The sequence below is a fragment of the Phaseolus vulgaris genome, chromosome 4 (genome assembly GCF_051622355.1).
Source record: "Phaseolus vulgaris cultivar YP4 chromosome 4, ASM5162235v1, whole genome shotgun sequence".
Taxonomy (NCBI): domain Eukaryota; kingdom Viridiplantae; phylum Streptophyta; class Magnoliopsida; order Fabales; family Fabaceae; genus Phaseolus; species Phaseolus vulgaris.
Window position 1 is genome coordinate 42,066,157 of NC_143501.1, and position 72,089 is coordinate 42,138,245.

The 72,089-nt window shown below is 37.7% G+C and overlaps 4 protein-coding genes and 1 pseudogene across 5 annotated transcripts; 2 read left to right on the forward strand and 3 right to left on the reverse strand.

Annotated features, from left to right (window-relative positions):
- Positions 1–5,937: 5,937 nt before the first annotated feature.
- LOC150028084 (receptor-like protein EIX2) lies at positions 5,938–10,086 on the reverse strand. The gene is made up of 2 exons (XM_090301039.1): positions 9,802–10,086; positions 5,938–8,905 (listed from the first exon to the last, which is right to left on the reverse strand). Exons 1-2 carry the CDS (start codon positions 10,069–10,071, stop codon positions 6,020–6,022), a joined length of 3,156 nt encoding a protein of 1,051 aa, XP_090157165.1. The 5' UTR covers positions 10,072–10,086; the 3' UTR covers positions 5,938–6,019.
- Positions 10,087–23,090: 13,004 nt separating this feature from the next.
- LOC150028085 (uncharacterized) lies at positions 23,091–23,504 on the forward strand. The gene has a single exon (XM_090301040.1). It carries the CDS (start codon positions 23,091–23,093, stop codon positions 23,502–23,504), a length of 414 nt encoding a protein of 137 aa, XP_090157166.1.
- A 5,143-nt stretch (positions 23,505–28,647) lies between these two features.
- LOC150028086 (receptor-like protein EIX2) lies at positions 28,648–31,705 on the reverse strand (annotated as a pseudogene). Its single transcript, XR_016520559.1, has 2 exons — positions 31,276–31,705; positions 28,648–31,129 (listed from the first exon to the last, which is right to left on the reverse strand). The product of XR_016520559.1 is annotated as a receptor-like protein EIX2 (transcript).
- A 6,363-nt stretch (positions 31,706–38,068) lies between these two features.
- LOC150028087 (uncharacterized) lies at positions 38,069–38,521 on the reverse strand. Its single transcript, XM_090301041.1, has one exon. The coding sequence runs from the start codon at positions 38,519–38,521 to the stop codon at positions 38,069–38,071; it is 453 nt and encodes a 150-aa protein (XP_090157167.1).
- Positions 38,522–70,604: 32,083 nt separating this feature from the next.
- On the forward strand, positions 70,605–71,465 carry LOC150028088 (uncharacterized). The gene has a single exon (XM_090301042.1). It carries the CDS (start codon positions 70,605–70,607, stop codon positions 71,463–71,465), a length of 861 nt encoding a protein of 286 aa, XP_090157168.1.
- Positions 71,466–72,089: the final 624 nt, after the last annotated feature.

Sequence of the window (72,089 nt, forward strand, 5' to 3'; positions counted from 1 at the left end):
TGTGTTGAGGTTACATTTATCTATAATATTCAATTCTTAATTGATGATTGATATTATCACTTTATTCTCAAAGCTTTAATTATTCATGATTTTGATCCTTAGATTTGATTGGAAAGTACTTCTAAGCATACCTAAATGATAATGATTAACATATTTGAATGCTAGAAATAAATTTCAAATATTAATTGCTTTATATCATTTATTCGTAATGATAAACAGTTTTTATAAATGTGAGAGGAATGGATATTTATGAGACTCTTTTAATAATTTTGTTTGCGAGGAATCAATATGAATGATTTTTATATGTGCATCAATATCAATCAAGATTGAATATTATATTCTTATGAAAAATATAGACGAGTGAGAGGGATGAACCCCAATCCCAATCTTCCCAATAGACTTATACAAATATTTTACTTTGCTTTATTTAATTTCTTGCAAATTCACCATACAAATAACCTTTCCAACAAACTTTTACAAATTCTCTTATATTTAGTTAATATTATACTAGAGAGTTTAACTATTTCTTGTGGGTTCGATATCCATACTAAGGAAAAATTTGTTACTTCTGACACGGTACACTTGCCGTAAAGTAGTCATCCTCAGCATATTCATCATGGTCATGTTTTTCTATTTTGCATTACCATTATGTTGTGGTGTATAAGGAGGTTAATGGATACCTTATCTTTCATAGTAGCTATTGAATTCATCATACACATATTCATCACTATCATCACTAGTTATTATTTTTAATAAATTGTCACTTTGTCTCTTAGTTTAACACTTGAACTTCACATATCACATACATCACTTTCCTTCAATGGTATTGGGTATGATTTTTAGTTTGATCAATTCATCATAAGCTATGTTTGTCTCATCATTGGATTTTCCTTTTCCTTCTTTTCAACTTTAGCATTCATGCAAAATGTCTTAACTTATTTCAATTATAACATTGGATCTTCTCATAGTTAAACTTCTTTCTATTTTGATTGACCCCAATTTTTATTGTTGGTCAGGTTATTCAGATCTTAAGCAGTTAAATCTTTGTTTTTGGTTTATTCATTCAATCTTCTTCCTTTCTATTTTTATTTTCTTTTCTTATTGCAACTCCCTTTATTCTTGAAATTTCTTTGGACTTGTAATGCTCACTTTTGTGCCTTTTCAAAATTCCTTCTCTCATTGATTCTTGGTTCATGGGCTTCAAGTGAATTATGTAATTCTTCAATACTTATTGAACTAAGATTCTTCAATTATTCAATTCACAAAACAAATATAAGCAAAATGTGAAGTTAATCTTATACCGATCATATCAAGATGTTTATCTGAGATCCTTTTTGAAACACTTGATTCCATTCACCAAAATCTGAATTTCGTTGAAATATAATTTGCAACATATTCTGGATCATTCACTGAGAGCAACTCATATTACCTTCTTAAAGTATGTAACTTGACTTTCTTTGTCCATTCAAGACCACCATAGGTCTTAACTAAAATATCTCACACTTGACTTGTTGTAGTGGCAATGTATATTTTCCTAAAAGTAGTAGCATCAACACATTGATGAATGAAGAATTTTGCCTTACTATCAAGTTTTCTGAATTTTGGATTACAAAACTCCATAAAAATAGTTAATTTTTCATATGCCAACCGATGCTTGTGTCTGAAATCTTTCCTATCATGTACATAAAAATTGTATATACATATGTAGTGACAGTGCAATTTTAAGCCTAAAATTTGATAATCATAAGGTAATGCAAGTCTTGAAGCCCAATTAATTCTACGGGCGCATTAATAAAATGAAAAAAAGTGTGTAATCATGAATTACGAACCTATTTTACTTGCAGGAATATCTAACACCAAAGGTAGAGTACCATTTTCTTTTTTTGCCTGGTTACTGTCAATGTGCAGGAAAAGAAGTTTGGTATGCTAACTTGGAGTTTCTATGCAATCTTCCATCAACAAATATTTGCTTCTATTTTCTAATTTTGGATCCCCAAAAGGTGGGGTGAGAAGGCATGTTCGTTTTTAGATTTCTTTGCAGACAACTTGGGAATTATGTAGTCCACAAAAACTATATTTTATGTTGGGACTCCTTTTTGTTTTATTGCAAATTATCTCTTGAAATTCTATTGGTGATAGGTTGAGAATGTTTTGTTATGATTTTTGGATAAGATCACAGTAGTTTGGTAAGGAATGAGTAGATAATGATCACCACACATCGATGGGTTGTGAGTAGGAATTGTTTTTTTTTTTTTTTTTTATGTTTTATGTATAGTTGTAGGTATTTTATAAATGGGTTGAAACACCCTTAGTAATCCTATTTAATATAATATTTATAGATAATTTATTTATTTTTGTCTTATTTTTTTTAGTAGCATAGCTTCGTAATTCCTGAAATTCCAACTACATAATTTCTTATACATCTTGAAAATCAAGGTAGTTATTTTTACACTACAAAAAAATCACTTTTAGCGACCACCAAATTCAGTCGCTAAAAGCACTATAATCGGTCGTTAAACGTATTTGCGACCGAAACAATTATCAAATAAAATGGAAGCAAAAAACTTAGTCACAAAATATTTAGCGACTGAATTTTAAATTGGTTGCAAATTTTCGACCGAAATTTTGGTGACTAAATCAATCGCAGAAAAGTTCGTCACCAAAATTCAGAAACTAAATTAGCGACCAAATTTTTATAAAAAATTCGGTTGCTAAATTGGTTAAAAAAAATTGGTCACCAGAATTAGAAACCAAATTAACGACCAAATTTTTATAAAAAATTGGTGGCTATATCGGTGGCTGAAATAAAAGGTCGTAACGACTACGATTTTCGGTTGCTAATGGATTAAAGTAATTAATTAAAAAAATACTTGTGATGACTAATTCGATGGTTAAATGGAAACCCCTATGACGATAAAAATGATTTTGGTGACTAAATATTTTTTTTAATTACAGCGACTGATTCTGTTTTGATCCGCCACCAAATCAGTTTTGATGACTATTTTTGTATTATTATTAATACCTATTTAAAATGGTATTTTTATCATTTTATAAAAAAATTGAGTTACAACAATATAGATAATTTCAATTTCTATTGAATATAAAACAGCGAATAGAAACGGGATAGTTTGCAAAGAGAGTGATGATCATAGGAAATGTACGTGTAGACTTAAGAATAGGAGCACGGTGTTGGTAGAGAGATGCGAAGGCATTCCTCGCCATTGATATGTATGGTAAACAAGTTCAGTGGAATGCATGGGAAAACGCTGAACACCAATATAGATAATTTCAATTTCTTAACAACGGAAGAGTTACTATTTAGAATAACTTCAAACTAAAAATGTATTGTTCAAAGGAAATGGACGCAATAACGAGCAAATTCATAAGGACTCAAAAATTCTATGCCAAAGGCAATAATGTACATGTAAAACGCCCAGTGCGACTCCTACGGGATCGGCATTTTTTTGACATTTCTGAAGACCATTTTGAGCTTCAGCAATGGGTAAAAGTCATTTGGATGCTTGAGAGTCGATCTCGGAGTCCCCATTCTCAAAGCTTCTGCGTTCAAATTTTGATAACCACAAATTGACGTTCTTTTGGAGCTATTTGTAACTGCACAATGGATCTTCCCTCCGATGGTGACTATCACTACTTCGCCTTTTGGGTTTCACAAATTTTGGAAAGAGGGAATATATAAGTGTTCTAGCCAAGACAGATTACTCTTAGCTAGAGCATCAAATGTATTCGGAAACATAAACAATGGTTTCCAATTTGTCTGGTCCCTTTTCTTGTTCGGCCTCCTTTCTTTCTTATAGAAAACTTTTCCACTGCCCTTCTTTGTAACGGTTCTCTTTCATGACTTAATTCCTTCATAAATTCTCGTAACCCCTACCTCTGCCAATTTCGCACTCTATTCTTTATGAAGATTTTGCGGGGTATTGTCATTAATTTATCAGATCAGACTGTTATAATATATTAATTGGATTAGCCCATGACCTCATAGACCCTAAGTGATCGTCCCATGACCTCACAACCCCTCAGTGATCGTCCCATGACCTCACAGCCCCTCAATGATCGTCTCATGACCTCACAACCCCTCAATGATCGTCCCATGACCTCACAGCCCCTCAATGATCGTCCCATGACCTCACAACCCCTCAACCTCAGGCATGAGCCAATGAGGCTAAATAGACCTTCAACACGTCCTTCTTACCTTTAACATGATCGGATTTTGTTTTCCTCAACCTCATCTTGATCGGCCCATGACCTCACAGCCCCTCAGCCTCAAGCATAAGCCAATGAGGCTTAATAAGCTTTTAATATCAGCCCCTCTTATCGCCCTTTCAGCGAGATCAACTCAATGATGGCACAAATGATCCTGGACTTTCTTATGCAAGCACTTCTTGATGTTCACACCCTATTATTATCTTGAACACATCCCGTCAACCATTATTTTTGCTGCCTCCATCCACATGTTTAACCCTGCTATAGATATGATTTAAAACTTACAAACTGGACTGAGTGAGATCGACATTTCCTTCACAAACTAGACCGAGCGAGATCGACATTTCCTTCATCTAATAGATCAGCATTTCCTTTACAAACTGGACCGAGCTATATCGACACCCCACCCAGTTAAGACGGGTGAGGTTTCTTCATGCAATGCATGACCTTCTTAATAATTAATATTTTAACCGAACAAGATCGGTTTCCCACTCAGTTAAACTAAGGAGATCTCATCATATAGTGCATGATCTTCTTAATGATTTTGATATTGTAACCGAACAAGATCGGTTTCTCACCCAATTAAACTGAGGAGATCTTATCATGCAGTACATGGTCTTCGTAATTGATTATTTTAACCGAACGAGGTCGACTTCTCACCCAGTTAAATTGAGGAGATCTCATCATGCATTGCATGGTCTTCTTAATAGGTTTTTCTCCATTAATTAACTAGGATACTAACAAACTTATGTGAATTACAATTTTTAACACCATTTTCATATTCAACTCCTAGTTGCATTAATGGTTTAGAAGTAGATAGAAGATGAACAAGAAAATAGGTCTAATAAAAAGTTGATAATGCAATAATACTATAATTTACCAATTTTGATTTTAATTCTTTTTTTTCTTGTGCCTCCGAGATAGGAAAGACTGGGATATTAGAGTGATTAATTAGTTATAGTATTATTAAAAAAAATTATGTTTATACAATTTTATATATTGAACTATAATCATCTTATAAAATAAATATATTAATAATAGTTTAATATGTTATTCACATCATATCTAATGAGACAATTTTAAAGTTATGAACATATACACTTGCGTGCATAGATCTATTGTTAACAATGCCCAAATATAACTCTTTCCCATTATATAGAACTCATTCCTAAATATTGAAACATAATATTAAGCTAAGTAACTAACTAAATATGCAACTTCAAATGAGAAATTTTGAATTTTAATCAAAAGTATAAAGTATTTCAATTTTAATCTGTGTAATCTAATATTTTTCAACGTAGTATTACAACTTCGTGAGTTTACATCTTTATAACAAAACAAAGAAGAAAGAAATGGTCTAAAAACTTATCAACCTAAAGCAATACAATGTTAATCAAATCAAATTTGATTTGAAGTTATGCTAACCATTACCACCACATATATAATATTAACCTAAACCTTTGACTAAATATATAGCTTCAAGTCTTTTCAACAAGAGTTCTATGTAGCGAACATTAAATTCACATTGTCCAATTTTTGTAATAGACGTTTACAATTTGTTGATCTTACTTTTGTGACAAAATTAACAAGATTTTATCTATAATAAGTTCAACATCTGATTCTTTAGCATCGACATCCATTAACAAAATTTACATAACGCTCTCAAAATTGAAAAAAAAAAATATACATAAATGACTCTAAAATATGATCAACCAACAAATCCATTGTAAAATAAATTAACTTTCATGTCGCATGATAATTTTATTTTACAACAAGATTGCACAATGTTATTACATCAGAGAATAAATTGAAGTTTGAACCACAAATGATCAAGGAAATGAAAATATGCATAACGCCATGATCTACAAATGAACAAAGGACCGACTACTATCCAAAATCCCATGACAAATCCAAATGTCATACTCACAAAAAACCAATTCACTCCATGTTTATTACTCCCTTTATCATTGAGATCAAAATTAGTAATTTTCACATTGGAGCTACAACTGATGGGTAGTGGTGGTCCACAAAGATTGTTGCCGATAAAGTTTGAGGCATCAAAGGTTTGCAATTGATTTCCTATCGGGATTTTTCCCTTCAAATGGTTATAAGACAAGTCTAGCATACTCAAAGAGCTTAAAATCGAAATGGTTGAAGGGATTTTACCAGAAAGTTGATTCCTTGAGAAATCGATGGACAATAATGATCCCATATTACCAATGCTTCTTGGAATATGACCACTTAGTTGGTTGTGGGACAAGTTCAAAAATCTCAATTCCTTTAAATCTGTTATTTCCCTTGGTATTTCTCCTGTTAGATTGTTATTGGACAAATCAATGCTTGTTACCAATCCGAGAATGTTTTTGTACTCGTCTCCTCTTCCTTTCAGCCAAAGAAGAGCACCGACTATACTATAATGCATATATAGATGTGTATAGTTTATAGCAGAACAAATGATAAAAGAATCCATGTATTTGTTCATCTCTGTCATGGCCTTCAAGTTATTAAAACAAGTAGGTATGTTTCCAGTCAAACTATTTTGTGCAAGGTCTAACACTTGAAGAAGACTCATATCACATATTTTATCAGGAATATGACCAAAAAATCTATTTGATCGAAGGATAAGAACCTTCATATCTAAAAGACTTTCTCCAACCCAGGCTGGAATTGTTCCTGAAAATTTATTTTCGCCAAGATCCAACAAAATCAATTTATTGGTCTTCTTCAAAATTGTAGGAAATGTCCCTGAGAGCAAGTTGTTACGGATGCGTAAAGACTTTAACTCTGTCAATAAACCCATGGATTGGGGAAAGTTCCCAACAAAATTGTTGCTTTGCAAATTTACATCCACTAAATATGGCCAAATGGCCCAACAGTCGGGTATTTCTCCTGACAAATTACTTGATGCAAGATTGAGAAATTCTAATTCCATTTGCTTGTCTTGATTTTTGCAGAGGAAATCATCCATGGATTTGGAGAATGAGTTGCTTGAAAGATCTAAAGAAACCACATTGCTTGAAAGAGAAGGCAATTTTCCACATAAGTTATTTGCACTTAGATCAACAATATTGATAGATATTGGATTTGTTAAAGTAGTCTCAAACTCACCATGGATATGATTGTGAGAGAGGTTTAGAAAATTTGCTTGAGAAAATTTTATCCAAAACCAAAAAGGAATAAAATCTGAAATCCCTGTGTTAGACATCTCTATATATTGAAGGGTGTTGTTTTGTGATTGGGTCCATGATGGAAAGTTAGGACCTAAATTCCAGGAGCTCATATCCAAATTGGTAAGTTGAAAAGTAGGATGCCAATTGGTACTCACTTTTAAAGTTAAATTGTTTCTTGATGCATAAAAAATATTCAAGTTGGTAAGATTTTCAAGATGACCTTCCTTGACAATTCCTTGAAAAAAATTATCACTAATGTCAAGGTATGACAATTTAGAGAGTGATTTGAGACTTTCAAATGGATTTCTACTAAATTGATTTGATGACAAAATAAGAGTTTTCAATGATGAAAGTTTTTCAAGTGATCTTGGAAGTTCTCCAATTGGACCTTCTAGTTGATTTCTGGATAGATCAAGTACAATAAGATAAGTCAAATTTCCCAAACAAATTGGAATTAGACCTTCAAGTTGATTGTTTGACATATCAAGTGTAATAAGAGAAGTCATATTTCCCAGGACATGAGAAATAGTTCCTTGTAAAAAGTTAAATGATAAGTCCAAGAACTTGAGATGAGGAAGACTATCATAAAACCAATCCGGTATAGAAGATGAGAATGAATTTTGTCGTAGGTCAAGATATTCAAGAAGTGTGAGGTTTCGAAGACCATCAGGAATTGGACCTTTGATGTTGTTAATAGGCAAAGTAAGAGAAACAAGTTTCTTCTGTCTAAACACCCACTTGGGAACAAAATTTTTTGAAGAAAGATAAGAAATATCAAAAAGACCAAGAGTGAGGAGAGATGAAAAGTTAAAAAAGTATAATTGATTATAGTGAGAGAGGATACAACTTGACAAATGTAAATGCATTAAAGAAGGAAGAGTCGAATGGGATAGGTTTGCTCCTCCCAAATTAAGGTATTCAAGCTTTGAAAGACTTGATAGCCAATCAGAATTGTCTGTTAATAGAAAATCACCTATGAGTTCAAGGTAGAGCAAATTGGAGAGATTCCCAATTTGAGAGGGAATTGTCCCATTGGCAACATACCTTAGGCCTAGATAGGCCAAATTGGAAAGATTCCCAATCTGAGGAGGAATGTTGCCCATGAATCCAGAATAAGAGAGGTCCAAGTGAATTAAAGTGTTCATTCTCCCAACAAAAGAAGGAATTGGCATACCTCCTCCAAGCAATTCATTCCTACTCAAGTCAAGATAGAGCAAATTTGAGAGATTTCCAAAATGAGGAGGAATGTTCCCCGTGAATCCAGCATGAGAAAGGTTGAGATAAGTTAAGGAAGTGATTGTTGCAATGAAGGAAGGAATTGGAGTGCTTTCAAAAATATTGCCGCTGAAATCCAAGTAATCCAAATGCTTCAAATCAACCAAACAAGAATTTATCTCTCCACCGAATGCTCGACTAGTATACTGATGGAGATCAAGCCCAAGAGAACATGGAGGCCACTCATCAAGCTCAAGAAGAGGTGGAGGCACAAATGGAGGACGCCCATGGAGGTCAAAGTCCACCTCAAAGGATTACAAGAAGCATGTTCAAAGCCTTGGGAGCTAGAGGACATTTATTTTCTCTTTTTGTAGTGTCTTTAGTTGAAGGTGCTTAGAGGGAAACCTTAGAAACCTCTTTTGTTATAGCATCTTTTAGGCTTTAGTTAGGAGCTTTAGGGGGGTGTATTAGTAGATAGGTGTAGAAGTAGAATAGGGGGTGCCAAAGTGAAGGAAAGGATCACACCTTCCTTGCTTTGCAAATAGGCGCCGGTTCTAGTTTGAATTAGGAGGGAATTTTGAATTGTTTTAGCTTTCTTTTTCAGCACCTTAGGCTATAAATAGAGGTGCCTTCCTTGTAAATTTCAGATTTGAATTTATCTAAAGAAACTATACTCAAAATTGGAGTGAGCATTTGGAGAGCTTTGAGCTTCTTCTCTAGTCTTATCTTGAAGGACCATGGTTTCCTCAAGTGGCGGCTTCCACACTCATCTAGGAGCATCCATACTTCTAGTGGCGTGATCATCCAACCTATCTTCCATCTTCATGAGCATTCTCTTCTCCTTCCTTTCTTCTTCTTCAATTGTTCATGTTACCTTGTGTTTTGAGTTGTCTAGCTTTCGGTTTTTCTATTTTCAGCACCTATATTCTGTTTTGTTTTTAAATTCTGTTCGGTTCTTTTGTTTAGTAGCTTAATTCTGTTCGGTTAATCTAGTTTCTATTCCTTTGTTGATTCAATTTGACAATATTTGGTTCATCCAAATGAGTTTGGGATTTGGTACTTGTTATTGGTGAGTTCTTGATCTTAGAACCATGATCCAACTTCTAAGAAAGTGCCTCTACATTTTCCAGCTCAAGGTGATTCCTCAAAGTGTCAAGAATCTTGTTCTATGTGGCTATTGGAATCACATCATATACTCTTCGTCATAATAAGAGATGGAAGTGTTGAGGTGAAGCTGTGCAATGTGGGATGTAATGTTGTTGCAGAGAACACCATCCCACTGGCAGCAATTGGAATTGGAAGTAGCATTCCAAGAAGAAAGTCGGTTTGAAGGATCTTTGAGATGATGCTTCAACTTCAATAGTGTCTCTCTCTCACTTCCAATGCACACTGGGTCTCTGCACACACAAAGGGAAACCCAACATAGAAGAAGAAAGAGAGTGATGAAAAGGGAGGAATTCATGATGAGAAATAGAAAGAAGTGTTTAGTGGGTATGCATATAAAACTTGTTTAGAGTGTATTTATAGTGCTACTGAGCCTTACTATACTATCCAATTCAATGAAGGTGCTGAGTAATTCCATGTTACGCGTTTTCCCAATCTCTCTCTATTCTAATATTACTTTGACTCTGATTCTGAAATATGTATACAGTATTGTTTCTTTTCAATTAAAGTTAAACATAATACACTTTATCCAAATAATTCATTAGTGACTATTCATTAAAGTTAAACATAATACACTTTAGGGTGTTTATAATGCCAATTCAGTGAAGGTGCTGAGTAATTCCGTGTTCTACTAAATACGCGTTTTCCTTTTCTCTCTTTTCAATATAAAGTTAAATATAAAGTTAAAGATAAATTATTGGACCGCAACATTCACGTTTGAGAGCACTTTTCACGTTGCGGGACATGTCCAATTTGATTTATTTATGACAAGAGAAAAAAAAACTCAGTTCCTTTTTTTTTTCTTTTCAATTGATTTATAGCATGAATATTACCGTTTAAGAAATTCAACATTCCAGTATACGAAATAGTAGTTTCGGTACGAGACATATAATTATTTATTTTTGGCTATGTTATGAATATTTTTTTATTTTATTTTATTATATTAAACCATTGTTTTTCCATAACCGTTTCAATAATAATGTTAACACACTAAATGAAACTTTCACTATGATTAAAAATTTCCTTTAACAGTAATTTTTAAATCATCGTTAATTAAGTCATCAATAAAACTTGTGATTTTCAATCACTTCAACTAAGAAGGTGAATTCTACATTGAAAAAAAAAATAACAACTAAAAAGTTTAAAAACTAATCTAACATGTCAATTATTTTAATATGTTGTAAAATTAATAAAATATATTGTCCATGTTGATATGATGGAGTGAAATCTTTGTATATCCATGAAATACTACAAGATATAATGAATTTAAATTAGTCAATGAACTATAAAAAGTTTATTTACCAGTTATTATCTAGTTAAACCTCTTTCACTTTAGGGCATACAATGGTCATCATTTATTGTATTACATCATCTTTTGCGATCTTGTATTTGGACTACCATTTAAAATGTTGTTGGATTGAAGGTATACCACTAGACTAAAAATTATAGTTGATAGTCAAGACACAATTCTTTCTATTTAAGAACGTAGTAATCATGATTCAGTTATAAGTTGGTCCATCTAACCTACGCCATAGAATAATTGATGACACTTGCAAGAATCTCTCCTTAACAATTACCCCGCTAGAAATTGAACTCGTGACTCTAATACAATTTGTTGGAACAAGCGCAAGCCAAAGGCTATGACTGATAGTTAGGAATATTTTCTCAACCAGGAAAGTCTACGATATAACCAAAATAGATTATGAATGAAGTTATGCTTAAGTAATAAGTAAGTCCGATAACTAATGTGTTTTCTTAAAATTCTCTCAAAGACTTAACTGAGTCATCAAAAGTATATGCATCTTTAACATGATTCTGCTTTCAATTGTTATGGTAGGAAGGCAGTGATAAATTTAGAATTTCACTTTTTCCATCCAAGCTATGTGAAGGTCATGTTTTCTTATACTATTTTTTCATGATTCGTGAATTTCTTTACGTCAATACTTGGGAGGTAATAAGGAAATTTTTGTAGACATGATGGGTAGCGAGTAAGTACTACTCATGCCTACCATGACATGTTGTCATTGCTAACACTCCAATACAATTGCTAGAAGATTCAATATTTGGCCAAATGGTCAATCTAGTGTTCTTGTCAATCGTTAGTAGTGTCATCTCACCTCTTGCGCATCTAAGTGAGAAGGACCTTGATCTAGTAAATCCTCTAGCAAATTTTGTCGAGGTCACATATAAAGTAGTTGCAATCTGATTATCAATCATGTGTCTATGAATAAATTAAAGTAAAAAAATGTTAATAACATTAAAAGTCAAGTAATACAAGAAAAGATTATCAATATTAACAAAGAAAATATATTCATACATGTTCCCGCCGGTTGACCAGGGTCTTCTTTTCGCGTGGCTTGTCCTTGCGAGCTAGGGCACCTTCGTTTTGCTCCGTCTGTGGGTACCTGAAAAGAAGTGGACAAAGGGGCACCCTCGCGGCCGTTTGGACTCCGACGATCAAGTCAGCTAGCAAGAAACATCAAAGGTGACACACCTCCGTATCGGAACACCGTGAACAGATGCTCTAAAGGTGGTCGCAAACTCTGAGTAGCTAAAATTGTGTTGCCCTAATTGTCTGTGCGTGCAGTGGGTGCGCCGCAAAGCAACTAGGGTTTCTGTGTGTGAAAACTAGGTCTGACCTGTTTCAAACGTCCCAAGCCCCTTTTTAAACACCTATCGCATTTAAAGCATATCAAAGTGCATTTAAAGCGTATAAAAACATGCTTTAAAACGTTAGAAACGTAAACTAAATTAACGCATACCTTAGCAAACTTTTAGGAAAACATTGATGTTTCGGTGCTTACTGCCACGTGTTCTTCTAACTTGATCGCTACTCTACGTGGAGGGCCTCACAACGCTGTAACCTAACATAGGGACATTCCATCGTGTAAGTCCTCCTTCTTCGAAGTGCATCTAACGCAAGGGGTGACTTCTTTGGGTGCCAACTCATGCCCCCCAACCTCTAGTCACTTGCCCTGGGAGTGTGTCTGCCTTTCTTTTGTACCATGCACATGGTTCGCCCCTGGGCGTGGCCCTCTCTTGGGTCGTATCTGTCCTAGGGGTCTCCCAGAGGTGGTGTGGGTACTTCACCAGTCAGGTCACTCCTCACTGGTACTTAGAACTATGGCCTTGAAGCCACCTTTCTCTTCTCTTCATTACTGCTCTGAGGTATTGAGGCCTCTCGCGGCGTCGCCCCCTCCACGGTTTTTCCTACCCATGGGCATTGGGGGGTGACACCGTCGATGCCTTAACTGGGCGACGCCTCATCTTGGCGACGCCTCATCCTGGCGATGCCTACGCCTGGCGATGCCTTATCTTGTCGATGCCTCAAGCGGTCAACCTGTTGACTTTCTTCCCTTGGGCCCCCTTGAGGGGTCCCAACATACAATGACTTTGACTTTGACTTTGGTCAACGCCCGTGGACGGGTCGGTACAATACATATAAAATGTGCAAGGGTCATATATACTGTCATGGTCTTTTCGAGTGACATCCTTATCATCGAAGACATAATTGTTATCTTTATTAATCATTGTTGATGAGTGTCACTAATAACTCAGTTTTTCATTATTTTTCTAAATTAATTGCATTTCCTTAAGATTTCTTTCTTTCTTATTTTCTATTTTTAGATTAAATTTGTTTTTTCTCCAAAAATATAGAGTTTCTAAAAGAATGTCATAAAAATTTCATTTTACAACTTTTATTTTGCCAAAACCAACTAATGTAATGTTTTGACCTTTTGAAGAGTTGATTTGGAGCCATAATTGACATAAGAATATGGAAGAAGCTGCTCAAGAAAGGAGAAGACTTGAAAATTGAAAATTTAACAAAGAATATGGATACAAGGCTTCTAAAATGAGTGTATTGTTTGTATATATTCAAACTCTTTGCTTTGATTTAAGAATGAAAAGGAATATAAGAAATATTCCTTTTCGGTAAGAATAATTTATTAATACTAACATCCTAAAATAGAAGAGTTAATGGTGTATATTTTATGAATTAGAAAATTAATTTATCGATAAGAACATCCTAAAATTTAATATAATTATATCTTTAACCGAACAATAAGAATATATAAATCTACAGAGGGAGACTTGCTTCAACTCATTAATATATAAATTCATAATTACTTTTTGTCATAAATAACTAACTAAATAACTTACAAATATTTGATTAAAAATAACTTAATTTTAATTATCTATGATTTCACCCAATACATCTTCTAGATAATATATTTTGTAATATTATTGTAAAATTTCCTTATACCAACTTATTGCTTATAAACCCAAAAAGTATTTATCAAATATTATTCCTCCCATATTTTTTGTATTAAGCAATTATGTTACAAGTTATTAACATATCAAAACCTATTTCTAGTATCTAAACATATTCAGTAAAGTGAACCAAACGTAAGATAAATAACAAAAGGCAGCATAGGTAAACAACCATTCAAATGGATTAATTCATCTTCACACAAATGCATAGAAAGCAAGTGTTTTTTTTTTATTATTATTAGAAAGAAGTGCTTCTTGGTTATACATATAAAACATCTTATATTTATGATGCTGCAGAGCCATTTTTTCTCCATTTTTAACTTTACCTTTCTTAGATAAGAGGATAAGTTGCGGTATGTGAATGAGATAACAACAATTTCTTCCTCTTCATCGGTGATAGTAATTTAGTAGTTCTTAACCTTTAATGTGGGTATCCTTACATTTTGTTGTTCCATTTACCGAGGTAGAGATTTTTCTTCAATTATATCATTTTATGAACAAACATTATGTTAATGCTCTATATCTTCATTTTCTTATTAAAATTGAAACTAAAACTATAGTTGTTTTTTAAGATTTTAATCATAATAATGCTGGATATCTTTCCATTGGATTGTCATTGATATACCCGTTGGTTGATATTGAAATTTAGTTTTTAAATTTAATGTGCTTTTAGTTTTATAAGTTTATAACTATACAATTGAAGTTAATTTTTTCAATATATAGGAGTAAACTTATAAGTTTTTAAAATCGTAATTTGTACTTTGTGAAAAGTATAAAGAATACAAGGACTATTTAATTATTAGTCCTAGGAGTGATTAAACTATATTTTAGAGATTAAATTGTAAGAAATTTATAAAATATATTGTATGAAAGTTACACGAAAACAATTAGTCTAGATCTTAAAAAATATTGTATTGTATGTTTGCTTGATGTACTAATTTAATTTTCATGTATTGGACAGCTTTGAAAAATTATTTTTCATATAGTATTTGTTAATGTATACTTATTATTTATGAAGCTCCGACATGGTTGTTGGTGTCTACTTCTGCGCGTCGGATGATTATTGGACACGGACATCCGGTTGACACGAGGACGATACCGTATCAGATGCATTGAGTTGGATCGGACACGATCCAGTTCGTGAACACGTGAATGATACTTTTAAGTGCGGTGCGGAGGAGAACGAAGAAGATGAAGGATGGAAAGGAAGAATGTGAAGGCACAAGAAGAAGAAGATGAAGGCTTGTAGAGAAATTTTTATTAAAAATGAAAGTGAAGACGGTATTTTGAATTGGGAAATTGGGATTCATTTATTATTACAAACAATGATGTTGTACCTGCTTTTCCATGCGTTTATTTATCATCACTTTATTTACTTTCACTTTGCATGTGACATTGACGATGCTTATTAACATAAAATTATTTTTATAATTTAAATTAACTTTTAAATATTAATATTTTATTAAAGATTAATATTTTAAAATAAGATTAAACTTTAACTTAAAAGAAATAAAATATTTTAAATCACAATATTTTATATTTAATTATAATATTTTAAATAAATTTTATAAAAATTTTGGTTTTCATTATCAATTGTTTGTAAAAGTTATTTGTGTAAATTTTACATTTATGTTTAGTATGATTTTTATTTTTAAAAGTTTCTATTTATTTTTCACATATGTTGCATTTCATACAAAATAAAAGAAATAAAAAACCTTTAAAAAAAGTGGAATTTTCCAAAAATATTATTTTTCCCTCATCCTTATATGCCATATGTTAGAATATATGGCCTTAAACAAGAGGGGGTGAATTGTTTAAAGAGGGATTTCGAAAACTTTTAAGCCTTGAATGAAATTACTTCGAGAATATCTTGATTAAGAAATCAGTTTTTCAAAACACAAAGCTAAAAGCACAGCACCAGCAAAACAATAGGTTGTTTCGTAGAAACAATAGGTTGTTTATACCAGTTTACAAATATCAAAACTGAATTTAAAGAGTTAAGGGATAGAGAAAATGCACACAGATGTTTATACTGGTTCACTCTAAACCCAGAGCTACATCCCGTCTTCTCAGAAACCACTGAGGAACACCACTAAGCAATCAAACCTAGATCACTTACAACACAACCAAGAAAGTGACCTTGATCCCCTCAAGACACACACTTCTCTTGGCCAACACACCAACACTAAGAATGCTGATCTTGATCCCCTCAAGAACACATAGCATTTCTCAGCAACCACACAAAGGATCTTGTTCAACAGATACAAGGATTACACTTGTTACAAAAGCAAATCTGAAATCAATACAAGAGCAAATCCTATTTCACACACTTTGATCAATCTCAATCTCTAAGCAATCTCAACTCTTTGAAAAACTCAAAACTTGTGTACAAATCTTAAAACTCAAATCTGTTTTTCTGAATATATTCAAAGATGTTGTTTGTTATCAAATCTTAACAAACTATTCATTGCCTTTAAAGATTGGTCAAAGCATTAAAGACTGAAGCGTAAACAGTAAGAAAAACATTTAATGCTCAGTCAAAGCACAAACCATTTTTCTGTTATGGTACCAAAACAAACAATCGGTTGTTTCCTCGAATGAATCAGTTGTTTTGGTTTTAACAACTCAACCATTTGAAAAACAGTTTTCAATCTTTTCTAAAAAATACTTAAGTATAAAACAATCGGTTGTTTCGACAAAATAATCGGTTGTTTTTCACTTAGCTTGAAAAAGACTTTTCTTTTAAAAAGATTGAGAATGCCTATGCTTTGGATTCAATCAAGAGTGGATTACAAAACTCTATCTACCCCAGATCCTATCTAAGACAACTCAGCAACAGCAAGCACAGCCTAGCCTTCAACATCCTTCAAAGGGTTTGGATTCTTCAAAGCTTGAACACCACTTGGTTCAACAATCTCCCCTTATTTGATGAAGACAAATCCCTGATGCTTGGGTTTGATCTGATTGAATCTAAAGCAGTACCTGTAAAAGAAAAACATATATATCATTCAATGCTTCTTACAACAGCAGGTTACATTTTCACACATTTTAAAACATAAGTGATAAATCCTGATAAACAATCGGTTGTTTACTCAAAATAATCGGTTGTTTATATCAGCAGCAACAGAAAACAGTTTTATATCAGAGATTTTAACAGAATTAACAGTTTCAGATAAGGATACACAAGACCAATTAATTCTCCCCCTATTTGTCTTCACAAATAGATTTTAATACTAACAAAACATATTTAGGAGAGATTATTAAGATCAAGGATACCTAACTCATTTCTTAGGAAGAAAAACCTCTCTTTTGGTAGAGGTTTCGTGAAGATGTCAGCTAACTACAGTTTGGTCTCCACAAACTTCACTTCACAGTTCCCATTGTTTACATGATCCCTGATGAAATGATGCCTTATCTCAATATGTTTGGTCCTTGAGTGCTGAATCTGATTTTTAGTAAGATTGATGGCACTTGTGTTATCACACATCAAAGGGACTTTGCTGATCTTCAATCCAAAGTCTGCAAGTTGTTGTTTGAGCCACAGAATCTGTGCACAACAGCTTCCAGCAGCAATATACTCAGCCTCAACAATAGAGAGAGCAACACAAGCTTGCTTCTTGCTATGCCATGAGATTAGGCTTGAGCCAAGAAGGTGGCAAGTGCCACCTGTGCTCTTTCTATCTAGCTTGCAACCTCATTCCTTGCAAACTGATTCAACTCTTCATGCATAGCTTCAACCCACTTCTCATCCTTGAGAGCTTCATCTATTGACTTTGGTTCAATTTGTGAGACGAAAGTTGTGTGCCTGCAGAAGTTTGAGATGGAGCTTCGTGTGGAGACACCTTCCTTTATCTGCCCTATGATATTCTCCACTGACAGATCTCTAGGAATCCTCCACTCTTTGGGCAACTCACTCTGTTGCAGAATTTCAATCAGTTGTTTTTGCGAATCAAGCGGTTGTTTTTCTGCCCAGATTTCTAGCTTCTCCAAGCTGATGCTCTGTTCATCCTCTTCAGCTTTGGTCTTCGGAATTTGGATGTTTCTGTGATCTATCTCATCAAAGACAACGTGAGCTGATTCTTCTACAGTCATCAACCTCTTATTGTAGATTCTATATGCATGACTTGTGAGAGAATGCCCTATAAAGATGCCAAGATCCGTTTTCTCATCAAACTTCCCCAAGTTTTCCTTTCCATTGTTGAGAACGAAACAACTGCAGCCAAAAACTCTGAGATAATTGATGTTAGACTTCCTTCCATTGAAGAGTTCATATGGAGTCTTCTTCAAAATGGGTCTAATAAGCACTCTGTTCATCACATAACAAGAGGTGCTCACTGCATCCGCCCAAAAATACTTAGGAAGAGATGATTCACTAAGCATTGTTCTTGCTAGCTCTTCAAGAGACTTATTCTTCCTCTCTACCACACCATTCTGTTGTGGAGTTCTTGGTGCAGAGAAATTGTGTAGAATCCCCATCTTTTCACAGAACTTGCTTAACTTCTCATTTTGGAATTCTCATCCATGATCACTTCTAATAGAGCCTATGTTGCTGTTCTTTGTATTTTGCAACCTTCTTGCTAGCTTCTTGAATGCAGAAAAGGCATCACTCTTTGATTCCAAGAAAAGAGTCCAAGTGAACCTAGAAAAGTCATCAACAATAACAAGAGCATAATAATTTCCACCAAGACTCATAGTTCTTAAGGGTTCAAAGAGATCCATGTGAAAAAGTTCAAAGGGTTTTAAAGAAGAGACAACATTTTTTATTTTGAAAGAACTTTTCACTTGTTTCCCTTTTTGGCATGCTTCACAAATGTGATCCCTCTCAAACTTGAGCTTTGGTAGCCCAATCACAAGATCCCTTGAAATTAACTTGTTCAAGTGATTCATGTGAATATGAGCCATTCTTCTATGCCAAAGCCAAGATTCATCTTGCTTGGATATAAAACATCCAATTGAACATGGTGAAGAGATATCTAGAAGATACACATTATTGACTCTCTTACCTACCAACATTACCTCTTTGGTGTTGGGTAGACTAATTTCACATGTGTTTGACTTGAACATCACTTGATATCCCTTGTCACATAGTTGGCTAATGCTCAGCAGATTATGCTTTAGACCTTCTACATAGAGTACATCATGGATGACCAAGATGTCTTTGTCTCCTATGGATCCTCTCCCAAGAATCCTTCCTTTGTTGTTGTCCCCATAGGTGACATGCCCTTCTTGCTTAAAGGAGATGCTCAGGAACTTTGATTTGTCCCCTGTCATGTGCTTGGAACATCCACTGTCCAAGTACCATTGTTGCTTTTGTTCTCCTCTAAGATTTCCTACAAAGAAGATTTTCAAGTACAAAGATTTGGTCCCTTTATGAATGTGGGTCCATTTGGTTTACATTCATCAATTGAGTCTTTATTGCATTTAGGAATCCACTTCATAAAACCCTTAGGAACAACATATTTTTTGATTTTACAGAACCTCACAGAATGACCTCTTTTCATGCAATAGAAGCATGTAACAATCGGTTGTTTCGATGGTCCAATCGATTGTTTTTCTGACATTTTCGAAAAAGATTTTGAAAATCTATCTTGTTTGTTTTGTGGGTTAAAACTCAATCCAGCTTTTCCAAAAACACAGTTTTGAGATGCCTAGACATTCTCAAAGTTGGATTGACCTTTAGAAAGCTTATCCACAGTTTTAACAAGATAGTGGACCCTTTTTTCAAGATTTTCGCAATTTTCACAAACAAGAGTATCACACTTCCAAGAGGAGTTTTTGTAAATGATTTCAAGGTTTTCAAAATCTGTTTTTGAATTTTCTAATTCCTCTTCCACTGATTTTACTCTGTTTTCAAGCCAGCTATTCTTTTCTTTTAACCGATTTTTCAAGAGGGCCAATCGGTTGGCTTCTTCATGCGTTTCTTGAAAGGCTTGAAGCAATTGACCATAATTTTCAGAATTTGATGAATTAGATGAACTTACACTACTTGAGTCATCTTCCCTTCTGGCCATGAAGCAGATGTTGAGGCTTTTCTTGTTTTTCTTTCTTTTCCTTCTTGCTTGACTCTTTGACCTTGCCTCCTTTGGTTCATTGTTTCCATGAGCAGCCTTGAGTGTGTCCCACATCTCTTTAGCAGTTTTGCATTTTGATACCCTGAAAAACTCATTAGTATCTAGTGCAGAAGCTATTATGTTTTGAGCAGTACAATCAAGCTTGGCCATTTTACATTCATCATTGGTCCATTGAGACCAAGGTTTTGCAATGAAAGAACCATTATTTTTAAACTTTGGAATGTAAGGACCATTCTCAATTGAATTCCAAATTCCTTGATCAATAGATTCCACAAAGATTTTCATTCTGGCTTCCCAATATTTGTAATTCAATCCACAGAATAAAGGTGGTTTGTAAATTGAAGCACCTTCCTCAAAAGATTGTTTTCCAGCCATAAAAAAAGATTTTTGGATCAGCTTGAATAACTTTCACGAACCTAGCTCTTGATGCCAATTGTTAGAATATATGGCCTTAAATAAGAGGGGGGTGAATTGTTTAAAGAGAGATTTCGAAAACTTTTAAGCCTTGAATGAAATTACTTCGAGAATATCTTGATTAAGAAATCAGCTTTTCAAAACACAAAGCTAAAAGCACAACACCAGCAAAACAATAGGTTGTTTCGCAGAAACAATCGGTTGTTTATACCAGTTTACAAATATCAAAACTGAATTTAAAGAGTTAAGGGATAGAGAAAATGCACACAGATGTTTATACTGGTTCACTCTAAACCTAGAGCTACATCCAGTCTTATCAGAAACCACTGAGGAACACCACTAAGCAATCAAACCTAGATCACTTACAACACAACCAAGAAAGTGACCTTGATCCCCTCAAGACACACACTTCTCTTGGCCAACACACCAACACTAAGAATGTTGATCTTGATCCCCTCAAGAACAAACAACACTTCTCAGCAACCACACAAAGGATCTTGTTCAACATATACAAGGATTACACTTGTTATAGAAGCAAATCTGAAATCAATACAAGAGCAAATCCTATTTCACACACTTTGATCAATTTCAATCTCTAAGCAATCTCAACTCTTTGAAAAACTCCAACACTTGTGTAAAAATCTTAAAACTCAAATCTATTTTTCTGAATATATTCAAAGATGTTGTTTGTTATCGAATCTTAACAAACTATTCATTGCCTTTAAAGATTGGTCAAAGCATTAAAGACTGGAGCGTAAATTGTTAGAAAAACATTTAATGCTCAGTCAAAACACAAACCATTTTTCTGTTATGGTACCAAAACAAACAATCGGTTGTTTCCTCAAATCAATCGGTTGTTTTGGTTTTAACAGCTCAACCATTTGAAAAACAGTTTTCAATCTTTTCTAAAAACACCTAAGTATAAAACAATCGGTTGTTTCGACAAAACAATCGGTTGTTTGTCACTTAGTTTGTAAACCAATTTTCTTTAAAAAAGATTGAGAATGCCTATGCTTTGGATTCAATCAAGAGTGGATTACAAAACTCAATCTACCCCAGATCCTATCTAAGACAACTCAGCAACAGCAAGCACAACCTAGCCTTCAACATCCTTCAAAGGGTTTCGATTCTTCAAAGCTTGAATACCACTTGGTTCAACACCATAATCTTCCCTTTCAAAACTCTGGTTATTCAAACTTTTTTTAATGTAAAATATTTCATACAATTTTCTATATGAAAGTACAAGAGCCCTCCATTTTTATTTTTATTTGTGCTAGTTAAAGAGATAAAATATTTGATATTTTCTATATTTGAACTTCACTTTGATGATACACGGATTATACATTTAAAATTGTGTAGTTGTGGGCCTATTTGAACTACCAATTATTTAGATTCTAAATTTGGTAGAAAAAACTTTGGTAGCTAATTAGATACCAATTTATAAACCATTTAGCAATAATAGAAACTAATTTAGAAAACAAAAGTTTTTTTAGTTTCTAAAATGGTCTCTAATTTAGTCACTATAGCAACTAATTATTTTTTGTCTCTAAAATTAGTTTCTATTTCATAATTTTATTGTAGTGAGACCCATGACTTAAAGATTTTGTTTAAATAAAACTTAGGTGTGGTCAGATAAAATCCGATGGAAAGAGGTTCTCGGCAAGAGGGTGACCCAAGTGCTCTTTAAACTAAAAAATAAAACTCGTTCAAGAAACTCGCCTAAAATATTAAGGAATGCGAAAAATATGGTTGGTTTTTTTTGTTAAAATAAATTATCGGATAAGGAGGAAAGATAGTTAGTAAGCACGATTCCAGTTAGTTAATTAAGAATTGCTTGAGATAATCTATAAAGGGGAGAATTAAAAAGCAAAGGAGGATAAAAAAAATATTTGGACAGGTTCATGTGAAGAAAAGAATACCTAAATTTCCAGAAACCAGATTGAGCTAGAACAAACTGGCGTCCACTGTGAGGCAGGTAAAATTTGTTCCTACACCAAAATTACGTCAGAAAAGATTCACCATGCACAATGCAATGAGGAATCCAAGACCAAACACGACTGTGAAAATGGAAAACAAGAACATGTCACTTCAACAAATCAAGGAGACCATGCAAAAAATCTAAAGGGATAATACGGAAGCTAGGAAACAAGTCAAAGATTTTCGAGTTGCACAAGAATGGTTGTGCCTAAAACTACAAGAGGAGCACGAGCATTGTTATAAAGAAGCACAAGAAGAATAGATGAAGCTCCAAGATGACATAAAGATGGCTAGAATATTGATGGAAGATGCAGTCAAAGCCCACAAGGACATACAAAAGGAAAATGAAACCCTGAGAAAGACTACTCATGATCTTGAAAATAAACAACGATGTGGAGTCCCACAACTCAATAGGGAAGATCCCCAATCATTCTCGAGAGAAATTATGCAAGAGCTAGTACCCCCACATTTTATGATACCCAAGATCACCACTTTCTTGGGTTTCAGCGATCCTGAAAATCATCTGAATGCTTTCAAGGCGCAAATGTTGACATTAAAGGGGTCAGATTCTATCTGATGCAAGATGTTTGTTGGCACGTTCACCGAAACCGCTCTTCAGTGGTTCAATGATATACCCAACGATACCATCACGTCATTATGTTTTATTGCAAGAATATTTGAGGACCAATTCACCGCCAACAAGATTAAACCTCATCTAATGGCAAATCTGTTTGACATCAAGCAGGCTGAAGGAGATCCTCTGAAAAACTATCTTAATCGTTTTTGCGAGGTCTTTGTGCGAATCCAACAACAACCCAATGAGGAGATGGAGGTAGATGCCTTTGTGAAAGGATTGCGTGCTAACCCATTTAGTGAGTCACTACTTAGGAACCGAGCAGAATCGATGGCAGAAGTTAGAAAATGTGCCTCAACCTTTATTGAGGCCGAGGAAGCCTTGAGGAGGAAAAGGGACGAGGAGAAACGTGCATGCTTCTGATATAGCGGAATTGAGAGCAAAAAGCCTTTAGAAACACATGGGGAAGAAAGTTCAAATGGCGATACGTTCCATATGTCGCTCGTCGAGATAAAGAAAGAGGGAAGTCCCTTAATGCCCCCATGAACGTTTCCTGAAATCAACTTTTGAGGGACCCCGAAGTAGCTAATAAACTAAATTTCCCTAGAAAAATCAAGTGCCAATTGGGACATCGCCGAGAGCCTTGGTGTGAGTTTCATCAGGCCCATAGTCATCACATGGAAAATTGCTATATGTTGGCAGTTCAGTTGGCTTGGTTATCAGGTGAGGGAGTCTTACGAAAATATTTACAAGAATCTAGTGAGAATAAGCGGGCTACATCAGGAAGAGAAGTCGCTCCTATGGAACTTGCTCACAAAACCCTAGTTCTCGGGGACTTCAACACCATCGCATGTGGGTTCTCAAAGGGCGCGGTCACTTCATCTAGCTGAAAATGCTATGCAAGAATTGTGTTGTCCTTAAAGGCTCAGTCATCGCCTCGAATTTCCTGTATTAGCTTCTCGGTCATCGACCTGAAAGATGTAGTCCCGGATGAAGACAACCTAATTATGATATATGTTATAGCCATGGACCGCAATGTACACCGAGTTTTAATCAATCAAAGAAGTCCAACAAATGTCATGTTCTGGTAGAGTTTCCTAGGTTTGAACATACCACAAGATCAACTAAAGCCTTTTGATGGGACTTTAGTCGGTTTCTTGGGAGAAGATGTAGAAGTTTGAGGCCATTTGAAGCTTCGAACCACATTCTCAATTGGAATGATGACAAACATCATTCTAATAAGATACATAGTTGTGGATGCTCCCTCTTTAGTACAATTTGCTGCTTGGGCAACCATCATTAAACAAGATTGGGGTCGTGGTGTCCACCCCTCACTTGAAGATAAAGTTCCCCTATCAGAAAGGAAAGATTGTAACTTTGAAAGTTGATCAGAAGATGGCAAGGAAGAGCAACGAAAATAGATTAAAGACTCGTCGGGGAACATATACTATAGCCACAACGGGGCTACACGTAGGTCTAGAGGCAGATCTGCGTGGAGAATGAAGGGACAGGCGCCCCGAACCCGTCGGTAATACTCCAGAAATAATTTTGGAAGGAAAACATTCCACATCGGAACGTCCTTAAACATAGAAGAAGAAGAGGAGTTGAAGGTGTCCTGACCAGTGTGAAGGAAGTTCAGCGGTTAACCAAGAAAATAACGACCTTGTCACAATTTATGTATGTGGAAGGAGAAAAGGGGTTCTTGTACTTTCAATGCTTACGAAAGAATGACCGTTTTGTCTGGTCGAAACAATGTGAAGAAGCTTTTGTCAAGTTAAAGAAGTACCTTGCACTTTCGTCAATCCTTAGTAAGCCCGAGCTAGGAGTACCTATACGGCTATACTTCTCGATAATCGACCGAGCTATCAGCTGGTTCTCGTTCAGGATGTGGAGGAAAAAACAGAAACCAATCTACTATGTTAGCAAAGTCCTGTAGGCAGCATAAACACGATATCAAATAATTGAGAAGGCAACACTAGCGATTGCATTCACTGCCTAACGATTGAGGCAGTATTTTCAAAGTTCCTTGGTAATAATCATGACTGATCTTCCTATTCGACAAGTCTTGGGCAAACCAGATGTAGAGGGAAGGATGATAAAGTGGGCAATTGAGTTGTCAAAGTTTGATATTTGCTATAAACCTCAAGGGCCTATCATAGGTCAAGTGTTGGCAGACTTCATTGTAGAACTCAGCCCCACCACTGTATCCTCCTCATCCGAGTCAATTGAATGGATTCTCTCGGTCGATGAAGCTTCTAACACAAGGTAGTGAAACTGGAATAATTTAGAAGGACTGGACGACGTACTTTTAAAACAATCACTTCTATTTTCTTTCAAAGCAAGTAATAACTAAGCCGAATATGAAGTACTCATAGCTAGAATGTTGCCCACCATAGAGATGGGCATATCACACCTCATTGCTAAAACTGATTCACAATTAGTGGTGGGGCAGGCAACTAGTAGTTTCCAAGATAAAGATCAACACCTTGTGTTATATCTGAGGTATGTAAAAAATTTCCCGAGTTATTTGTTACTTTTGAGCTAACACATATGCCTAGGAGCCAAAATTCTATAGTTGATTATTCTCCAAATTAGCTAGTTCCACCAAAGACGGGTCTCACCTCACCGTGATACAAGAAACCCTCATCATCAGAGTCAAGTAAGATGCCATTGGGGGCAATCTTGATGGTAGAGCCCAGCCACACACAACCGCAAAATAAAGAGGATGAAGACTTAGAGGTTGTTATTGATTTAATTGCAAATATGGGTCTAATTGGACTTTTGTTTATTTTTGTAGATCCAATAAAGAGAACAAATCAAGGGTGAAGAAATGCACAAACATATCCAAGATGGTCTCTAACTCATCAAAACATAAACTAGAGCTTTGGTCAGAAGAACACAAGAAGACTGAGTTTCTGCTGACTAGTCAACATTATTTTTGGGCCAAGTTTTAGCTTAAATAAATTGTATAAAGTTGTTTAGGATTTCATGGGCCTAGTAGCATAAAATAATTGGAGCAAATATTTGGCCAAGTAGCATAGGTTTTTGGACTTGTATTTGGGCCAATAGTAAAATAGGTATAGTTAGGGTTAAAATTGACTAGTTAGGGGAACAATTGGACGTCTTTGAGCCCAATGTAACCCGAAAACATCTAGGGTATATTGGAGAACAAAAATAACTTTGGCATGAAGCACATGAATGTCCACATGGCAACCTAGGAGTGGAGAGGGTTTAGCATGGAAGGTGTGAGCTAAACATGGAAAGCATGACTCCACATGGCACCTTCTCATTGGAGAGTTTTATTTTGAATTTTCAAATTTTGGCAGCAAAATGTTTAGCCCTTTCTCCTATAAATTGAGGTGCTTGGATCTCAAATTCTAAGATCAAATATATGAGTGAATTGATGCTAAGTTTGCATGCTTTCTCACTCCCTTGTCTAGTCTCTCTAGAATAGACACCTTGATCTTCTTCTTCTTCTTCATCTTCTTCTTCTTCGCCAAATATATGAGTCCAGCAAAGCATAATCCATTACAAAGTTTCTATTTTTTGAAAAGTATCCACTACAAATAAGATAAAAAGAGTTCTCTTTTAAGCGAATCGATCAAACCTAACAAAGTTCTTCACAAATACCAGAAATTTCAAGCAAATAGTATATTCGCAGAAAACTCAAAAATACAGAAGAGAAGAGATCGACGTACCTAGCACAAGGAGCGTGAAGACTTGAAAGGATTAAGATGAGTTCGAGAATACAAAGAATTTGGAATAGCGTAATCAGTATCTCATAGTAATGAAACGTTATGGGAAGTTGTGAGAGGTTAAATAACATTTAGAAAATTGTTAAAACCGCGAAACCGCTCAACGGATGACACATGTCTTGTTTAAAACCGTCACGCTAGTCATCCTTTTCGCCTCTTCGACTCAAAGCTGGGAGACTGTGCGCTGTCCTGGACCTATTTGGTTTTAAGGAAGTCCATGAGTTAAATGTTTTGTTTAAATAAAACTTAGAATGTGGTCAAATAGAATATGATAGAAAGAGGTGCTCGACAAGAGGACAACCTAAGTGCTCTTTAAACTGAAAAATAAAATGCGCCCAAAAAATTCGTCTAAAATATCACGGAGTGCGAGAAACATGATTGAATTTTTTTTGTTAAAATAAATTATAGAAAAAAAAGGAAAGAGTTAGTAAACACGATTTCAGTTAGTTAATTAAATTTTTCTTGAAATTATTTGTAAAATGAAGAATTAAAAAACAAAGGAGGATGAAAATATTTGATCTAATTTATGTGAAGAAAAGAATACCTTTAATTTTCAAAAACTAAATTAAACTATAACAAAAATATACAGCTTAAATCATATATATATATAATGAGTAGCTTAAATTATATTTAATCAGAATAATTTTTACAGTTAATTCTTTTAATACCTTTCTACTTACCTACTTATTTGGCGTTCTATGATGAAATCTTGTGTTAAGTAAATAACAAAAGTTATGCATTATTAACTTATTTCAAGCTTCTTTCTTACTCCATCTCAATCCATAATTAATCTTAAAAAACTACGTCTGTATATTATTCGAAATAAAAATAATTTACAATATATTTGTTTTCTAACACACGCTTCACAAACTTTCTAAGCTTGGTCCCAACATTTTATGAACCATAGAAAAATAAACGAAGACTCCTAATATATAAAAACATTTAAAAATAAAAATATATATTTATATTAAATACAACTTTTTAACTCATAAATACAAAGAAAAAAACAAAATATTACAAGTGAAAAGGGTTTTGATAATTTTGTAACAACATTCAAATTGTGTTATTTTTGGATAAATTAAAATCTTAATTGAAAAATACTTTCGAGAATGTCATATGATGAAGCTAAAATGTCATTACAAAATTAATTAAATTATTTTCACATGTTAAAATACATAATTAAAGTTGGACTTTCACATAAATAAACCTCACACGATTATAAGACATCACATTGGACTTCCTTCTGCTCCAAAAACAACCAATTCTAAGGATAACTGTGAAATACACTCATAATTGGATGGGAGTGGATGCAAATAATAAGTGAATTCTAAAAATTCATTTCAAGTGAGTTGAAATCATAAAGGAATCGATTTTAAAGAGACAAACTTAAAAATAAAAAAGGAATATGATTGAGTTATAACATGCAGCTTGTGGAAATAGGTAGTGGCTGTAGAGCAGTATAACTATTTGAATAAGAATCCTTCCCATGTATCTAAAACAAAGTACAAAACCCAATTATAATGCTAATGTAGAACTAATTTGATCTCAAGATATTAAAATTTCACTTTCAAAAAATAGAAGCACAACATTACCAAGAGGGAGAGATGCATATTATGCTTTGTGGGAGCAATTTTCTCCAAAAGATTTTTTACTACAATGAGGTAAAAAATTAAACATAATATGATATTCTAACTAAAGTATTTGATGTTTTTCATAAAATATATACTTTGAAAAACATTCTAATAGTATAAATTATTGTTTCTTTCACTGAATTTTTTTTCCTAAATTTGTCATTAGTAATCAACCAACAGTCACCAACAAGATTGTAGCTTGTACCACATATCATCAAGGAAACAAAAATATGCATATCTCCATGATTTATAAATGAACAAAGAGCAACAATTAACCAGAATCCCGCAACAAATCCAAGTTTCATGCTAACAAAGAACCAATTCACTCCATGCTCACCATTCTTTGTTTCAGAGCGGTCAATATATGGACTTTGTAGCTTGGAATTGCAATTGATAAGCAGAGGTGGACCACACAAATTATTTCCAACAAAGTCGGATGCTTCAAAGCTTTGAATTTGAGTGCTGGTTGGAATTTTTCCCTCTAAATAGTTATAAGACAAATCTAGGTGGTTCAGAAAGCTCAAATTTGATATGGTTAGAGGGATTTCTCCTGAAATTTGATTATTTGAGATATCAATACATTCTAACAATCTCATATTGCCAATACTTGGTGGAATTTGCCCAGATAATTGATTCTTGGATAAATTCAAATATATCAAACCATCTAGATCTGTGATTTCTCTAGGTATTTCTCTTGATAATTTGTTCCTTGATAAATCAATGCTTGTTACCAGACCCAAGATGTTTTCATATTCAATTCCTGCTCCTTTTAGCCAAAGTAGCACACTAACAATACTATACCTCAAAGTATAATATGTAGTATAAGGTGATTTTGAGTAGATAACATTATTTGTACTTCTATTCCTAAGTGTCATGACACTCAATTTATTGAAACAAGTAGGTATATTTCCAAACAAATGGTTTTCTGCAAGGTCTATAACCTGAAGGAGACTCATATCACATATTTCATTTGGAATGTGACCAGAAAAGTTGTTTGATCGAAGACAGAGGATTTTCACATTTAATAACTTTTCTCCAACCCATGGTGGAATAGTCCCTGAAAGATTATTTTCCCCTAGGTCCAATATTATCAATTGGTTGTTCTTCTTCAAACTAGTAGAAAATACTCCTGAGAGTATATTCTTACGAATTTGAAAAGATTGCAACACTGCCAAGGAACCCATGGATGGGGGTAAGTTCCCAACAAAATGATTATTTTGTAAACTCACTTCCACTAGAAATGGCCAAATGTTCCAACAATTTGGTAAATCTCCTGACAAGTTATTTGATGCCAGATTGAGAAATTCCAATGCCATCAGCTTGTCTTGATTTCTACACAAAAAATCATCCATGGATCCAGAAAGTGAATTGTTTGAAAGATCTAACCCGTACACATCATTTGAAAGATAAGGCAATTTTCCATGAATATGATTTCTTCTTAGATCAACATCGTAGACAGATATTGGATTCTTTAGTGTAGCCCCCAACTCACCATGTATTTGATTATGAAAGAGGTTCAAATAAGAAGCTTGAGAAAAGTGTTCCCAAAACCAAGTGGGAATAGTATCTAATATCCTAGTGTTTGACATCTTAAATCTTGTAGTATGTTTTGTGATTGAATCCATGATGGAAAGTTGAGACCCAAATTCCACGAGTTTAAATTCAAACTGGTAAGCTGAAAAGTAGGATACCATTCAAAACCCACTTTTAAAGTCAAATTGTTTCCTGAGGCAATAAATTGTTGCAACATCGTAAGATTTGCAAGATTATCCTCCGTGACAACTCCTTTAAAACAATTATATGCAATTTGAAGATTTACTAATTTAGAGAGTGACCCAATACTTTCAAAAGGATTTCCATTGAATTGATTGTTGGTTAGATCAAGATACATTAACGATGAAAGTTTTCCAAATGATCTAGGCAGGGTACCACTAATTGAGTTTCCTTCAAGATGAAGTCTGACTAGAGAAGTCAAATTTCCCACAGCATTAGAAATGGTCCCATGCAAGTTGTTGCTTTCTAGGTTCAAGATCTTGAGATGATGAAGTCTATATAACCCATTAGGTATTGAAGATGAGAATGAATTGTAAGCCAAGTCAAGATTTTCAAGGAGTGTGAGGTTTCCAATGATATCAGGAATTGGACCTTCAAAATTTCTAAATTTTAAATTAAGAGAAACAAGTGTTTTCAGTCCAAAAATCCACTCTGGGACAAAAGAAATTGTAGAAGAAAAAAATATCAAGAATGAGGAGAGATGATTTAAAGTTAAATAAGGATGGTGGATTATTGTGAGGGAATGCACACATTGACAAACGTAAGTGCATTAAAGAAGGAAGATCTTGAATAGTGTGAAGCCAGTGAAATGATTGGGATAAATTTATTCCTCCCAAACCAAGATGTTCAAGGTTAGAAAGACTTGACAACCAATCAAGGTTTTGAGGGAACATTGAATAACTTTGCAAGTCAAGGTAGACCAAATTGGATAGATTCCCAATATGAGGAGGAATATTTCCACTAAATGCAACATCAGAGAGATCAAGGTGAGTTAGGGAAGTCATTTTGCCAAGGTGAGTAGGAAGTGACATACCTTGTGTAGGTAAGAACATGCCACTCAAGTCAAGATATCGGAGTTTGGAAAGACTTGATACCCAATCAACATTTTCTGCAAACAGATAATTACTTCCAAGGTCAAGATAGAACAAATTGGAGAGATTTCCAATCTAAGGAGGAATATTCCCCTCGAATCCAGCGTTTGAAAGGTTGAGGTGAGTTAAGTCATTGTTGCAATGAAAGAAGGAATTGGCATACCACCAAAAGAATTGCCGCTGAAATCCAAAGTAATTCAAATACTTCAAGTCAACCAAACAAGGATTAATCTCTCCAGAAAATACCGATCTAGAATAATCTTCGTATGTTTGTTGATCGAATACATCTTCATCATAGAAACTAGGTTATGAAATGTTGAGGTGAAGTTCTGCAACGTGAGCTGTGATGTTGTTGCAGACAACTCCAACCCAGTGGCAACAATTAGAATCCACAGTTGCATTCCAAGATGAAAGCCTATTTGAAGGATCTTTGAGATGATGCTTGAACTTCAACAGTGTCTCTCTCTCATTTGGGATGCACACTATCTCTCTCCACACACCAAAAGTTGACATAAAAAGTGAAAGCCAACAAAGGTGAACGAGAATTAAAATAGAACACTTCTTCATCACACAAGCTATGTGTAACAAACTAAATGTTTCTTGTATCAGAAATCTTGGTTCTGCATATTAAACTCTTTCTGCTATATATACTCGTTGGGCAAAGCCCTTTTTTCTTCATTTTAAACATTTTTTACTCTTTCAATCAGTTATTCACTTAAATTTCTAATATCACTTGGATTCGTAGAGTGCGAATTTTTTTTTTTTACTTGAAAAGTCTTCGTTCAAAGTCTTTGGGTAGGTTGTTATGTTTTCTCTTTCCAATTGAATTTGAAGTTGAACATTACACCTTTGTCACATGAAAATTATCATAATTTGGTTTAATTTTAATAAAAAATACACTTTCAAGAAAAACATTAAATAACAACCAAATTTAGAGATAAAAAAAATTAATTATTGACTAAATTAGATACTATTTTAGAGTAAAAATTTATTGATATTTAATGTGGTTTATATTATTATCAAAAATTTATAAAATTGTTTCTAAGTTGGTATCTAAATTAAATATCGAAGTTTTAACTACTAATATTTTATATTCTAAATTAGTCTCTAAAAGATTAATATAAAAGATTAATAGAGATTAATTTAGAATATAAATTAGTTAGTAGTTAGTGATGTCTAATATGAAAACTTTTTATAAAAAAATAGTTAGTAGTTAAAACTTTGATAATTAATGGTTAGATACTACTTTATAAACTTTTATTAATAATAGAAACTATTTACCAATAATTTTTTTAGTTTATAAAATTATCTCTAATTTAATCTCTTTATCTCTAAAATTATTTTAGATTAATGATGTAGTGTTTGTCACCTCAAAATTATCATAAGCATTCAGGAAAACATTTTATTCCTTTATTTTAAATGTTATTTTAGTAAGAATTACTTATATACATGTTTAAACTTTTGTCTTGTATAATTTTATTTATTTTATTATTTTCTCTAACATATTACCCCATTTTTATTATTTATGTTATTTAGTGTTTTATATATATGCATAGGCCTTTTTCTGATGAGATTAGGTTATAATTAATAAATGTTGAAATTTACGCACTTGAGCATCTGATATGCAAGCCCATGCAATTCTTCCATTAATATTGTATTTCTTTATTTGATTTTATTATATTACTCTATATGGACTTCATGTTGTTGAGCTCATAAGCTTAAAATAGACAATTTTTTATGTTATGTTAGGTGTTATGAGTTTTTTAACATTTCTTATTTGTTTATTTTCTTTTATGTTTCATTGCTGTTTTTATTTTTTTATTTTACCAGCATAGTTATTTGTAGCTTAACCCTATTGATTTTAATTAATTGATTTCTATTTCACTTATTTTTTAACTTTCCTCTTAATTTTTCTCGCAATGCTTTATGTTTGGGAAACAATTTCTTATCTTCTGCATTAAAGAATATGATGGGAAATGGATTGATGGTGATATGGATGCTTGTTTTCTTCCCACAGCTTTTTAACTTACTTTGCAAGGTAGAAAAAGTAGTGCAAAGACTTGACTAAAGTTGGCCTTTCGTAGTAACCCATGTGTTAGAAAATTAATAACACTAATTAATAGCGTAAATACAAAAAAAATGACTATAACATAGAGACTTTAAATTGATAGTCTTTGTTCTTCTGTCCTTTCTATGATTAGAAGATTTGATACAAAGACTTAGTGGTGTATATTTTACGGGTTAGAAATTAATTCACCCATGACTAGGAATGGAAGAAAATGAAAACATTAAGTTCTGAATCTTTGTACATTTTAACCTTTAAACCTCAATTATATAATGAATAAAGCTTAGACTTAAGATTTAAATATTTTGAGTTTTGAGGCTTTAAGGATTAATGAAATTGTACTGACCCATATTTCATATATTTAAAATATAGTTTAAACATATTATGAATTAATTTATTAATAAGAACATCCTAAAATTTAATATAATTGCATCTTTAACCGAACGATAAGAATATATAAATCTACATAAGAACAATTTAATAGGATAGGAGGGAGACTTGCTTCAACTCATTAATATATAAATTCATAATTACTTTTTGTCATAAATAAACTAACTAAATAACTTACAAATTAATATTTGATTAAAAATAACTTAATTTTAATTTTAACTAGATAATATTTTTTGTAATATTATTGTAAAATTTACTTATAACAATTTATTGCTTATAAACCCAAAAAGTATTTTTATCAAATATTATTCCTCCCATATTTTTTTGTATTAAGCAATCATGTTATAAGTTATTAACATATAAAAAACCTATTTCTATAGAAACTTAACATATTCAGTAAACTGAACCAAACGTAAGATAAGTAACAAAAGGAAGCATAGGTAAACAACCATTAAAATGGAGGAATTCATGTTCACACAAATGCATTGAAAGCAAGTGCTTTTTATTTTTATTAGAAAGAAGTGCTTCTTGGTCATGCACATAAAACTTCTAATATTTATGATGCTGCAGACACATTTTTTCTCAGTTTTCATTAACCTTACTTTTTTTTTCTCAGTTATTTACTTTAGAATCCAATTTCCCAAAATTCTTAGATAAGAGGAAATTTTATATTTGCGCTATCTATCTAACAATTTAATTTTTTCTATATTAAATTTTTAAAATCAAATTCACATGTCAAAATCAGTATTTTGTATCTTCATTTTAAATTCCCATATGGTGAATTTCATACAAAATTAAAGAAATAAACGACCTTTAAAAAAAGTGGAATTTTCCAAAAATATTATTTTTCCCTCATCCTTATATGCCATAATCTTCCATTTCAAAACTCTGGTTATTCAAATTTTTTTTAATGTAAAATATTTCATACAATTTTCTATATGAAAGTATAAGACCCGTCCATTTTTATTTTTATTTGTGCTAGTTAAAGAGATAAAATATTTGATATTTTCTATATTTGAATTTCACTTTGATGATACACAAATTATACATTTAAAATGGTGTTGTCCTGGGCCTATTCGATGTTAAGAGACTCATGACTTAAAGATTTTGTTTAAATAAAACTTAGGATGTGGTCAGATAAAATCTGATGGAAAGAGGTTCTCGGCAAGAGGGTGACCCGAGTGCTCTTTAAACTAAAAAATAAAACCTGCTCTAGAAGCTCGCCTAAAATATTTAGGAATGCGAAAAATATGGTTGATTTTTTTGTTAAAATAAATTATCGGATAAGAAGGAAAGACAGTTAGTAAGCACGATTTCAGTTAGTTAATTAAGAATTGTTTGAGATAATCTATAAAGGGGTGAATTAAAAAGCAAAGGAGGATCAAAAAATATTTGGACGGGTTCATGTGAAGAAAAGAATACATTAATTTCCAGAAACTAGACTGAGCCAGAAAAAACTGGCATCCACTGTGGGGCAGGTAAAAGTTGTTCCTACACAACATTATGTCTGAAAAGATTCACCGTGCACAATGCAATGAGGAATCCAAGACCAAACGCGATTGTGAAAATGGAAAACAAGAACATGTCACTGCAACAAATCATGGAGACCATGCAAAAACTATAAAGGGATAATGCTAAAGCTAGGAAACAAGTCAAAGATTTCCGAGTTACAAGAATGGTTGCGCCTAGAACTACAAGAGGAACACGAGCATCGTTATAAAGAACACAAGAAGAATAGATGAAGCTCTGAGATGACGTAGAGATGGCTAGAAAATTGATGGAAGATGCAGTCAAAGCTCACGAGGACATAGAAAAGGAAAATGAAACCTTGAGAAAGACTACTCTTGATTTTGAAAATAAACGACGAGGTGGAGTCCCACAAACCAAGTGGGAAGATCCCCAACCATTCTTGAGAGAAATTATGCAAGAGCTAGTACCCCCACATTTTATGATACCCAAGATCACTACTTTCTTGGGTTCCAGCGATCCTGAAAATCATCTGAATGCTTTCAAGGCGCAAATGTTGACATTAAAGGGATCAGATTATGTCTGATGCAAGATGTTTGTTGGCATGTTCACCGAAACCACTCTTCAGTGGTTCAATGAAATACCCAACGGTACCATCACATCATTATGTGTTTTTGCAAGAATATTTGAGGACCAATTCACCGCCAACAAGATTAAACCTCATCTAATGGCATATCTTTTTGACATCAAGCAGGCTGAAGGAGATCCTCTGAAAAACTATCTCAATTGTTTTTGCGAGGTCTCTATGTTAATCCAACAACAACCCAATGAGGAGATGGAGGTAGATGCCTTTGTGAAAGGAATGCGTGCTAACCGATTTAGCGAGTCACTACTTAGGAACCAGGCAGAATCAATGGCTGAAGTTCGAAAATGTGCCTCAACCTTTATTGAGGCCCAGGAAGCCTTGAGGAGGAAAAGGGACGAGGAGAAACATGCATGCTTCAAATATAGCGGAACCGCGAACAAAAAGCCTATAGAAACACATAGGGGGAAGAGAGTCCAAACGGCGATACGTTCCATATGTTGCTTGCCGAGATAAAGATAGAGGGAGGTCCCTTAATGCCCCCCATGAACGTTTCCTGAAATCAACTTTTGAGGGACCCCGAAGTAGCCAATAAACTAAATTTTCCCAGAAAAATCGAGCGCCAAATGAGACACCGCCGAGAGGCTTGATGTGAGTTTCATCGGGCCCATAGTCATCACATGCAAAATTGCTATATGTTGGCAGTTCAGTTGGCTTGGTTATCGGGTAAGGGATTCTTACGGAAATATTTACAAGAATCTAGTTAGAAAAAATGGGCTACATCAGGAATAGAAGTCGCTCCTATGGAAATTGCTCACAAAACCCCAGTTCTCGGGGACTTCAACACCATCGCAGGTGGGTTCTCAAAAGGGGGGGGGGGGGGGGGGGGTCACTTCATCTAACCGAAAATGCTATGCAAGAGTTGTGTTGTCCTTAGAGGCTCAACCACCGCCTCAAATTCCTTGTATTAGCTTCTCAATCACCACCTTGAAAGATGTAGTCCCCCATGAAGACAACCCAATTATGATATCTGTTATAGCCATGGATCACAATGTACACCGAGTCTTAATCGATCAGGGAAGTTCAACAAATGTCATGTTCTGGGAGAGTTTCCTAGGTTTGAACATACCACAAGATCAACTAAAGCCTTTTGATGGGACCTTGGTCGGTTTCTTGAGAGAATAGGTAGAAGTTTGAGGCCATTTGGAGCTTCGAACCACATTCTCAAATGGAATGACGACAAACATCATTCTAATAAGATACATAGTTGTGGATGCTCCCTCTCCGTATAATTTGTTGCTTGGGCGACAATCTTTAAACAAGCTTGGGATCGTGGTGTCCACCCCTCACTTGAAGATGAAGTTCCCCTCTCGGGAAGGAAAGATTGTAACTCTGAAATTTTATCAAAAGATGGCAAGGAAGAGCTACAAAAATAGCTTAAAGACTCGTCGGGGAACATATACTATAGCCACAACGGGGCTACACGTAGGTCTAGAGGCAAATCTGTGTGGAGAACGAAGGGACAGACGCCCCGAACCCGTCAGTAATACTCTAGAAATAAATTTGGAAGGAAAACATTACACATCGGAACGTCTTGAAACATAGAAGAAGAAGAGGAGCTGAAGGTGTCCTGACCAGTGTGAAGGAATTCAGCGGTTAACCAGGCAAAGAGCGACCTTGTCACAATTTCTGTCTGTCGAAGGAGAAAAGGGGTTCTTGTACTTTCAATGCTTACGAAAGAACGACCATTTTGTCTGGTTGGAACAATGTGAAGAAGCTTTTGTCAAGTTAAAGAAGTACCTTGCACATTCGTTGATCCTTAGTAAGCCCGAGCTAGGAGTACCTATACGGCTATACTTCTCGATAACTGATCGGGCTATCAACTAGTTCTCATTCAGGATGTGGAGGAAAAAGAAAAACCAATCTACTATGTTAGCAAAGTCCTGTAGGTAGCGGAAACACGATATCAAATAATTGAGAAGGCAACACTAACTATTGCATTCACTGCGAGACGGTTAAGGCATTATTTTCAAAGTTGCTTGGTAATAATCATGATTGATCTTCCTATTCGACAAGTCTTGCGCAAACCAGATGTAGAGGGAAGGTTAATAAAGTGGGCAATTGAGTTTTTCATTATTTTTCTAAACTAATTGCATTTCCTTAAGGTTTCTTTCTTTCTTATTTTCTATTTTTAGATTAATTTTTTTTTCTCCAAAAATAGAGTTTCTAAAAAAATGTCATAAAAATTTATTTCACAGCTCTTTTTTTTTATTGGCATAAAAATGAATAAATGTGAACCACTTTAGGGGTAGTCCAACCCTTATACAAAAATTGCTCATTAGCAACCCCTTCTAGACATACACCCACATATATCTATAAAGACCACTTCCAATAGAATCCAGAATTCGAACACCTAAGATACTTTGTTTAAACACCTAATAGAGTACAACCTTACATCATCCTCATACAAACCAGAGAATCAAAACACCAATCTGAAAAGGAGAAATACACGGAATGTGACTTAGACGTAACCCAAGACCAAACCTTTAGTTGAACCAAGGCAAACACTTCCAAAACATTAACTACACCCCCCTTGAAGATTGCACTGTTTCTATGTTTCCAAACCTCATTGACTACTGCAATCCATATCAGTCCCCAAACCTCATTTACCGAAGCAGACACATTACTCATCCTAAAGTGGGAAAAGTTTAGCACTGGAACATTATGGAACACCATTTGCACACCCAACCATTCACAACAATAACTCCACAAAAGCCAAGCAAATCTACACTCGAAGAATAGATGGGTCAACCTCGGAAAGGCACCCTTCAAAACCCCACAACCCGCCCAATAATCTTCCCAAAACAAAACATCCTTCCTAGTACCAAGCTTCCAATCAACCATATCTTCAAAATTTTGACCCCATCCTTTGAAACTCCATACCTCCCTCAAATCATTCCACCACAGAGAGTCCTTGCTATCCTTCCCTTTCTCTCTCAATCTTCTCTAGCCCCCGTACTTGGAGACAATGATCTTCTTCCACAACCCCTCCTTATCTGACCCCAAACGCCATATCCATTTACCATGTAACGCCAAGTTAAAAGTCCTTAAGTCAATAATACCAAGACCACCATCCTCACGAGCTTCACACACCTTTTTCTACGAAGCCCAAGCAACCTTTCTTCCATCAGAACCCCAACCCCATAAGAAAATCCTTTGGATTCTTACAAGCTCATTTGCCACCACACAAGGCATCTTGAATAAAGAAAGGTAGAACAGAGAAATAGAAGAAAGTACCGACTTAATCAGGCAAATCCTCCCCGCCATAGACAAGAGCCTACCTTTCCACCTACTTAATCTTCTCTTCACTCTATCGAGCACTCCATCCCAAAACGTCCTTCTCTTATGACACCCTTCCACTAGCAAACCCAAATATACAAAAGGAATTACCAACACCTCACAATTAAGAATTGCCACGAAATGTTGAATCTATCTGCTCAATCCCCAAACCGCTTATCTTGCTTTTCATAAAGTTCACCTTAAGCCCATAAGATAGTTCAAAGCAATTCAAAGTCACCTTTATATTGAAAACACTTTTAACATTTGCTTCACAAAAGAACACAATATCATTAGCGTATTGCAACATGTTTACCTTCACTTTCTTCCTACCAATCTCTAGGCTATCAATCAAATTCTTCTCAACCGCCATCCTGGATATTCCCGCCAAACCTTCTGCCGCAATAACGAATAAAAATAAAACTAACGGATCCCCCTGCCGAAGTCCTTTCTTAGGAAAGAACTCCTTAGTCGGGCTACCATTCACGAGAACTGACACAGATGCAGACTCTAAACATCCCTTAATCCACCGAATCCATTTGTCACAGAAACCAACCTTTTCTAACATGTAATAAATGAACTCCCATCTCACAAAATCGTACGCCTTCTTGAAATCAACTTTAAAGAACACACACCTTTTCTTCCTTCTCTTCATCTCCTCCAAAACTTCATTGGCAACTACAACATTGTCCAACAAACCCCTTCCTTCAAGAAAAGCGGACTGCTTGACATCAACAACTTTGCTAATCACCTTTTTTTAGTCGTAATGACAACGCCTTCGATATAATTTTATACAAGCATCCGACCAACGAGATAGGTCTAAACTCCCCGAGTTGTTGAGGATTTTGGAATCAGACATAACAACGCATTTAAACCCCGGGGCCATTTATTGAAAGCCTGGAAGTCCTTCACCGCCGCCATTATATCCGCTTTAATGAACTCCCAACAGAACTTTATGAAACCCAAATTGAAGCCATATGGACTAGGACTCTTCGAACTCTCACAACTCCACACTGTATCCTTAATTTCATCTTCTAAAAAAGCTTCAACCAACATCTGATTATCCTCCTTAGAAATAGAATTAAATTTGACATTATCCAACTTAACCAGTAACTCTTCATTCCCTACAAATATAGCTTCAAAAAATTCTCTAACCTTATCTTTAACTTTATCTTTATTCTCGCACCATCTACCATTCTCTAGCACCCCATGTAACTAGTTCTTAGCCTTCCTCCATTTAACTAACGAGTGGAAGAACTTTGTATTAAGGTCTCCTTGATTCAACCACTTTTGCCTTGCCTTTGCTTTACAATCGCCTCTTGCTTAAAAAGATTTTTGTTAAACTCTGCTACTAATGTCTTTCTTTCCTCCCTCTCAAGCTCATTTAGGTCAAATTCATCGTCCCTTTCATCCAATTCCCTATTCCTTTTTTGTAACCCTTCACCAGCTTGGTTCACATCCCCAAAAATCTTCTTATTCCATTCTTTTAAATCTGCTTTTAGTTTCTTCAGTTTTTCTTTAAAAATATAAATTCCTCCACCTTGCACCTCGTAACTGGCCATCTTTCTTTCAAAAAACCTTAAATCTATTATCGCTCTACCAAACATCCAAACTCCTGAACGGTTTCGGACCCTAATCAACGTACTCATCCCTTATGACGATTACGCAATGATCAGAAACAGATCTACTCAAAACGAATTATTTACAATGCGGCCACATCTCAACCCATTCCTTTGACACAAGAACCCTGTCAATTCTACTTTTCACTAACACATTTGGTTTGTACCACCTGTACTTTCTACCAATCATCAGGATATCTACCAATTCAGCTTTCTCAATAAAAGCATTAAAACCGTTTATTTCTCTACTATAGTCGGACACAGACATCAGACTTTTCCTCTCCTCCTGTCTTCGGATAGAATTAAAGTCTCCCACTACACACCAAGCCTTAGACAATTGTAACGACCTATGGTTGCAAATCTCCTTCCAAACCGCTTCTTTTCCCGTAACATACCAGAACAATACACGTTCACAATTGTGATAAGGACCTTCATTCCGACCTTCCAAACCCCTTCAATGATAGTAAAATTTCTACCATTAATAAACCTAGACATCTGAAAATAGTTTTTTCTCCATATCGTAATGATACCCCCGACACTACTGTTTGCTCCATTCTCAACCCACTCTATTTCATTTGAACCCCATAACAGAAAAATACTTTCCTTACTAAGCTCCGGACATTTCGTCTTTTGTATACATACCATATCCACTTGCTCCTTACTAATCAACTTTCTTAGATAATTTCTTTTCAATGAGCCTTCTATCCCCCTTATATTATACTAATTTTCTTCATCAATATTCACACTGAACTCCCCCTATCATTCCTCAAGTTACAACTATCCCGATTTTCCAAACTTTAAGCTACTGATAACAACATCTTCCTGATCGGAATATGTGAAACCCATTTCCTATTGACCTTCCAAACTCTGACAGCCTCGAACTCTTCATTTTTCATCTTGAATATTCTGTTACAATTATCAATTGCACTATCTGACATGAAAATCGAAATTGTCCTCAACGTCGGCTTCTGAACCAATAAATCTTCCTGAATCACCCTCACATCAACAAAATTACTCTCATTGAAAGGAGAGAGCGCCAAATCTGGCACTTTCTCACTAATCTCCTCCACTTCTTGATGCTAAACATGACAAACTACTGCCCACGTTTACCTCCCTAAAACAGCCCAGGTCCTTTACATTCTTCAAACTCTCAATCCAAGCAACTTTAAAACAACATTTCGGACTGCCATACAACCATGGTCTTTCCTCGCCACCCATCCTCACCTGCTCCGACACACCCTCTTCGACAACCACCTCCAGCACCTTTGTCCTATGTTGGCAGAAAAAAAGTAGAACCTTCGTGATTCAAAAATTCCACCCTCATCGGAGATCGCTCCCCTTCTTCTAATAGTGTCTTCGGAACTCCAATCCCTCTACTAGCTCCGTCCGCCACACTTGCCACTTCTGAACCCTGCACCTTGATTGGAGAGGTTTCCGGCATCACAACATCTTCCGCTACACCACTACGGATAAGCCCATCTCCAGTCAATGGCATCTCTATTCCGGCATCCCCCACAGCTACCCCTCACCGAAGTCCTTCTTTCTCCTCACTCTCGCTTGATGAAAAACAGCAAAAAGATTAATTGAGTAACTTGTGAGTGAGATGAAAATGGGTCATAAGCATGCGCCTACAACAATATCCAACCAGTCCCAAAGCTTCCACTACATCTTTACAATACATCACTAGGTTACTATTGAGACATCAAAACTAATCTTTCCATTAAGGAATCCATTTTACATGTTTTATTTTGCCTAAACCAATTAATGTAATGGTACCACTAGTGCAAAATGAAGAAAATAGCGCTCTTTATTTACTGCAACTTTGCGCTTAAACGCATTCGTAAAAAACACGGTGGCATTTTTTAAATTAATTTGATTTACAAATGCGGCTGTTTGTATAGCCGCATTTGTAAATCAAGCGCTTTGATTTACAAATGTGGTTGTTTGTATAGTCGCATTTGCAAATAAAGCGCTTTCATTATAAATTTGTAAGTATTGATTCGCTTTCTTCCTTTCTTCATTTCTTCACAATGTCTTTTTTTTAATGGCTTTTGTTTCCTTGCATTGTTGATTGAAGGTACGTATTGTTCCATTGGCTCTCCGTCGCTGCTCCGCCACTACTTCCGCTGCCGCCGTTGTTGCTCTTGCTCCCCTACCACTCTTCACCACCAACTTTGGTTCACGCATAAGGTTGGTGTATGCTGTTTTAAAATTTTTTTTGCATTTTTTTTATGTATTATAATTTGTATATTTTAAATTTTATATTATTTAGTATTTATTATATTTTAAATTTGTATGTTTTTTTTATGTATTATAGTTTGTATTTTTCAAAATTTATATTATTTAGTATTAGTACTTATTATATTTTGAATTTGTTCTTTTTTATGTATTATGTAATTTATATTAAAATTCATATTTTTAGTAGTTAGTTGTTACTTTATATGTTATATTTAGCAATAATACGTTCAGGTATTGAGTTCGAGGGTGTTCGACCCTCGGCAAACGCGTGATATAGAACACTTGATGTGATTCCAATAGCAAAGAAGAGATGATTCTTTGACATTTTATGGAATCAACTTGAGTTGGAGATTGAATACGCACTTTTATAGAAATGGATCAATGTTCAATGTTTCAAGAACTCGCCAAAACTTGCACCAAACACCAAAGCTCACATGGAAGTCCCATTTCTTGTCAATTGAACTGATTAAAAGATGTAAAAATGCAAATGAACTGATTAAATTGCTTAACAAATTAAATGAACCGATTAAAATGCTTCAAAACTGAAATGCACCGAAAAAATCCAAGGAGAAAGAAGATGAACCGATTGAAACATGAAAATAAGCAAGAACACCGAATTGAAAGCAAGAAAGGAACCTAAGACATGTTTAGAAATTCAAATAGGCACGGAAATGGAATGAGAAGATGGAGAAGAAAGAGGACTTATGTGGTTGTAGTTCTTGGTTGATGAACACGCCACTTGAAGTGTGAATGCTCCAAGATAAGTGTGCAATGCCGCCACTTGAGAGAACCAAGGCACTCAAGATGAGACTAGGAAGAGGAGAAGACAAGTTCTCACTACACTCAATCACCAATTTGGGAGAGTTTTGATACTACAAATTCTAAATCTCCATTATGAAGGACCTAAGCCCTCCTTTTATAGGAGCAAGGGCTGGTCATGAAGCTTACAAAGCTTGTACCACAAGCTACCCAAAAGTCTCCTAAGCTAACCCCTATAGTGACTTATGAAGAGTCACCTTCTAGAAAATTCTAAACTAAAGCCTAAAGATGCTTTACAAAAAAGGTATCTATGGTTTTCCTCTGAGCACCTTCCTAAACACTATTCTATATTATTTACAAATTTATACAAAAGAAACTATAAAGAGAGATATTTAAATGAAGCCTATTCTTGAAAGCTTGTAGACTTCTTTGGCTTTAGGCTTGATCCTCTCTTTATTTCATGACTTCTTTTAATTTTGAGAAGACTAGAAGGAAGAACTTCAAATGTGTAGGTGAATGACCTCTTCCTTCAATAATAAAAGCCTCCTTTATTTGATTCTCATCATACTCCTCGAGTTGGAGAGAATTCGTCCACGAATTCTGAATCCCTGCATATAACAAAGTCAGTTTACTTTTACACTTAAAAGTGGCAGAAAAAGGTAAACATGACTTATCATTTGGAAATAAAGGAATTTCAGAAAAGGAGGTTCTAGAAATCGACCAAGTTGGAAAAATTTCTTTGGGAATGACGATATGTTTTGGAAAAAGACCTCTTAAATGGTGGGAACCATTAGGAGGTATAAAATCATCCCTAACATTTTTTAACCAAGATGGTGTTGAAAAAGGAACCTTGGGTAATGAAAAAGAAAAGGAAGGAAAACACCTTGGAGGTGAAAGAATAAGACCCATGTCAACTTGGCCTTCTTTGTCTTTTTCATATTTACTTGTGGTAGGTGGGTGAGTAAGGTCTTGTTTTACCTTGTTTATCATTAAGGTTTGCTTTTGTGGACAATGAAGAGCTATGTGCCCAAAACCTAAACATTTAAAACATTTTATATTTGAAATTTTGGTAGGTGACTTAGGAGTAGAAGGATTTGTAGTAGAAACTCTTTTTGTAGACGTGGTTTTCAAAAGATATAATTCCATCTTGATGGCTATGCGAAGCACTTGTTTTAAAGAAGAGTACTCATTTAATTCTATAAATTCTCTAATATCTCTTCTTAAACCACGTACAAACCATTTTATCTTTGACTTTTCATTAGCATGCATATTCATTTTAGTCAAAGTTGTTTCAAAATCTTTAAAGTATTCATCTACCATCCTATGTCCTTGAGGAAGCCTTTGGAACTTCAACAAGTGTTCCTTCCTAGAAGGAGGAACAAACCTCGCGCGCATACACTCTTTCAAAGCATTCCAAGAAACCACGGGAGGTTTCTTGCGATATATAATGTCCATTACAATTTTATGCCACCATTCTTTGGCATAGCCCAAAAAGGATGAAGAAACTATCCTAAGTTTATCGTCATCTTGGACCTTATACACATGAAAATAATGGTCAACCTTAGTCTCCCAATCTAAATACACATTAGGATCACTATCACCATTAAAACTAGGGACTTTTTTACAAGCAATGTTGAACACTTGGTGATATCTTTGGTCACAGTTATAGCTCTCTTCATAAGAATGATGGTGATGCCTCCTACTTCTATGTTCCTCTTCACGGCCATGATCATGGGAAGAACCTCTAGTGTTGAAAGTGTATGAGAATGACGTTCTCCATTGATTGATTTAGAGGACCTAGTTTGCTTCATTTCAACTCTTTGTATTCTTTCCTCCAACTTTCTTATAGCTTCATCTTGGAGATTAATGGTTCGTTTTGCCTTTTTTAATTCATCAAGAGCAGAAGCTTTGCTAGAATAATGCTTTTTGGAAGAACCACTGCTGGAATATGAAGCCATTGGTAAAAGAAAACAGCAAACAACAAAACAGCAAACAAAGTTAAGACAACAAAGTTAGCAAAATAAATTGGAACCAAACTGCCGAAGTGAAGTGTCACTTAAAATCACTCTCAAAGAAAGAATACTCTCTGAACCAAGCTGATCTTGAGGCCTTGAGTAATCTCAAATGAAATATGTCAAAGCAAGAGCACACAATCTTCAAAGCACTTCACCACAAAACCAATGAATAATGAAAGACAAGCAAGAAAAGGTATAAGCAATAAAAGGCTATAACAAAAAGAATACTAGATGTATGACAAACTCAAAGAGTAATGAATAAAAGACAAGCAAGAAAATAAGGTACTCAATGAAAAAGAAGGCACACAAAAGAGACCTAAAGAAAAGCACTAGATTAGATGAAGAAAACAAAAACAGAGCTACTGGAAAATATTTTTATGCAAACTGTGCTTGATGTTCACTGATTTAACTGGAATGATATAGAGCGAACTGGATTATGAAATTTTAACCACAGAAACTTCAAGAACTTAGCTCAACAATGGCACTGGAATTACTTAAAAACAGTAAGCCAATTAATTAAGATAAATTTTTCAAAATCGCTGCCAGATTACCGTATTTTTTTCGGCAGAATTGTACACTTTTTGTGTACTTTGAATTTTTGAGTACTTCCTTTTTCTACTCTTTTCTAATACTTTGAAGAACACAAATCCAGAATTTTCCAGTAAGTAAATCAATTGCAATAAGGAAAAACAGTAAGCACGTTTTCAGAAAACAGAGGAATCCTAACAGGAATGAAAAACAGAATTAAGAACTAGCAAAAACATAATGGAAAATGATGTATAGGAACTTGTATAGGTCTAAAATACAAGTATGAACTCAATTCTAAAATAGAAAATGCACAAAGGATCAAGATACAAATGCAGAAAACTGTATTACACCAAAGCAAGAAACAAAAAATGCAATAAAAGTACTACAAGAAGTGATGACATTCTTGGAAAAACATGACTATGACAAAACTTGTATGGATTCAAAAAGGAAAAAACACAAACACTGTGTAGGCACAATTAAGAAAACAACAAGAAAACTCAATTATAATCCTAAAAACAGAAAAGAAACAACAAGAAGATAGAGCTCTTGAATTAAAGTGCAACACAACTCAAAAATTAAACAAGAACATACCTAAACTCATGATACCACATGATATGTTTCCAATAGCAAGATATAGATGATTCTTTGACATTTTATGGAATCAACTTGAGTTGGAGATTGAATAGGCACTTTTATAAAAATGGATCAATGTTCAATGTTTCAAGAACTCACCAAAACTTGCACCAAACACCAAAGCTCGCATGGAAGTCCCATTTCTTGTCAATTGAACCGATTAAAAGATGTAAAAATGCAAATGAACTGATTAAATTGCTTAACAAATTAAATGAACCGATTAAATTGCTTGACAAATTAAATGAACCGATTAAAATGCTTCAAAACTGAAATGCACCGAACAAATCCAAGGAGAAAGAAGATGAACCGATTGAAACATGAAAATAAGCAAGAACACCGAATTGAAAGCAAGAAAGGAACCTAAGACATGTTTAGGAATTCAAATAGGCACGAAAATGGAATGAGAAGATGGAGAAGAAAGAGGACTTATGTGGTTGTAGTTCTTGGTTGATGAACACGCCACTTGAAGTGTGAATGCTCCAAGATAAGTGTGCAATGCCGCCACTTGAGAGAACCAAGGCACTCAAGATGAGACTAGGAAGAGGAGAAGACAAGTTCTCACTACACTCAATCACCAATTTGGAAGAGTTTTGATAGTACAAATTCCAAATCTCCATTATGAAGGACCTAAGCCCTCCTTTTATAGGAGCAAGGGCTGGGCATGAAGCTTACAAAGCTTGTACCACAAGCTACCCAAAAGTCTCCTAAGCTAACGCCTATAGTGACTTATGAAGAGTCACCTTCTAGAAAATTCTAAACTAAAGCCTAAAGATTGTTTACAAAAAAGGTATCTATGGTTTTCCTCTAAGCACCTTCCTAAACACTATTCTATATTATTTACAAATTTATACAAAAGAAACTATAAAGAGAGATATTTAAATGAAGCCTATTCTTGAAAGCTTGTAGACTTCTTTGGCTTTAGGCTTGATCCTCTCTTTATTTTATGTCTTCTTTTAATTTTGAGAAGACTAGAAGGAAGAACTTCAAATGTGTAGGTGAATGACCTCTTCCTTCAATAATAAAAGCCTCCTTTATTTGATTCTCATCAACACTGCTATAAAAATTTACAAATGCGGCTATTTGAAATAACCACACTTATAAATAGTATTTACAAATACGGCTATATAGTCGCATTTGTATCTCTCTGATTTACGAATGCGTGCTGATAAAATGCGGCTCTATAGCCGCATTTGTAAATGTAAAATAACTGCACTTGATTAGCATTTCTGCGCTAGTGTACCTATCGAAGAGTTGATTAGGAGCCATAATTGACCTAAGAATATGGAAGAAGTTGTTGAAGAAGGGAGGAGACTTGAAAATTAGGAGTTTAACAAAGGATAGGAATATAAAGGCTTATAGAAGAAAACTAATATTAATTTTGTCTTTTCTAATTCTTAGTTATTTCTCTTTGTACATATGTCTAGCCTTTATTGACTCTTTATTTTACATTTTGTCTCTTTAACTAGACCTAAAATCAGTGTACTGTTGATATATATTTAGACTTTCTACTTTTATTACAAAAAAAAAAAAGATATTCCTTCTCGATAAAAATAATATTTCTTTTGGTGTTTCTAAACTTTGCTTAATACTTTCTGACAACATTGATACTTTTCAATCTTTCACAATACTTTTCAATAAGACTAATATTTCTCAATAAAAGTGTTAATTCTCGGTCTTACCAAGTACTTTTCGAATCTTACCAAGTACTTTTCGAATCTTGCAAGACTAAAAATTCTTGGCAAGACTTAAAATTAAAATGACAAGGAATTATATTAAAATATAAATTATAGATATATATATATATTATATTTATAATATTATTCATATTAAGCTTAAAGAATATGATGGGATATGGATTGATGGTGATATGGATGCTTGTTTTCTTCCCACAGCTTTTTAACTTACTTTGCAAGGTAGAAAAAGTAGTGCAAAGACTTGACTAAAGTTGGCCTTTCGTAGTAACCCATGGGTTAGAAAATTAATAACACTAATTAATAGCGTAAATTGATAAAAAAAAATGACTATAGCATAGAGACTTTAAATTGATAGTCTTTAATTAATAACGACATTAATTTTACATTGAATTTCCAAAAAGTCGATTTAAAAAAGTAATGTTATTCTTTTTGTACCGCCCTGGTGGTCGGGTGCGATGACGTGGCATCCTGCTACAGTATAGGCGTGTTGACAAGGCGCCAGGTTGACAGTTGGGAAGGAAGTCGGGAGGCACGTGTAGTCGCCGATAGTTAAGTTGGCGTGTTCCGATCTCCAGCTTACCAGAATAGGCGATCGGCAGGTTGGGGATGAAGTCGCCAGATGCAGACTCAGGCGACCAGGCAGTCGGAGATCGCCAGAACAAGCACATCGCCGAAGATGAAGGAGAAGCAGATTATGAAGGCGGCCGGCGAGACCACAGGGAAGGTGTATGAAGGCCCTACCTCGCCAGTTTTAGTAGAGATCGCACTCCTGAGTTAGCTATGCACTGGGCAGTACCATGCATAGGTAACTTAGCCAAAATGAGAGTAGAAGTAGCGCCAAGTCAGGGAGCCTCCAGATGATGGCACGTGTACAGTTGGATACGAGCCACGTGTCCAAGTCTGTAACTGCCAGGAGAGAGAAAACCACCAGGTATATAAGAGTTCCTAACAGATTTTCTAAGGTACGCACGTTCAGTTCATACACTTTACGCTTGCGAGTGACAGAGCTGTTTGTGAGAGAGATTTGCACGGTTCCAGTTCTTAGTATTTGGTGATACCGTCACTGACTTGAGCGTCGGAGTGCGATCGGCCGCAGCGGCGCCGTATCGTTTCTTTGCAGGTTCTTGAGATAGATCCAGAGGAGGAACGGAGGTGAGAAGCGGCGCGCACGTCGATCCTTTGACGAGGCATTCTCCAGCGCTCCGGTCAACAGGCAGGATCATCAGGCGCCCACCGTGGGGCCGTGTAAAACGTGCTCCCATCCACAGCGTGAGTTCGTGGAGGTTTTCGAGGTTTTCTGCGCGGTTGTGTGCTGGTGCAACCGTCGTTCTTGGTTTCTTTGAGTTTCGTTCGGTGAAGTTTGTGTTTTAAACCGTTCGTTTGGCTTTTCGATCGGTGGATTCGAGTTCTTTCGTTTGGTTGTTTGGTTCGCGGGGAAACGGTGGTTTTTGGTGAAGCTGCGATTTTTTGAATCTTCTCCGATCGATCGCTGATTCGTTCGTGGTTGAAGTGTTATTTGCTGTATTTCTGTGGTTCGCTGAAGTTAATGAGAAAGATGAGAAGCAATCGTTCCAGTCCCGTGGCTCCCGTCGCAGCTGAAGGCGACGCCGCCATGACCATGGCGCAGATGGCAGAAATGATGCGCTCATTGCAGGCCACTGTAGAAGCCTCGCGCGTCGAGCAGGCAAGGATACATGAAGACCTGGTCGCCTCTCGCGCCAGGAACGAGGAGCTCAGCAAGGTAGCTGAGGAGCTACGTCGAGCTCTTCAGGAGCAGCAGGTTCGTTCTTCCGCTGAAGAGGTGGCACCGTCGACGCCGCCTCGTGTTTTCCCAACGCCTTTCATTCAGGCGATTACCGACACGCCAATTCCCACGAGCGTGGTCCCGGTTAAAGCTGTTTTTACTGGCGTGGAGGATCCAGAGGCTCATCTGACCACGTTCCACACACAGATGATGCTGTCAGGAGGGTCGGACGCCGTCTATTGTAAGATGTTCGTGAGCACGCTCCAGGGAACGGCGATGGAGTGGTTTGTGAGCCTGCCTAATGGCCACATAACTAATTTTCAACAATTCTCGAAGATCTTTGTCGAGCAGTATATTGTGAACAAGGCACCGCCCAGGGTGTCCTATGATCTGTTTGATATAAGGCAGTACCATGGGGAGTCCCTCAGAGACTACCTCAATCGCTTCGGAGCACAGATGGTCAGATCGCCGGCCAAGGATGAAGAAATGCTGGTTTATGCCTTCAAGAAGGGCGTGCAGCCAGGGCCATTCTGCGAAGCCTTGATCAGGGCTCATCCAGCGACGTTTGCTGAAGTCAGGCGACTTGCGGTGGCCCACATCGCCGACGAAAGTGAGGTCGCCGAGAAGAGAGGCAGCGTGGCTCCCGCCAGGCCACGCGCCCAGACCAGGATCCAGCCACAGAGGGTGCTGGAAACGGCAGCGGCGGCCAGAAAGGACCAAAGGACTCGCTATCCTTACGATAGGAGAAATAAGGGAAGAAGCCAAGCGCGCCAACCGCCAGCACGCCAACAACCAGCACGCCGGGAATACAATCGCCCGCCTAAGCACAAATTCGTCATGGGACTAGCGGACCTGATCGCTATCCCTAACATATCTGCTAGATTGAAGGCGCCCAAGAAGGTGGGCGACAAGGTGCTAGGGTCGAAGCCGGATGTCTGGTGCGAGTTTCACCAGTGCTTTGGCCACAACCTGGACTCGTGTTTGTCTTTAGGGTACCAGCTCGACGATCTGGTTAAGAGCGGGTTCCTAAACGACTATCTGCTGGACAGAAGAACTGGAGGAGCGTCGAGTTCCCAGCCGGCAGGTGGAGAAGCCCAGCAACACGAGATGCCTATCCATGGGGAGATCCACACCATTGCAGGGGGTTTCTCAGGTGGTGGATGCACCGCATCGCAGAGGAAAAAGTACGCGCGATCGGTGATGTCAGTGGACATGTTTGAAGATCACTCGCCCGAAGTGGACATTACGTTCACCAAGCAGGATCTTCGGGACGTTGTGCCTCATGACAACGATCCCATTGTTATTTCGTTGATCACGGCGGGGAGGAAGGTCCACCGAGTTCTGGTGGACCAAGGAAGTTCGGCAGACGTGATGTTTTGGCCGACTTTCACGCAGCTGGAATTGCCCCTTGACCAGCTAAGGCCCTATGGAGGGTGCTTGTATGGGTTCGCTGGCGACCAGGTGGAAGTCAGGGGGTACATTGAGCTGAGAACAACGTTTACCGATGAGGCTGGGTCGAGGACGGAGAAAATCAAGTACCTCATCGTAAACGCCCCTTCAGCATATAACATCCTGCTGGGAAGACCCACTCTTAACAGGATAGGCGCAATTCCATCGACTCGGCACATGAAGGTGAAGCTGCCGTCCATGGAAGGGGTGGTAATCACGATAAAGTCTGATCAGAAGGAAGCGAAAAAGTGCTATGAAAATAGCCTGAAAAATAAAAGATCAGTGAGCTATGTTACAACCACCCCACCTCCCGGTGTGAAGCCCAGACCGCTGATAATGGAGGAGGCCGCCGGAAGGGACGTAGAGATGGTAGATGCTGAGCTGGGGGAGAGAAATGCTGGCCTGGAGGAAGAAGAGGCGCGGAATCGCCCGGAGGAAGCAAGGGAACTCGGAATCGCCAAGGCGGTGATCGCCAGAGAATCAAGGCCCAAGCCCGTCGAGCAGTGGCTCGAGAAGGAGATCGGGGGGAAAGTTTTCAAGCTCGGAAGATCTCTGGAGGTCGATCTCCAGGACCAGATCGCCAAGGTGATTGAACGACATCTGGACGCGTTTGCCTGGTCCGCTTCGGACATGCCCGGGATCGATCCCGACTTCTTGTGCCATCATCTGGCGATGGACAACATGGTGAGACCGGTGCGGCAAAGAAGGAGGAAATTTAATGAAGAGAGGAGGCAGGCGATCAAGGATGAGACCTAGAAACTCCTCGCTGCAGGCCACATCAGGGAAGTCCAGTACCCTGAGTGGTTGGCAAATGTCGTGCTGGTGAAGAAGAGCAACGGGAAATGGCGCATGTGCGTCGATTTCACCGACCTGAATAAGGCTTGCCCAAAGGATTCGTATCCTTTACCAAGCATCGATGCCCTGGTAGATAGTGCTGCAGGGTGCAAGCTGCTGAGTTTCCTGGATGCCTTCTCGGGCTATAATCAGATCAAGATGCATCCCATGGATGAAGAAAAAACAGCCTTCATGACGGAGAGGTCGTGCTACTGCTATAAGGTGATGCCGTTTGGGCTGAAGAATGCGGGGGCCACGTACCAGAGGCTGATGGACCGAGTACTTGCACCAATGCTGGGAAGGAACGTGCAAGCTTACGTCGATGACATGGTCGTGACCTCGCAGGAGAAAAGCAAGCACGTTGCAGACTTGGAAGAATTATTCACGACGATCGCCAAGTTCAAGTTGAAGCTCAACCCGGAGAAATGCATTTTCGGCGTGGAGGCTGGAAAATTTTTGGGTTTTCTCTTGACTGAAAGAGGAATAGAAGCCAATCCGGACAAGTGTGCCGCCATCTTGGCGATGAGAAGCCCGGCTACAGTGAAAGAGGTCCAGCAGCTGACAGGCCGGATGGCAGCCCTATCCCGCTTCGTGTCAGCAAGCGGAGAGAAGGGACATCCCTATTTCCAGTGTCTGCGGCGCAATAACAAGTTCGCTTGGACGAAAGAGTGCGAGGAAGCTTTCGTCAAGCTGAAGGAATATTTGGCGAGCCCGCCGGTTCTGTGCAAACCACTGGCGGGAATCCCTCTCAGATTGTATTTTGCTGTGACTGAGAGGGCGGTGAGTGCGGTGCTCGCCCAGGACCAAGATCAGGCTCAGAAGCCTATCTATTTTGTGAGCAAGGTGTTGCAGGGCCCAGAAATGAGATATCAGGCCCTGGAGAAGGCTGCGCTGGCTGTGGTGTTTTCGGCGAGGAGGTTGCGCCACTACTTCCACAGCTTCACAATACTGGTGATGACTGACCTACCCATCCAGAAGGTCTTGAAGAAGCCTGACGTTGCAGGAAGAATGGTGAAGTGGGCAGTGGAGTTGTCAGAGTTTGACATTAAATATGAGCCTCGAGGCCCGATCAAAGGGCAAATCTTTGCAGATTTTGTAGTCGAGCTCTCTTCAGAGGCGATGCGGGTTGAAGGAGACGATTTCCGTTGGGTACTCTCGGTGGATGGATCGTCAAACCAGTAGGGTAGCGGTGCTGGAGTCATATTGGAAGGACCCAACGGCGTGCTGATCGAACAATCGTTGAGATTCGCCTTCAAAACCAGCAACAATCAAGCAGAGTATGAGGCGCTGATTGCCGGGATTCTGCTGGCTAAGGAAATGGGAGCCAGAGTGCTGATGGCTAAGAGTGACTCGCTGCTAGTCACAGGGCAAGTAACGGGCGAGTTCCAGGCTAAAGATCCACAAATGGCGGCTTACTTGGCGTATGTGCAGGAATTGAAGAGTTCCTTTGCCTCTTTTGAAGTGGTGCATGTGCCCCGAGAACAGAATGCCCGAGCTGACTTGCTTGCTAAGCTCGCCAGCTCAGGCAAGGGGGGTAGGCAGAGGACAGTGATTCAAGAAACTTTGAAGACGCCGAGGGCATTTGTAGCAGATCACCTGGTCCTTCAGATAAGCAGGTCGACGGAGAGAGCAGCGAGAAGCCATAAGTCTTTGACGCAAGAAACTCTGAGATCGCCGAGAATTAGAGCATGTCGAGGAGAGAAAGTGGACGTGATGCAGGTCTGTGCCACCCATGAGCCAGACACTTGGATAACACAGTACAAGCGGTGCCTGGCGGATGGCCTCCTCCCGCTAGATCCAACAGAAGCTAGGAAGGTAAAGAAAAATTCCAGCAAGTATACATTGATTGATGGCGATCTGTACAGGTTTGGATTCACTCACCCACTCCTGGAATGTATACACGGCGAGAAATGCACGAGAATTATGGCAGAGCTCCACGAAGGAATATGTGGAAGTCACGTCGGGGGTCGAGCTCTAGCCGCGAGGACTCTCCGTGCAGGCTACTATTGGCCATCCATGAGAGAAGATTGCAAGAAGTATGCCCAGTGCTGCAAACAATGCCAGCAGCACGCCGATTGGCACAAGGCACCTCCCGAAGAGTTGAAGTCGATCTATAGCCCTTGGTCGTTTCATACTTGGGGAATCGACATCCTGGGACCTTTTCCACTGGCGATCAGGCAGATGAAGTACTTGGTGGTGGCGATTGAGTATTTCACCAAGTGGATTGAAGCGGAACCAGTGGCCCAGATCACCGCACACAAGATCGAAGGCTTTGTATGGAAGAACATCGTGTGCCGGTTTGGAGTGCCTAAGCGCCTGGTGTCAGATAATGGGACTCAGTTTGCAAGCCACCTGTTGAAAAAGCTTTGTGAAGGGGTTGGAATTCAGCAAGTGTTTGCATCCGTCGAGCACCCTCAGACTAATGGCCAGGTGGAATCAGCTAATCGGGTATTGCTGAGAGGTTTGAAGAGAAGGCTCGAGAAAGCCAAGGGAAGTTGGGCTGAGGAGGTGCCCCGTATAGTCTGGGCGTACCACACCACCGAGCAGTCCGGAACCCATGAGACCCCGTTTAGCTTGGTCTATGGGTGTGACGCCATGATTCCAGTGGAGATCCAGGAAAGCTCGCCGAGATTCCAGAACTTCGTGGAGGAAGACTCGAATGAAGAGAGAAGGCTGAACCTGGATCTGTTGGACGAGGTCAGGGAGGAGGCAAGGCTGAAGGCTGAGGCGGTGAAGAGAAGGGTCGAGCGAAGGTACAACTCAAAGGTGATGCCAAGGCAGTTTAGAGAAGGCAATCTGGTGATGAGGAAGGCCCACCAGTACGAGATGGAGAATAAGCTATCACCCAAGTGGACTGGACCGTTCAGAATAACCGAGGCACTCGGGAACGGAGCCTATCGCTTGGAGACGCTGGAAGGGGGGGCGATCCCTCGTACCTGGAACGCCACACACCTGAAGTTGTACTATAGCTAAGAGCTTTGTAAGTAAAGACAAACACAAATATTACATTACAATGTCTCTGTTAAAACAGTTTCAAGGGGGCACTCTTTTTTCCCTAAGGAGGGTTTTTAATGAGGCCACCCAATAAAAGAAGAGTTTTCGAAGTATAAGGTGTTTTCAGATTGCATATGTGTTATTTCCAAAAGTTTCGAAGAAAGACCTTGTCATTCGTACATGATTTAAGGCACGAAAAGATATGTCGCGTGTTTTCTAAAGTTTTAAAGTCCTCATCGTTTTTCGGCGATTAGAGGCACCAGTTAAGTTTTTAAAGTCCTCATCGTTTTTCGGCGATTAGAGGCACCAGTTAAGTTTTTAAGTCCTCATCGTTTATCGGCGATCGGAGGCACCAGATGAAAGACCTCCTCGCCGTCGAGCGGGTGCAGGCGAGAAAGGTCCTCAGTGCATCCAGGGGGGAGGAGATGTACGCCCTGGGCAAGTTGAGGCACCGGATAAAGTCCTTATCGCCGTTGTGCGAACTAAGGCCCATCAAAGACCTCCTCGCCGTCGAGCGAGTGCAGGCGTGAGAAAGAAAAGGTCCTCAGTGCATCCAGGGGGGAGGAGATGTACACCCTGGGCAAGTTGAGGCACCAGACAAAGTCCTTCTCGCCGTCGAGCGAGTTAAGGCCATTTAAAGTCCTTCTCGCCGATGAGCGAGTTCAGGCGAGTAAAAGTCCTTCTTGCCGATGAGCGAGTTCAGGCGAGTTAAAAGACCTTCTCGCTTGTGTGCGAGTATAGGCAAGATAAAATCCTTCTCGTCTTGAACGAGTTCAGGTATGGCGAAGAGGGTGGAAGAAGCTTGAAAGGTGGCTAAGGTAGGTTCGAAGAGAACGCCTAGCCAGCCGGTCTCTAGCTCTGAAGTTCAGGGAGGTAAAGGAAGATCCCAAAGGGCATTTCTGCCTCAGATAAAGAAATGACTGCCAAAGCCTGAGGCTGAGAAAAGCTGGTGTTACCAAGAGGTCTAGGTGATCGCGAAAAGTTCAAACACGGCGAGAAGGTTGAAAGACTTGTTTGATAAAGCGGGTCAAGTGGGACATTGTTTGAACCGATGATTGAATCACAGTTCGTTGCTTGGAACTTTTCTTATGATCAGGTTAGTGCCTCAGGGGTACAAGTTGTTTAAAGCGATTATTGCTTAAGTTTGAATCGGCTCGAAGCAGTTACGCCAAAGGTCATGTTTGCAAAATCGCTAAGTTAAACGCAGCAGAGTTAAACATACAAAGAAAGTAAAGCGCTCAAAAGAAGTCAGAAGAAATATCCAAGTCTCACTATTGAAATGAATAACTGTTCAAAACACATGTGCAAGAGTTTTTTACAAGGTAAATACAGGTGAATTTATAAAGAAGCAGATGGGGTGGAATTGGTTGAGCCTTCGGCGGGAACGACCTTTCCATCTACTACTTCATTGTTTAATGACACCATGCTGAGGTCGAGATCAGGGAATAGGCATGCAAATTGCTCCCGAGCGGCTTCGAATCCAGCAGTCAGAATCTGAGCAGAATTTAGCTTAAGTTCTTCAAATTGTCCTTGAAGCTCTTCAACGTGTTTCTTGAGCTCCTCGTTCTGCTGTCCCAGCTCTTCAGCTTGTTTCTTAAGCTCCTTGTTCTGCTGCCCCTGCTCTTCAATCTGTTTTTGGAGTTGTTTGTTAGTCTCTTGAGCATGGAGAAGGTCGTCAGTAACCTTCTTGGATTCTGTTCGAGCTTGGGTCAACTCGGCAGCCATCTTCTCTTTTTCCTTGTTCGCCTCGGTGAGATCAGCCATGGCGTCATCCCTTGCTTTTTCAACTTGCCCAAGCAGCTTCTCGCGGTCGATTGACCTTTGCTCCAGTTTTTGTACCTTATCGGCATTAGCTTGAATGTGAGCCTCCAGGTCGCTCGCCTTGGTGCGCAGAGGCACGATTCTGCTTTCAAGTTCAACTTTTTCTTGGGCAAGTTCATGGACTTTGCGGCGAAGGTCAGCAGCTTCCTTGCGCGCAAGCCTAAGCTCGGTGCTTAGGGCATCCTCTACTCGGGAATGTTCCATTTCCGCGAGCGTCAGGCTGAATGCCACCTTCTCTACCTCAACCTTCATTGTGCTGTTTTCGGTCTTGAGGTGGTAGATATCGTCTTGAAGCCGCCTGGTGGAGCTCTCCACAGCCCTCGTTATGATCGATGGGATATCCTCTGCTATGGTTTTGAGTTTGGCGGTCAGAGGTTCCCACATCCTTGTAACCTCGAGGGAAAGGTTCGCGGCTTGGAGAGGCGCCAGGGGGGCTTGTTGAGGGTTCTCGTCGCCACCTTCCTTAGCAACATTTTCAGTGGTTGTTTCCTGGCGTGGCGACGCAATCGGGGACTCGGTGATTAGGATTGGAGAGGTGTGAGCGACCTCATCCCCGATTGGAACGATTCCTGCAGCTGAAGTGTTGGAAGGAGGGCCCCCTCCTGCTGATATATGTGGTGTGGAGGCGCTCGGGGGGTCCTCCAAGAAATTTGGCTCTGGGGCCTCAGTTGCAGGTGGCGCAGTGGCCAATGGAACTGCTTGGACTGGTGGTGAAGGGGCTTGTGGTGCTGGTGATGAAGGAGGAGGAGCGGGTGTTGATGGTGGTGTTGAAGCTGGAAGAGGGGGCGGGGCAGGTGGAGAAGATGGTGCCACCCTCTTCCTTTTCGTGACAAGGCCATCCTCTGTGACCTCGTCGTCCTCTTCCTCATCCTCTTGGACAACTTGGGGGGCTTTCCGTTTCGGCCTCTTAAGGACCAGTTTCTTTCGTTGGGTGGGCGCCTTAGGCGGTGATCGCCCCTGGATGATGGCCTTCTCGACCGCCGAGTTGGGAACCGTCTAGGAGCCGGTCGCCAACCCGTGGTTGCGGGCGAGCGCCTTTAAGTCGGCGAGCATGTTCTTACCCAACATGGTGTCTGCATGAAATGAAAGTGCATAAGTTAGTTCAAAGGAGAAAGGGGTAAGTGTACAAGACAATGAGACAGCAAAAGCAGGCATATGCAGAAAAGATAAAACCAAAGTCTTGTGTGTGTCGCACAAGACGCCCAGAAACAATATCAGAAGCAATGTCAAGACAAAGATGTAGCGTCCTAACCTATTTGAAATTCCAACTGGTCCTCAAAGAACTCGAAGGAAATCAGGGTGGGGGTCAAGAATGTTATGTGGGCATCTGCCACCCTCTTCCAGAAGAGACAAAGGTCTCTGTCCAAAGCTCCCATGCTATCAGGACTTCTGGGCCTCCTGAAGCAGCTCTTGGACTCCTTTTTCCCCTTGTCCACCCAGTACAAGGGGAAACCGTCGAGAAGGGAAGTGTCTTTGTCATTTGCGCGAACCTGAATGAACTTCCCCTTCCAATCCTTGTACGACTGCTGGAAGATGGTGAAAATGGACCTCCCAGCAATGGCGTTCAGGCTGACCCACAGGCGATCTCCTGGGTGCTTGGCCTCGAACAAGAATAGAAACACGTCCACTGACGCGGGCAACCCCAGGTGGGCGCACGTTATCTCGAAAGCTCGGACAAACGCCCAGCTGTTGGGGTGAAGTTGGGCGGCAGCGATATTGAGCTCGGTTAAGAGTTCCCTCTCAAATCGAGTGAGAGGGAACCTGAGTTTGACCTTCTTGAAGAAAGTGGTGTAGACGAAGCAGAAGGGCCCGTCGGCGCTCACTTTATCATCGGCGCACACTGGCAGAGTGGCGGGGCAAGGCAGCACCATCATTCTCTCATCGTGCTCCTTGTGGAATGATTGGTGGGCCTCGTCCCCATTGGTCAATCGCAGAACCGCTCCCGCGGTGTTCACCGACGACGTTTCCTTTAAGAGGGTTGAGTTAGCTCATGGGTATAACGTCTTGAAGTCTGGCAGTGGGATGGGGGCTCCTCCAGCGTTTGGTGGAGTCGCCTGGGCCAGAGTGGTTTGAGAAGACGCAGGCCTCACAGCCTGCGAAGAGGGAGCACCACGAACTTGCGTAGAGTCGTGTGCTTGTGAAGGAGGGTTTCGCGCTGATGGAGGGGGGTTCGGGGTGATCTTCATGCGAGTCATGATAGCAACTGCAAACGAATGAGGAAGAAAAAATAATCAGGAGGGTTACAAAGGCTGACTCGATCATGAAAGGAAGGTGAAAGACGAACGAATGTGAGTTCGTTGCGACGATCGACAAAGCCCTAAGTCACGCAGAAGGAGAAATGGAAAAACAGCCCACAGCGTATGCACCAGACAGTTACAGGATGATGCAAATCGGTGAAAATGCAAGAAAACCCAGCAGATGAAGGAAAGTAGTTACCTTTCGATGATCGGGAGAATGTTGAAGGGAGGTGGTGATCTGGAGCGTCGAGGAACGTCGAGAGCTTTCGCAGAAGGAAATGAGAGCGTATGCAAGTGTGAAGAAAGTGATGGAACAGTAGGAGCGTAAGGGGTTTAAGGGTTTTCGAAACGGTTTTGGGAAGCGCTAACGGCAGATGAAGATAGTCGTTGATGAGAGCTACGTGTCGAACGATGTGCGAAGGGTTTGGTGGAGCGTCAGAGCAGCAGAAAGTACTATCGCTTGGAATTCTGCGCCCATGCCACGTAGACCGGTGTTAACGAAGGCTCTTTCAGTCTTTTCGCTAGACAAGTCTTCGCTTAAGACTGGGGGGCTTGTGTACCGCCCTGGTGGTCGGGTGCGATGACGTGGCATCCTGCTACAGTATAGGCGTGTTGACAAGGCGCCAGGTTGACAGTTGGGAAGGAAGTCGGGAGGCACGTGTAGTCGCCGATAGTTAAGTTGGCGTGTTCCGATCTCCAGCTTACCAGAATAGGCGATCGCCAGGTTGGGGATGAAGTCGCCAGATGCAGACTCAGGCGACCAGGCAGTCGGAGATCGCCAGAACAAGCACATCGCCGAAGATGAAGGAGAAACAGATTATGAAGGCGGCCGGCGAGACCACAGGGAAGGTGTATGAAGGCCCTACCTCGCCAGTTTCAGTAGAGATCGCACTCCTGAGTTAGCTATGCACTGGGCAGTACCATGCATAGGTAACTTAGCCAAAATGAGAGTAGAAGTAGCGCCAAGTCAGGGAGCCTCCAGATGATGGCACGTGTACAGTTGGATACGAGCCACGTGTCCAAGTCTGTAACTGCCAGGAGAGAGAAAACCACCAGGTATATAAGAGTTCCTAACAGATTTTCTAAGGTACGCACGTTCAGTTCATACACTTTACGCTTGCGAGTGACAGAGCTGTTTGTGAGAGAGATTTGCACGGTTCCAGTTCTTAGTATTTGGTGATACCGTCACTGACTTGAGCGTCGGAGTGCGATCGGCCGCAGCGGCGCCGTATCGTTTCTTTGCAGGTTCTTGAGATAGATCCAGAGGAGGAACGGAGGTGAGAAGCGGCGCGCACGTCGATCCTTTGACGAGGCATTCTCTAGCGCTCCGGTCAACAGGCAGGATCACTTTTAAATTTATTCAAACGTTTTCTAGCTTAAACACCTAAGTGTGACTTAAAACTTCATATTTTCATATCGGATGTAAATATACAATTTTACGTTGGACCAATGATATTTGATCTAAAACTTAATTTAAATGTTAAATAGTGTTTTTCTCCATTGTAGTTGGGGTGTGCGAATAAGATAACAATTTCTTCCTCTTCATCGGTGATAGTATTTAGTGGTTCTTAAACTTTAGTGTGGTATTCTTACATTTTGTTCCATTTACTGAGGTAGAGTTTTTTCTTCAATTATATTGGACATTTATGAACAAAGATTATGTTAGTGTTCTATATCTTCATTTTATTATTAAAATTGAAATTATGGTTGTTTTTAAAGATTTTAATCATGATAATGCATGAATATTTCTTCATTGGATTGTTATTGATTGTATTGAACAGGATGCTCAGAAGAGCGGATAGTTGGTAGGTCAGTTCAAGTGCTGGACTTCTGAGTTGATCCAGTTGTGTGATGAGCCCAGTAGGGCACACTCAGAGCCATAATTTGTCACGTGTTAATATAAGACTTATTAATACGGTGTGTTCTAACCCTAAATACACTTTTTTAAGATAAGTGTGCATTTTAGGGCACAAGGTCATAAGTGACATGTTGAAAAGATAAGGTAGCGTCGTAGGAAGAGGTGCACACATAAACAGAATGTTACCCTGCAGTTAGCACTTATGAGTGATGCCCGGTTGGCAAGTAGTTTTTTGTTACTATTTTATGCTTTCAGTTGAGATTATATTTAGTTTATCTTCTCGTGAGTGAAAAGCTGTTACAAGAGTAGTATAAAAGGGGCTTAAGTCCCCAGGTAAAGGTACGATGTTTCTAAGACTGAAATTAGACACTCATTATACTTAGTAAGCTCTCACTGACTTGATCGTTGGAGTGTGATCAACAGGTAGAACCCTCTCTGTTTTAGCGGAGCCACGTTCCAGAGGAAAAAGAAAGCGCGGAAGAGAGATCAGAAGAAGCATACGAGAAGATGAGCTCTCCATCAAGTCCACCCCAGGTCAACCGGCAAGAACATTGATATACCTGTTGGTTGATATGAAATTTAGTTTTTAAATATAATGTATTATTTAGTTTTCTAAGTTTATAATTATACAATTGAAATTAATTTTTTCTACATAGTAAATTTATAAGTTTTTAAAATTGTAATTTGTACTTTATGAAAAGTATAAAGAATGCAAGGACTAATTAATTATTAGTCCTAGGAGTGATTAAACTATTTAGTGATTAAAATTTTTAAAATTTTAGGGATTAAATTGTAAGAAGATTATAAAATATATTGTATGAAAGTTACAGGAAAATAATTAGTCTAGATAAAAAAAAATGGTGTTGTATGTTTGCTTGAGGTTTTTTGACCATGATGGGGTTATTTTTTTTGGTTTTTACCAAAATGGGGTCCGTTTAAAAAAAATTACAAATCTAGGCAAGTCGTGCCAATTCGGCACGACTTCATATGCAGAAGTCGTCCCAATTAGGCACGACTTCTGCCATGTCATACTAAAGTCGTGCCAAGTTGGCACGACTTCTGCCCTGTCACACTGAAGTCATGCCAACTTGGCACGATTTCTGCCCTGTCATATTGAAGTCGTGCCAACTTGGCACGACTTCTGCCCTGTTATACTGAAGTCGTGCCAACTTGACACGACTTCTACCACGTCATAATTTTTATTTTTATTTTAATTTTATTGTTTATATATTGGGTAGTAAGTTATGTAATGTTAAAAATTAATTTGATACATAATTTTCTAAGAGTGTTAGTTTTAAGGAACAAAAAATTGGATAATTGTGTATGGATCATGTTTGAATTGAATGAATAAATACATAAATAAAGAAAATGAATGTTCTAAGAGTGTTATGAATGAATAAATACATAGATAAAGAAAATGAGCAAATTAGTAATCAAACTTGAATTGAATTTTATTATTAAGCTTGTCTGTGCGGACAATTATGACGTGGCAGAAGTCGTGCCAAGTTGGCACGACTTCTGTATGACAGGGCAGAAGTCGTGCCAAGTTGGCACGACTTCAATATGACAGGGCAGAAATCATGCCAAGTTGGCACGACTTTAGTATGACATGGCAGAAGTCGTGCCTAATTGGGACGACTTCTGCATATCAAGTCGTACCGAATTGGCACGACTTGTCTAAATTTGTAATTTTTTTTAAACGGACTCCATTTTGGTAAAAACAAAAAAAAAATAACCCCATCATGGTCAAAAAATATTTGCTTGATGTACTAATTCAATTTAATTTTCATGCATATTATGAGCAAACCTTAATTTATGTTTGAAATTTAGTAAATGGTTAAACATTAATTATTATGTGTTTTAAATCTTGAATTGTTCGATTGGACAACTTGAAACATTATTTTTCATAGTTTTTTTTTTCAGTTCAAACAATTTAATGTTCTCCAGATACATACTTGATTGTGATGTGCTCTTTATAACCACTTTCATTTCATGTAATTTAGAGACCAATGCATAATACTACAATTTTTTTTTATCAAATTTAAGATAACAGACTTAGTTTGTACATGTTAAAGAATTATGAAAAATATTTTCCTGAATAGGTAGAGTCTCACCTTGAATTACCAAAGTGAGAATCACAATGCATGGTTGATGACCATGAAGTTTGTATCCTAGGTAGTTATGAACTGATGTTAAATGAATACATGTCACGTTAGTGAAGAATGTGAAAAGGAAATTGATGAGTTCTTGCACTTTGCTCATTGATGAATGTCATATTTCAGTAATACAGACACTTATGGTCATTAATTGATAAAATAATTATAATATAACCCTTATAATTTATGAATTAAAACCTTTTTACATGTTTTGTTATTATAATTCGAATAAGAATGATTTATTTCCAAATTTGTGTTATTTTCATAATTTTAGGGAAGAATATAGATGAAAGGGCAAAAGAAGAATAAACAAAGATAAAAAGTGAAAGCTGGAACGCTCCAACACTCGCCCAAGCCAGAAGCTCCCAAAGGATCTCGTCCAGACAAGATCACTCTAGAGACATTGGACTTGTTTTCGTCCAACTCGCCCAGGCGAGCCAATCACACCCAGACGAGAAGTCACTTAGTCCAAGCCCAACTAGGCTAAATATGAGGCGTGAGACACAATCTTAGACATAAATTGGGAGAATAGAAGGTGCTAGAAAACCCTAGAGGAGGCAGTTGTCAAGGAGAAACATCCTGGATATTCTTTTCTTTCTTTCCATGCTTCTAATGGCCAACATGAATGACTAATTCTACCATTTTGGGATTGAGAGTAATCTGTTCAAACTCTTATGTATTGAGGTGATGTTGAAATATAATATTATGTTCTTAATTGATGATTGGTATTGTCATTTTATCTGTAATGCTTGATTACCATGATCAAGATTCTTAGATTTGATTGAAAAGTATCTTTAAGTTTCTGACCCAAATGACAACGCTTAACATATTTGAATGCTAGAAATAGATTTGAAATGTTAATTGCTATCAACATCTAATCGTAATGCTAAGGAGTTTTTATAAATATACGAAGAATCAATATTTAGGAGACTCTCTTAATAATTTTATATGCGAGGAATCGATATGAATGACTTTTATATGGGCATCAACATCAATCAAAGGATAGAATATTACTATGCTTTTCAAAATACAAAAGAGTGAGAAGGATGAATCCCAATCTCAATTTTCCCAATTTAACCAACAAACTATTTGGCTTACTTTCCTTACAATTCTTGCAATCATAACAAATTCCCAACAAACTTTATTATTTTGTTTTCTATTTAGTGGATCTTATACTTGATAATTCAACTGTTCATTGTGGGTTCAATATCCGTCCATAGGGAAAATTATTACTTGACGCGGTACAATTGCTGTAAAACAGTCATCACTCGTTAAAATGGAAAACCTATTAAGGAGACATATTATTGTCCATGTATTCATTTTTTGATCCAAATGTGTCAGGAACTACATTGAGAACAAAGAAAATTGCGACAAATATCAACCAATAATGGTACAAATGTGTCGTTCACTTCGTTGTCCATATCGATTATAAGTGTTCACTAGTGCAGAAAGGCTAAACAAGGGCGACTATTTTACATTTACAAAGGTGGCTATATAGTCGCATTTGATAAACACGCATTCTTAAATCAAAGAGATACAAGTGCGACTGTATATTCGCATTTGTAAATACTATTTATAAGGGCGACTATTTCGGGTAGTCGCACTTGTATATGCTTCTGAATCAGGGTTTAGGGTTTAGGGGTAATGCATTTACAAGTGTGGTATTACCATAGACGCACTAATAAATGTGATTTACAAGGGCGACTTTGGTAAATAGCACACAAACACAATGCTCAAATCGTCCAATTGCTTCAACCAGGATATCGTGATGACCTTCAGGAACAAAATTACCTTGGGATTCCAAGGAATCCTGCAAGAGACAAAAATCATATCAGTTTTTAATATAATTAATGCTTTAAAATAAATGAAAAAAGGCTAAAAATAACTTACAATTTTTTCGATGATAATCCCTGATTGCTCAGAACTTGGTACACCCAACTTTTTAATTCGGGCCCTCTTCCATTTTACATGGCGAAAAGGTGGTGATGGAGGAGAAGTGACCCCTGTTTCCACATTTTCAGACAACCTCCCCTGTCTAGATTGCTCCTTTTCCACCATCAATGATTGCTCAAACTTTCGATACCCCGAACAAGATAGTACGTGCGAGGTAACATTATTTAAAGCTATCTCTTGAGCTTTCTTCCAACGATCTTGTAATAATTGAAATAAAAAAAAATGAATTAAATAAGATAAACTTATTAATGTTATATAAATAAAAAATAGTTAAGTAACTTCACACCATGTCTCTTCATCAATATGTTTGTACTTTAAACATGAATTTTCGTCTTTAAGGTCGCCAAAAATATATCTCGAAGTCAGTCTTGACTTAAAGTGACAAAATTTAAGGCCGATATTGGATATAATCTTTGATCAAAGCGGTTCCCCCCATTAGGAATTTCAAAATTTGCCTGCAAAATAAATCACCAAATTAAAATTAATCAATGAATATTAAAAAGCATTATATGGTAACAAAAAGAATATAAAGCTCACCAGAATATCCTCCCAGATAATGTTTTGATCGACCTCAGACACGTCATCCCATGAATTAATCAAAATGGAGAGTCTCTCACGAGAAACAACTCCAAGAAAGCTCATAAACTCATGCATTAAAACTAAAAGCCACTCCAGTGTTGACGTCAATATCAACACATGTCTTCTCACCAATAACACGTTTAAAATGTGAGACGCTTCAATCTAGTAGGTCCTCTGCTGCCTCGTTCGGATCGTGATGTGATTGGATTTTGATCGTCATCCATATCTGTGTTAAAAAAATTAGGTAACAAACATTTGTTAATCTGCATCAAATTAAAATCATATAAAACAAATACATAAAATTCTAAATGCGTATTTACGGGTTGCATGTGGGTTGAATGTTCATATGTAAATTCCTTCACTGTGGTCTTTACGGGTTGCATGTACATCATCAAGTACATCGTCATCTTTATTAATTATCATTGGTGTGAATGAACGGGGGTCACCATTTTCAATATCATTTATGACCTCCCCTTGTTTTTTCCCGTGTAAAACGACATACAAATCTTCTAACGTAGGATCTTTCACGTAAACCTAAGATGCTTGTTGAACCATTATAAATGGCTCATCTCGATACCCTATCTTTCAAAAGTCCACTAGTGTGAATCCTGATTCATCAATTTTAACCCCACTTTTATTGTCAACCCATTTACACTTGAAAATTGGAACGAAAAACTTAGTGTAGTCAACCTCTTATATCTCTTCTATAAACCCATTGTATGCCATTGATCCAAGTATGGATTTGTATCTTTCTAAGTTGAAAATTGCATTGACTCGACTTCAAGAGTAACACCAAAATTTTGAACTATACTCTTTTCATCCAAAGAATTTGTGTAAAATATACAATTATTGCCTTCAAATTCATCAATCTTAACACCGCTGACAACCGTGTGAAGTTAGTTGATCCAGGATACAATGGAGTCTCTACATCGCTTGACATACATCCATATCCATGCGCTTCTGCAAAAAGATTCAGCTCCACATCACGAATCATGTCCTCCAATCGATCATCATCTACATCATCATGTACTGCTTCATCCATGGTGGACCCCACATATTCTTCAATTACGGAAACACGTGGTAAATTTAACAATTCACCATGCCATGTCCAAGATTTATAAGATCGAAGAAACCCATCACATAGAAGGTGCTCCCTCATTATCTTAACATCCAATATCCTTCCATTTAAACAGTTAATGCACGGACACCTGATCTTTGCTCCATCATGACCACTATTAATCTCATTACGTTGTGCAAATTGTATAAATTCTTCTACTCCTCTTTCGTATTCATCACTTATGCGAAGAGAATTAATCAAATTTCTATCCATTCTATTTCGAAATAGTCATTCACGTGATTTTTATTAGTGTTTTATCTAACACGTTTGTCAAGGGTCGAACACCCCCAGACTCAATACCAGCACGTATCAATTATTGAGGGTGGAACACCCTCAGACTCAATACAAACACGATAATTCTATTCTAAACTAACAAATAACATAATATAAATTAAAATTAAAATAAACACTAAATAATATAAATTTTAAAAAATAAAAATTATAATACATAAAAAAAATTCATAACATTAAAAAAAAGTTCAAAAAATACAAACATGACCAACGTCGTGTGTGAAGGCAACGTTACCAAGAGTGGCACGGTGACGGCAGCGAACGAGGCGGTGGACGCGGAAGCAGCGACAGAGCACACAAGAAACCAAAGAGGAACCTACCAAGGCAATGCAACAGTATCAATGAAGGCAATGCAACAATATCGTTGTATGAACAAAAAAGAACGTTGCAAGAAGAGAGGAACTTACCACAAAAGAGAGCTCAGAAACTTACACAAGCATAAAAGAATCAATGAAGCTGTAAGAAACTTACACAAGAACGAACACGAAGCGCAAATGCGAGCAGAAAGGAGAAAGAAAGTAAGAAAGAGTAAGTGGCGCGCTTCTGAAATTAGGATACAAATTATATACGAGTGCGGCTATTTGTGAAAACCGCACTCGTAAATCAAGCGCTTTGATTTACAAATGCATCTATTTGTAACAACCGCACTCGTAAATCAAGCACTTTGATTTACGAGTGCGGCTGAGTGTGGCTATTACAAATAGTCGCACTTGTGAATCAAAGCGCTTGATTTACGAGTGTGGTTGTTACAAATAAACCGTATTTATAAATGAACTTAATTTAAAAAATGCCAAACTTAATAAGCTGTCCTTGTTTGACCTTTCTACACTAGTGGTTCTTGATGAGAAAGATGATGTCTCATGCATATTCAGAGAGTCATTAGTGTCACATCAAATCTAGAAAAATAGCTGAAATGATGTTATTGAGAAAAGTGATGTTGAAGTGCTAGATCAATTTTGAGTAATTCTTTTAAACAGTTGAATACTGCTTCTATTAAAATTCATATTACGCTTTTCATAATTTTAATGTCCAAGTTGAAAACCCAATTGACAATTTTCACTAGATGAATAAGGGAGATGGAAGAAAATAGATATTAAAGTTTTATGAACCAAAGTCATGCTTTTATGGGTACTTGCAAAATAGCTCTTCAGAACTCTAATTTAGGAGTTAATCTAAAAGTTGATTACTCCAGTAATTCATTTTGTTGATTGAATCTGTACTATCATGGTCTTAGTCTTATATATCATGCTTCACTAAACCCTAAACATGAGAGACATTAGAACTACCCAAAGGCAGGGAGGTAACGGAGGGGATTACTGGGAAGCTCGGGAGGTGCAAAGACAAAGAGGTAAAGGGGTGGTCTACAACATATATAAACCAGCTGCTAACACAATAACCTTCTTCTTCTCAAATATTCCACATGGTTTTGGTGAGCTGGATATGATCAAGGTTTTCCAGAGATGGGCAAGGGTGAAAGAAGTGTTTATTTCCAAAAGATTAAACAAGTGGGGGAGGAGATTTGGGTTCGTCGGATTTCTTGAGGTTGGATGTGATGAAAGGCTAGATAAAGATCTCGACCAAATATACATAGGAAACTTAAAGCTTCACGTGAACAAACCGAAGTATAGGCAAGGAGATCTAAAAGCTGGCAGGGAGTGGAGAAGGGATGGAAATAATCAGCTGAGATATGATTAAGCTGAGATATGATTAAGCTGAGATATATGGGAGATCGGTTAGCTATGCTTACACCAAGAGAAGGGGAAAGTTTGGAGGAATTGATAAGCCTCAACAAGGAGTGATTTGAATCAGTGTTTGATAGCATAGAACCGTGGCCTGAGAATCATGTAGCGGGACACAGATTTGCTTGGGTCAGGTGTTATGGCCTTCCTTTCTCACTGTGGAATATGGATTGTTTCTCCAAAGTGGTAGGAGAGATAGAAACCTTGGTGTCTATTGATAAATCTACGTTGTCTTGGTAGAACCTTGAGTTCGCTAGGCTGCAAGTGAGGATTCTGAAAAACCGGAACGCTAGATTATCTAAAGGCATGAAGATCAACAGTCAAATATTCAATATTTTTATTGAAGAGGAAACCCCAAATGTGGAAGGAAATGTATGTAAGTGCATCTACAATGGATGGGGCTCCTCTGATAGCGTTGCAAGGAAACATATGTAGTAGAAACAGACTTGTCTGTGAACAACGGTGAGGAGGAGGTGGCTAGTCGGCCGAAGGAGGAAGAGAACCGGGGAGAGGTGGAGGAACGAAGAGACCAGGGGTCACAAACGACAAATTTGTTGGTAAGTGAGGGGTCTGCAACAAAGGGGATACGATGTCAGAATAAAGATAACAAAAGTTTCACATATAAGGAAAAGGTGGTTCATAAGGTATCAGCAGAACCTGATTTTTCCAACGCACCCACCTGTGTTGTCAGGGACTTGGGCTGCCACAACCACTCTATGCATGATGACATGGCTATGATGGTAGTGGATGCGAAACTTAGTAATATCCATTGTAAAACCAAATCTGGATTGGGCTAGCAGGGCAAGCAAGAGGCCTAATGCGGTGTAGGTGCAGGAATGACTCTAGCCCAAGTGGCTGAGGGAGCGCCAAGACTAAGGCACGGGATTCAGCAGACTCCGAGTGACGAGATCCTTCGAACCCATATCCAAGGATTGGTACTCCGGGAGTTTGAAGAGGATCAGAATTTAGGCGTGATGGCGGAGGAAAGTAGGGACGAAGCGATTGTTGGGGGAAGTAGAAATGAATGTTCACCATGCATAAGGAAGACGAAAAGCTTATGGGAGTTGGGTGAGCCTAGTACTCACCCAAGGAGGTCCATGCGGATAAGTGCAAGGTTGGCCCGGGTAAGAAATTCCTCATCTCTTCCACCTGGAATTGGGACAACATCTATCTCTAATGGGGATATATTTAACTGTAATGCTCGGCTTGGTGATGTGGAAGATGTGGAGGAATCAAACATGTTATGGGAGGTAGGGAAAAAAATTGGTATTGGGAGCCGAGGGTTTAAAGAAGAAGTGCTTAAAGAATACTACAATATGGAAGTGAGAGACGCGGAATACAAGCACGGGATTGAGGAGGGCAATGAATCTGGTTTCCCATGCTGATTGTCAACATGAATATAAGGGGTTTGGGGAGAGGCACCAAGGCGAGATACCTGAGCCAAATTATCGCGAGAGAGGGTGCAGAATTTGTATACATTCAGGAAACTAAAACTGTGATTTTTACAGATACGAGATGCTTTGCTTTATGGGGGGATAATAATGTTGGATGGATACACAATGAAGGGGAGAATGGAGGTGGGGGGTTGTTGTCCATGTGGAAGAAAGATATTTTTGGGTATGAAAGTCATATTATGGGAAAAGGCTTTATTGCTATTACAGGGCAACATCTAAAACTCAATTATAGATGTGTAATTGTAAATGTATATGCAGCTTGTGCCTTGCTTGAGAAGGAGCAACTTTGGGAGGAGCTGACCAATTTTAAAACGGTATCACAGGAAAGGGTCTGGTGTTTATGTGGGGACTTTAATGCCATAAGAACTAGAAGTGAGAGAAAATGTATTAATAGTAACAATGGGTACTTTAGGGAGATCGCTGGTTTTAACAAATTCATAGAAACAAATATGCTTTTGGAGTTGCCACTAGTAGGGAAAAAATATACGTTGTTTAAGGCAAACAGTTCGACGAAGAGCAGATTGGATAGAACACTTGTTTCGAAAGAGTGGTTACAATTATGGCCAATGAGTAAACAATATGTTCAGCGGAGGGAAGTTTCTGACCACTGTGCTTTGGTGGTTAAATCAGTGGAGAAGGATTGGGGCCCTAAACCTTTTAGAACTATTGACACCTGGCACATGGAAAGGGGATTCAATGAGATGGTGAAGGAAAAGTGGCAGTCATATAGTGTTCTGGGAAATGAAATTATAAAGCTTAAAGACAAACTGAAGATGTTAAAGGGTGACCTAAAAGTCTAGATTAGAGATGTGTATGGCAATTTGCATACCACTAAGAGAAACATTCTACAAGAAATTGAAGTATTGGATAGCCAAAAGGTGAATGATGATATACTTGGAAGTGTGAGGATGGAAAGATTGGAATTGATGAGCCAACTAAGGGAAGTTGATAGGAAGTTAGACTCACTTATCAGTCAAAAGGCGAGAATGAATTGGCTCAAGTATAGAGACTCTTGTACCAAATTTTATCACTCATCCATAAGATGGAGAAGACTTACGAACGAGATCAAGGGAGTGGAGGTTGGGGGTCAGTGGAGTGAGGAACCAAGCACGGTCTGAATGGAGGCGAAAAAGCTGTTTGAAAGTAGATTTAAAGCTACACATGACCTAGGAGTAAGACTGGAGGCGGTAGAGTTTAAAAAGCTAAGTTTGGAGGAAAGTATGAGCCTCATATCTGGGTTTTCAGAGGAGGAGATCAAGGAAGCGATGTGGGACTGTGAAGGTTCGAAAAACCCTGGCCGTGATAGCTTCAATTTTAATTTCATAAAGAAGAGTTGGGACTACATAAAAGGAGATTTTATTAAAGCCTTTGCCCAATTTCATGAGTCAGGATCCATACCAAAAGGGTGCAACGCTTCATTCATA

What these genes read in the sequence shown, in the direction of transcription:
- LOC150028088 (XM_090301042.1), top strand. Translation starts at nt 70,605, where the DNA reads ATGAATATAAGGGGTTTGGGGAGAGGCACCAAGGCGAGATACCTGAGC.
- LOC150028085 (XM_090301040.1), top strand. Translation starts at nt 23,091, where the DNA reads ATGTTTGTTGGCACGTTCACCGAAACCGCTCTTCAGTGGTTCAATGAT.
- LOC150028084 (XM_090301039.1), bottom strand. Translation starts at nt 10,071, where the DNA reads ATGAATTCCTCCCTTTTCATCACTCTCTTTCTTCTTCTATGTTGGGTT. An exon ending in CTTATTATGACGAAGAGTAT is followed by an intron (nt 8,906 to 9,801) that starts ATGATGTGATTC and finishes GAGGTGGACTTT; the next exon opens with GACCTCCATGGGCGTCCTCC.
- LOC150028087 (XM_090301041.1), bottom strand. Translation starts at nt 38,521, where the DNA reads ATGGTTGATTGGAAGCTTGGTACTAGGAAGGATGTTTTGTTTTGGGAA.